This window comes from Scleropages formosus, unplaced genomic scaffold (genome assembly GCF_900964775.1).
Source record: "Scleropages formosus unplaced genomic scaffold, fSclFor1.1, whole genome shotgun sequence".
NCBI classification, from domain to species: Eukaryota; Metazoa; Chordata; class Actinopteri; order Osteoglossiformes; family Osteoglossidae; genus Scleropages; species Scleropages formosus.
This window is the reverse complement of record NW_021641024.1, coordinates 1-53,824: the sequence shown is the minus strand read 5'-3', so window position 1 is coordinate 53,824 and position 53,824 is coordinate 1. Positions and strand designations below refer to the sequence as shown.

Below are 53,824 nucleotides of genomic sequence, written 5' to 3'. Positions count from 1 at the left end.
TTACAATCCAAAGCTACTCATCATGATCTTCTGCTAGACAAAATGGAAGACGTATGGTACGCATGATGATCACTGATGCACACAACTGCCTACAGAAGTATGGAAATTCTATCGGAAGAATGAACCAAGTGCATTCAATCAATCGGTGAACCAATGGCGGAGCAACTTCAAGCAGCAATTGAACGAAGAGTCGCAAATATCAAACACAAGAAGAGGACTGCATTGTCCAAGAAACTGGACAAACTCATCAACGACAATAAAGTTAACAGAAATCATGCATGGATTAAAAACATTTCCAGTCGTCCACTATCAGGAGTCGAACAGGACGGTAATAGTGCTTTTCACATCCATCTAGATCTAGCCAAAGAAACATTGAAAGACCTTTTGGAACAGACGGGACCAATTCAGAATTTGCAAACCAAGAGTATATACGAACGTCTGTGCCTATGTCTACGCACATATTTCAAATTCAATGGACAGATTTACAAACAGCTGAAAGGAACGCCAATCGGATCACCTATATCTGGAGTCATCGCAGAAGCCGTCATGCAAAAACTGGAGAAAACTGCCATACCGAAGATCAAACCGAAGCTATGGGTACGATATGTCGACAACACTTTCGTAATTCTAAGAAAATCTGAGATAGACAAAGCTTACAATCAACAACATCTTTGAGGACATAAAGTTCACAATAGAGAAAGAAAATAACAACAATCTGGCTTTTCTCAACGTACTAGTCAGATGGACAATTGGAGGAACTTTGGAAACGTCAGTCTACCAGAAACAAACACACGCTTCCACAGCAACCACCCAAATTGTCACAAGAAGTTGCATCCGAACCCTGTTTCAAAGAGCAAAAACACACTGCAGTATCAACGCCCTCAGAACCAAAGAAGAAGATTACCTCTTCAAGTTATTCACTCGCAACGGCTATCCATGAAACTTTATTGGAAGATGCTTATTTCACCAAGACAAGCAAACAAGCTCCAACAAACAGCCCAGCAAAAGAGTAGCTCTCCCGTATATAAGAAACATTTCGGAATTGACAGCCAGATTACTCCAGCCACATGGAATTACAGTAGTATACAAGCCAACAGCCACTCTGCGAAGCATCATTTCAAAACCAAAGGAACAACTCAAGAACGAAGATAGAATGAAGGCGATCTACAAAATCAACTGCAATAACTGCAACAAATACTACGTCGGCCAAACTAGAAGAAAATTATCAACTCAGCTCCATGAACACAAGCTGGCCACCAGGAGGCATACCCATTGTCCATGATATCTGTACACCAGGATCAAGAAGGACATACATTCAATATGGACAATGCAGAAATCTCATCCTAGGCAGATACAAAACATTCAAAGGAGTTCCTTGAGGCCTGGTACTCTTCAGTCAATTCCATAAACAAACATATTGATCTGGACCGCATCTACGAGCCAATACAATGCAAGGACCAACGAGGGCTGAACCAGTTCCGGTTTGAAACCGGCAACCGACCAATCAGAAATCAAAAGAACCGCTCATGCTCAAGGTCGCATGAAACCAACCAATTACATCCAATCTTCAGGTAGTCCCACCCATCAAACTACATATAAGGGAGGAAGCATCCAACACAACTCTCACAACTTGTGCACTGATGATGTCACCTTGACTGGTGATGAAATGTTTGCAACCTAAATGCCAAGCTTGGGAAACAACCGAACACCTCAACCATCAACCCGAGCTACGAAGACCACCAATATTCTCTGTGATCTTCAGTGAAATTTGCGAATATGAAACTCGCGAGTTTGGAGGGCCAACTCTACACATAAGACAAAATCAGGCAGGACTTCCACTCAGTACCAAACATTAGTATTATAATAACATTTCCAGACTGGCCTACGATGCTTTTGTTTTTCTCTCCTGTGAGTTTTTGTGTTCCTGTTAACAGTGACCGTAGTGATAGCAGTGGTAATAACCGTAGTACAGTTCACCCTGGTAATGCAAACCTGTCTAATGTTAATAGTTAGGGTCTGCTGAAGATTTCAGGAGTCCGGGTGCAGCACTGTAACAGTTTATTTCCCCTGATGAAACCAACACCCAAACACAAACACCCATCCTCAGACAGGTGTCAATTTAGCTTTAATTAGCTAATGCACTAGTACTGAAACTGCATTCTTTTTTCAGGTCATTGTTTGTTCCTCTTTTTTTTCCTTCCTGAAAATTGAACAAGACTCTGCATTAAAGGGCCTCTAAACAAGGTTTGTTTATTTTTCTGTACAGCAGTCATTCTCCTGAAGTAATTCACAAAGCCTGTAGTCCAGTCCAGCTGTTTACCATATTCACCATACTCACCAGCGTGTCCATATTTCCAAAGCAATTCAGGCTAATGATCTGCTCTAGGGTCCAACAGAGGCACTCCACCAAGAGCTTTTGATACTGATAAAGCATCCTGAACTGTCCTAAGTTCACTTCTTCGGTGGACTGCATCACCTTGTTCCTTTATTTTCGTTCCCCGGGAAGAAGTGAGTGCCAGTGGCCTGCTGTGATGAGCCAGTGTGGTGCTGCTAAATACATCTTCACTAACACTAAAATAAACATATTTTACTATTTAGCACATGCAACTGCAAATCTCTAAGTATTCAGATAATTCTGGAAGGAGATAAACCATAACAGCCGCAGCAGCTCATCGCCGGTTGCGCAGTCAAGGCCCTTTGTATGAAACAGCGTTGTACTACGGGGCTGGCACTTCCGCAAAACTCAGGAAAACTGCGAAACTCTGAGCAGCCTTTATGAACACACCGCAGTGTGTGAGAGGTAACCATGAGTGTCGCAAACAGAGACGCACGCAGTGATCACAGTGACACATTCTTTCCGAGAATACCACAAAGACCAGCCTAGGTACAGTACTTTGTGCATTTTCTTAATTATTCTTGTTTTTATACTCAAATCTTTGGGGCAGATGACACTGAAAAGGTACGACTGATCAGTTTGCTTTGGAGATGCGAGGAAGTTTCAATAGTGGTTTGGATGCAGATTCAACCAGGTTCCCAGTTTGAATCTCCACACCCAACTGAACAACCCTTGATCAGTTTACTTATCCTGAAACTGATACAGTAAAATTATCCTGCCGTATGAGTGAGAAAAATGTAAATATGCTTATCTAACCCAATCAACCTGTTGGACAGAGGAAATAACTGGTCTTTAAATCTATAAACAGATATTACAGGTACTGTAGATGTTCTCATATTTTTGTGAAGACCATCTATCTATCATTTTGAAGCTGTACAAAGTAATATTAATAGTAGTAGCATTAATGAGTATTGATTCTTTGCTCTGAATCATCCATAGTTAGCACAGAGGTTCTCAAGGCGCCGTATGTGGGCTATGTGTGGTCTGCGTACCTTTTAAGTGGGCTGCCAGTAGCTATTAAAATACACACACGCACTAAGCATCTAAAGTCGCTTGTCCCAAGCAGGGTCGCGGCAAGCCAGAGCCTAACGCGGCAACACAGAGCATAAGGCTGGAGGAGGAGGGGACACACCCAGGACGGGGACGGCAGTCCGTCACAAAGGCACCCCAAGCGGGAGTTGAACCCAAGACCCACCCAAGAGCAGGACCCAGCCAAACCTGCTGCACCACCACGCCCCCACTATTATATATATATATATATATATATATATATATATTATATATACTAAATAACAGACTAATAATAAGTTGCACATGAATATAGATTTAAAACAATTCAGTCTGGTAAAAATCAGGTAATTTGTCTCTGTACAATTTTATTCTTTAATTAATTTTATTTTGCTATATATTGTTTCATCCTGGGGGGGCATGGTGGTGCAGTGGGTTGGACTGGGTCCTGCTCTTCGGTGGCTCTGGGGTTCAAGTCCCGCTTGGGGTGCCTTGCGACGGACTGGCGTCCCGTCCTGGGTGTGTCCCCTCCCCCTCCAGCCTTATGCCCTGTGTTGCCGGGTTGGGCTCCTGCTCCCCTCGACCCCGTACGGGACAAGCGGTTCAGACAGTGTGTGTGTGTGTGTGTGTGTGTGTGTGTGTGTGTGTGTGTGTGTGTGTGTGTGTTTCAGCTTGTAGAAGAAGTTTGTGTTTTAGAATAAGTGGTCTAAGTTTTTTGAACGTTTAGTAAAACACCAAAAGGTCTGAGAGTTACTTCATTAATAAAGAACAGCTTGAACTAATCTTTTGAATTAAGGACCAGCAGGTGGTGTAGTGGTATCTGTCATTGCCTTGTAGTCGAAAGACCCTCTTTTATTCCTTGCTCACGCTGTAGTACCCTTGATCAAGGCATTTACCCTGGATTGATAAATAATGTAAAAATAAACCCTGTTATTAATTAATAAATATCCATTCATATAAATGAAAACCATTCGCTGATATACATGTATCCAGCCAACACTACCATTTTTAAAAAAATACTAAAAAAACAAATGAATGCAGAATATACATGCTTATACCAGAGTTCACAGAGTTAAATAATCTAAAGCTCTTAAAATCAGTTTATTAGAGGTGTAAACTGCTTTGCACCTTATTTGTCTTAATGATTTACCCTTTTATACAGCAGGGTTATTTTTACTGTTTCACTCAGGGTAAGTACTTTGATCAATAGGATTACACAGGGACCAGGATTCAAACCCACGTCCTTGGATGGGTGGGTGAGGGCTTTAACTATTACGTTCAGCCAGCCCCGGGAGACAGACGTTAAAACATTTGGTGCTCAGTTATAACGGCAATCCAGACAAGGGCTGTTTCACTGAGACATAACTGCCTGCTTTATGTTATGTGCCATTTCAGACTGTATCCACTTTTCTTGCTTTACCACATCATATACTACAAATAAGAAGCTAAAGCGATCCCTCCACCAGATAAATGTAATGCCTGTACCTAGCAATGCATTAGAGCAGCTCTGGATGTTTCCATTCTGAGCAACATTACATGCGTACCATTCTTCAATAAGGAGGTATAGACAAAGTGTAAAAGGCAAAATTCTGCAGCAGGCAAGCATATATGACTAAGTTCCGCAAAAGACCATTCTTAAAATAAATATTCAACAGTTATTTGATGGGTGAACAGAGTTTCTGGCGTTTTCCTGTTCTGTAAAATTAGGTTTATTTTTGTTTGTCAGAAAGATTAATCATTTCCTTTGCAGTTCACAGATATACTCACACAGTTATAATTAAAACTGCTGGTCAAGAGTGTTGCTAAGTGTCAATCTGTCGATGCTATATGGGGAGAGAGTTCCCCCACAATGTTGAAAGGGATGTGTACATTTTCAGTGTGACTGAGTTCATCCGTTAGGCTGCTGCTCCTCTTTTCTCCAGTTTGACACATAATCACTGTCATTTTCAGAAAATCCATTCTTTTCATGAGCTCTCTAAAGTAGGATAGCCTCAGTCTGTTAATGAGTTAGTGCTTCAAATGAGATTTCCAGGCTGATTTGATCCTATATCCATGTGTTCATGAATAATGCTTTCAGCTTCCAGACCTCTGCAGCCTGTGAATTACTAGTGTGAACTGCAAGACAATTATCTGAATAAGATAATTCAGAGACTTGTTTAGATTTCACAATCACTTTTGTGGACAGGATCCTCTTGAATGAAGCATGATAGGATCATATCAAATGTTTCTGCAAGAACCCAATGCCAGGTGGCTATTTTACAACAATAGTGAGATAGTGAGGCCTACTCTGTTGCCATGGTTTCCACCACAAGTCTGTGACCACTGTTGCACACTGCTGAGGGAAACAGTGACTAATGTAATTCCACTCTGTACATTGTGTGAGCTGTTGGGAACTACTTCTATTTCATTTTTCTGCCATATAGCTGAACCTGAGATCCAACTGCCTTTACGGTTGTCTGGTACTACTCTTCGGACTGAGTGGTGCCACACTCGTAGTTAACCAACACCCCGTGGCCGAATACGAAGATGAACGTCAGCTCCATGACTCTTGTGAAAGAAAGAGCAAAGCAAACAGTATACACTTTGAAGGGCTCTAGTCTTCCTGCATGACATAAATAGCATTTTAAAACTAAGGAAAACAATTCAAAAAAGCGGAAAACTGCTGCCTTTCTTCTATTCTGTACTTTTTACTGTGACACACATCTGCACAGGTTGAAGAAATAATATTCAAACAATCAGCATCAATAGATAAAAAGAGTATGAAATTAACAAGCCAAAGACAAAACACAAATCAGCGAAACAACCAGCCGTAACAGACAGCTGTGGCTCACCACTACGATTAGTCCATTCCCGGAAATTCGCTGATGACACATTAATGTCTTGACCGCACAAAAGAACATTAGTGTTATCAGACCCACATTCTGGACAGACTGCACACAACTTTGCGCATCTATTTGTTTCACCTTAGCGTGGAAATCATTTTCGTTGGCTAGCCATGCCGAAGCCTAACTGGAGAAAGACAATGCACTAATGTCTGAACAGCATTCATACGAAGGTCAGATATTTTCTCACACTGTGGCTCTGTCTAGATATTGACTAGAGGTGCACTACTACAGTGGGTTAATACCTTTGTGCACAAACACCTTGAATGTGTAACCACTTACATTTACTTAGCAGAGGCTTTTCTCCAAAGTGACTTCCGATGAACTCTATGTAGTGTTATGAGCCCACACACCTTATTCACCAAGGTGACTTACACTGCTAGATACACTACTTACACTGGGTCACTCGTCCACACACCAGTGGAAAACACTCTCGCTGTGACTCACACAATGTGGGTGAACCTGAACAGCATGTCTTTGGACTGTGGGAGGAAATCCACGCAGACACGGGGAGAACATGCAAACTCCACACAGACTGAGCAGGGATGGAACCCCATGCTCCCGCACCACCCAGGTGCTGTGAGACAGCAGTGCTACTCGCCATGCCACCACGCATCCCACTTCTTGTCATTAAAAGAATGCCTGTATTTCAATGAATTACAAGAGTCAGCATCTGCTCATTTGTTTTCCTGTGCATGTATTTAAAAAAAAAAAAAAAAAAAAAAAACAGGAAAAAGAAAACCTTTTTGAAATTGCTTGAGGAGCAGAAACAACAATGGCAATGGCTGCAAAGACCAGAACAGCAAAAAAGAGGAACCAGGCTAAAAGAAGTTCTGGTGAAGTGAAGTTGCCCAAGAGGTTAGGGGTCATGGGCCACTGTGCTGGGGTTTCTAAAAACTGTCAGAAGTTAAAGCGAGATCCACAGTTATGGCATCGCGAAGAGATAATGACCCACTAGGGTTTAGATGAGAGAAAGGTATGGGGGTGTAGACATACATTTTGGAGGGATGACAATCTCCACTTCATTCAAACTGGATGTGCACCAAAGCTCTGTCACTGCACAACTTTTTAATGACAGTCTTTTGTGGAAGACTCAAGATGACTGAGGGTTATTGTCAGTCTTAAGATTGAGGTTAATAATTGTGCTGAGCATGAGGGATAGCTCTCATCTGAAACTGGTACGAAAGAGTAAGATTTATCTCTATTACATGATGAATGTTAATGTCACGGCAGCTGGTGACTACCAGAAACAAAATGCAGTACGCTGAGCATTGTTTCCTTTCCAGATGGATGAAATAGATGCCATGTTCTCTAATCTCCTGGGGGAGATGGACCTCTTAACACAAGTAAGTCCTTAAATTACACGTTGGTTCCTTCACAGTCTTTAAGATGTTTCTTCATAGTGTTTTATGTTTCAAAAGTCAATACACCTAACAAGACCAAACTAGCATTAGATCAATACTAGGAAGAGATCATTCAACAAAGATCACCTCTCTATGGTATCAGGCCATGTTTGGTTTAGGATTGGATTAACAATAACATTGAAATCTGTACAACTTTACATAGAGCTAATATAATGGTGTGTTGTCTATCTCTGCAAGTAGCATTTTGAGCTTGAGGTTGAGAGTTCATTCTTTTGTTTTTGACATGTACAGAGTTTAGAGGTGGAATCCATCACTCCAGCAAGTGCACCCAGCATGGAAAGTTTAGAAAGAGAGGAAAACTTTTTGTTCAACAATCTGAATGGTAAAACAAAAGGGTCCTTCTTGACAATTGTACTTCTTACTACTTCTTAACAATTTTTCGAGATCTCTTTAACTGGTTTGCTGCAATTGCTTTAATAATTTTGTATTGAATGTCTCATAATCTGTTAAATGTGTTTTTAACGATCACAACTGGAAAAATCTATAGTGTAAATCACACATGGATTGCATCAGTAACCATAACAACACTTTTGTTGAAAACTGATTGAAGGTATTTTGACAGCATTTAGGCCAATGTTCACTGATTTAAGTGTCTCTGCTTCTGTAAGCATCCCTTAATGAGCTGGAGGACAAAGACTTGGATGCGCTAATGTCAGAGCTCGCAGGCGATATTGATGAGATCCCTGCCCACTTGCCACCCACCCCCGCAGGAATTTACCAGGAGTCCAAGCCCAACACCCTTAAACAGCAAAGTCACCGATGCCATTCCTCCCACTCTCACACCTCAGGCACAATCCCTGCCTCCTGCACAACCTTCCAAACCGATGTCACAGGTATTCTCTTTATGAAATCAGCACAAATTGTCTTGATGACCCTCTTATACACCCTTCATACTTGCATTCCCACTCCCTTTTATTGCCCCGATTGATTGTTTATTCTTTGCTTCACACTTCTGCTTCATTCATCTCAGGAAGATCTGGAAGCTCAGGCTAAAGCTGACAAAATCAAGCTCGCTTTGGAAAAGCTGAAGGAGGCCAAAGTGAAGAAGGTAATGTGATGTGGTACATGACTCAGAATAAAGGAAATGTAGCAATGGGCTCTTTTCATCCTGTTAAACCCTACACAGCCTGCTGCTGTGGGCATGATATGACTCGTGTCCTCCATGCTTCTAATAGCTGGTTGTCAAGGTGCTCATGAACGATGGCAGCTCCCAAAACCCTCATGGTGGATGAGCGGCAGACGGTCCGTGATGTGCTGGACAGTCTCTTTGAAAAGACGTACTGCGATAGTAATGTGGATTGGTGCCTCTACGAAAGCAACCCCAGCCTGCAGATTGGTGAGTCCTGTAGGTCAGAGTGCTGTGGAAAACCAGAGACTTAATATTCATTCATTCAGCTGGCACTTTTCTCTAAAGCAACTTACAATTATTCACCTATTTATATATCCTGGGTAATTTTACAGGAGCAATTTAAGGTAAGTACTTTGCTCAAGAGTACTACAGCTGAAGAGTGAGATTCAAAACTGCAACCGTTGGGTCCAAAAGCAGCGGCTCTAACCATTATGCTATCAGCTTCCCAGATAAGCGTAACATTCAAGCCAAGCAATATGATGCTTTTTCTCCTGACAGAGCGGATACTGGAAGATCACGAATTTCTCGTGGAGCCTCTGTCCGCATGGACACGAGACAGTGAAAACAAAATTCAGTTCCTTGAGAGAAAGGACAAGTATGCAGTTTTCAAAAACCCTGAGGTATAAACTTTTTTAAAGTAAGAGAATGAAAAGATGTTGTATTTGTTCAAATTTTGCTGTAAGCACTCATGCAAAGAAAAAAAAACACTCTAACGGAAGAACAAATATAGAATTGTCCAGAGACGTGTAACTGTGGCTGTTTCAAACCTTACAGCGATAGATGAAAGCAGAGTGTTAAGCTCTCATGCTCTTCACTTCTGCTTGAACCCTCACAGACCTTCTACCTTTGGAAGAAGGACAAGGACTTTTTGCAGAATGTGAGAGAAAAAGACAAAGAAAACCTTATTGAAGTGAGTTTCACACACATGCAAACAGGCAATCATGAGTTATTTCAATAGAATGACTTCACAATGCTTGTAGTCAAGTCCGATACTTTTATTGTATCGTCGATGGTCAAAGACATTGAGTGACAGCCAGCTGAAGGCACAAAATAAGTATCAAGAATTTTTATCATGACTCATTCAGCGTTCCTACCTATTTGGCACCTTTAACCCAGGAGAACTTCTGTGGGGCCTCAGTCATTGTTCCTGACCTTGAGGGAATCCTGTATCTGAAAGAAGATGGAAAGAAGTCCTGGAGACGGCGCTACTTCTTCTCCGAGCATCGGGGATTTATTATGTCCCCAAAGGCAAGACCAAGGTGACTAAACTTGCAAAATTCTTTGAAAGGAAAAGGTTTTACATGGCCTTCCAGGATCACTTGTCTGTTATTTTTTTTTATATTGTACGGTTTAAGTAATTTAATATTCTTTAACAGACATCAAGAGACCTGGCGAACTTCATACAGTTTGACAACGTGAACATCTACATGGTATAGATTATAAAAACAAGTTCAAGGCACCGACGGACTTCTGCTTTATCCTCAAGGTACATCACAGACCCCTCACACTCTGTTACCACTAGCATTAAATATACACATATGAATGTCCTCGGCATTCATATTGTTAGTGCCACTTGATGTATTCAAATAAGCTTAAAGCTCCTTGGCCACTGGGTGCTCCATCTGACAAATCCCACATGCTCATTCATTATTGGTTTGGGCTGTTCATTACATAGACATTTCAATCCTAATTTACCCAGGGCAGCAGGTGATGTTGTGGTTGAACAACACACAAATTTAGGGCACCTACCTCATGCTGTGTGATCACTCTTCATCTATTGCAACTCACTGGCACCCTCTTCCATGACTCACTAAAGCGCCTGTACTTGAGTCACATCAATGTGACCATCAATGCAGCTCTTCAAGACTGTGCAGAACTATAATTACCAAGCTGTGGAGACATCAGGCTTCACCATTGTGGTGCATCAGTCTCACCTGCCCAACCTGGCATTGCTACAACTTTGCAAAGTATAGTAAAGTCATCAGTTACTCAACTCATCCCCCCAAGCAACAGTTTTGACTTCACACAACCTCCTGGTTATCAGATACTGTGGAGAGCTACACTGGGCAGTTTCATTGGACTTTTACATATAACTAGCTACATCCATCTGTGCTCTGTTGAGCATTTTGACCCAAGAGATTTCCTTATGAATTTCAGGAAGTAGATACAGTTGACTATAAACTGCAGGATTACTGTATATTTAGTTTAATAAGAGAGCAAATAAGGGAGCAAATTCAGTGGTCCAAGGACAACATCCACTCTGAAAAGAAGCTGAAAAGATAGCAAAGATTTTAACTCAGATTTTAAGTCAACTTTTTTTATCCAAGAAATGTATAACCTTCAGGTAAAATAATGATTGAACACACACACACACACACACCACACACACACACACACATTTTCAGAACCGCTTGTCCCATATGGGGTCACGGGGAACCGGAGCCTACCCGGTAACACAGGGCGTAAGGCCGGAGGGGAGGGGACACACCCAGGACGGGATGCCAGTCCGTCGCAAGGCACCCCAAGCGGGACTTGAACCCCAGACCCACCGGAGAGCAGAACTGTGGTCCAACCCACTGCGCCACCACGCCCCCCTGATTGAACACATCCTTCCAAATACTTTATAGTACCCTAGAGGTTTTCTTTACTGCAGTTTCTGCAGCGCTGCTTCATTGTCAACAATGGACTAATGAATATTTGTCAGATATTTTTGAGATGTGAAACTGACTCTGTTCTTCTTGAAAAATGCTTATATTAACAGCTCTGGGAAATTAAATGTTGAGGCCCTTTCAGTAAAAATGAGCTTCCTTGTTTCTGTGACCACATCTTTGCAGAAGTTGAGCAGTAAAGGCTATAACGGTAAAAAATTGGGATTTTTGCCTTAGCAGTCTTGTCCCCCACACTGCCATCTCATGGTGCAAAAGGGATGACTATGGGTAGGACTCAGTCCTTGAATCAGATCCCATCTACTAAAGAACAGATACTAAACCCTGAACATTCTTAATCTACTCAACCTCAACCCTTCAATTAGGAATTTAAAACTGTTTTTACCCTTTTATCCATTTTGGTTCAGCATCCACAGCTCCAGAAGGAGTCCCAGTACATCAAGTACCTCTGCTGCGATGATGAGGCGACGATGGCCCTCTGGGTAACCTCAATTCGGGTTGCAAAGGTATTCGAACATCCCAAATTTGTATCAGAAGCAAATGCGAGGAATGACACAAACTTGACACCACGTGGCTGAGCTCTATGTCCAGCTTGTGTGGTATGAAGCGTGTGTTGGGTTTCTCGTTCTCAGTACGGAGTGACTCTTTATAACAACTACATGACTGCCTTGAAAAGAAGCACTGCCTTGTCTAGCTGCTGGACAAACCGGGTGTCTGGCTCCAATACGTCAGTGTCATCCACTGCCCTCAAAGTGAGAATCCACCCCTTACTGACAAAAATGCCAAGCTAAATTACCAACATTTAGGAAGTGTGCTATAATGTGGTTATAACTAACTAATGTGCTATCCCCTCCTCAGCCGCATCCCAAGGTGAAACTGCTCCAAAGGCCAATGGCCACACCCCTCGGGCTCCTTCCCAAGCCACACCCCCAAAACCGGCCATCTCAAAATTTCCCTAAACAGTGTGAAATCAAGGTACGCGTGTGATTCTTTCATGTACTCAAATCAGTTCAAAGGGTTTGAGACAGATATGTTACAGCAGGTCTCCTCAGGGGTAGGATGTTGTGCAGCTTAGCAGGAGGTGTAGTGATTAGAGCTGCTGCCTTCTGCTCAAAGGATCTGGGTTTGAATCCAACTTCGAGCTGTTGCAGCCCTAATCGAGGTACTTATTCTGAAGTGACAGTAAAAATTACCCTGCTCTATAAATGGGTAAATCAGTGTAAGTAGCTTGACACCATCAGTCACTTTGGAGAAAAGCTTTCCAATCAAAAACTTGCATTAGATTGGGCTGTAATCTTTTGCTGATGTACGGTCACCACTAGAACACAACAGTGAAATATAGCCATGTGGATGTTACCAGCAGCCACCCCCCCCGCAGCCTTCTTTACTGTTCCCCACAATTCCTGCACCTGTGAGCCAGGGAGTGTGTGTCAATAGCAGCAGTACTACATCTCTGGCTGTGGTTGGCTGAGATCCTAGAGCATCAGAGTGTGAGCAAGCGGTCCATTGTTGTTGCCACGGCAGCCGGCGGCGCTGAGCGAGGCATGTGGTGTGGCCAACCTTGTGTGCAAACATGGGCAACCTCACAGCTGTCAGCGAAACACCGAGCAGCTGCCGCAGTGTCCGTGTTCCCAGAAACAATCTTTCCAAAATGTCATTTCAGTTCAAGTAGAAAAAATCTTACTTTTAGGAATGAGAAAAGGACACTGTGACGAAAGCTAATAATAATTCTCACCGTTTCCGCAGGTTAACAATGGCGGATCCTGCCTGCCACCCCCTTCAACCACAGATGAAATCCTGCCACCTCCACCACCTGATCCCTTCCTGCCCCCACCACCACCTGATCCCTTCTTGCCCCCACCACCACCTGATCCCACCCTACCCCCACCACCACCAGAACCCACACTGCCTCCCCCACTGCCATCCCCCACCAAGTCTCACCCTTCTGTCCAGCCACTGAAACTGCCCCCACCTTCAACAGTTGAGGACAGATGGCTGCCACCTCCTCCAGACGACTTCCTGGAACCACCCCCTGACTTCATCCCGCCTCCACCTCCAGCACACATGAAGGCCCCCCGTTCTCCGGGAACGAATCCTGTCCCGGGACAGAAAAAAGTGGCTCCTCCCCCGCCAAAGAGGACCACACCTGTGGCTACAGCACCTACTGATGGAGATATGATGTCAGAACTCATGAAGGCCATGCAGAAGAAAAGCAGGCCAGTGATGTCTAGACAGAGCAACAGCCACACCGTTGGCTTAATAACTTATTGATAGTGAAATAATGAATAGAAAATAGTAGAGTTTCTCCAATCTTGGAGGACTGCATCAAACAGGGGGAAAAACAAGAAAAAAAAAAAAAAAACTGGTAAAGAGCTTGAAGCAGGAAATGGTGGCGTCAGACACGATGAATGCGTTCACACTTCCCCCCATGAATCAGAAATGACAACTTCAAATGTATCGTTTTAACTCATGTTGGAATTTAGAATGGGGACTGCTTGTACATAATGTATAAACTAAAAATTTGATTAAAAATTAAATAAAAAAAAAAACTGTCACAATCAAGAGGCTATGTGACCATTTCAGAGTATTCTTGACCATGGTAACATTATTTCTGTATTGATAACCACACGGAGGTCTGCATTACAATGCTTTACATAAATACTTCATACTTCATATTCAATAAATAAAAAATTCTAATTTTACTACAGTTATATTGCTTTAAACAGTTTAAATAATCCTTTTGATGTTTGGGAAAAACCTTTTTTTAAATAAAGACAGTAATATTGAATGTAACTTTTTTTACCCTGCAGTGCACATTACATTGGAAAAGTGTCTACAAAATTAATAAATGCATCTGCAATGTTTAAAACATTCATATAACTGCAACAATGGACAATGCTCAGAGTTCTCAAGAAGTGAAAGTTTTAAAATTCCCCAAAGTTATTTTCAGTAAAACTTATCCTTTCCCATTTCAATCACCGCTGCATCATTTCATATATAGAGGCGAATGTTTATTATAAAAGACTGTACATACATTTCAATTACCATATTATATATACAAATTAAAGATAAGCGACAGGTTCAGGTGTCGTTCAAAGGACATTTAAGATACAAGAATACCTTTAACGCTCAATATAACAACAAAAACAGACAAAAGTATCAAGGCGCAGTTAGCTGAATATGGTGACATTTTGACAGTAGAGGTGAAGATGCTACTGTTAGTGTCTTGGACAGATTGCCTTCAGCAAGAGAACGGAAGATCTAAAGCAGCTACGAACAAAGTGAGACATGTTTCTAAATGTCTGAAATGTAAAGATGCTTAAAATTTGGCAAAAGAACAAAAAAAATCTAAACAATAAGTGACTACATCAATTCTAATGTAATCACTACAGTAAAATACACTGATATGTGTAATGGCATGGTGTACAAAGTTAAAAATAATAGAGTACAAAATAACTGAACCTGAGTTATGAACCTAACCCATCAATGGGACTGAACTGTGAAATATCCCACCAGCACCCCCCGCCCCCCCCCCCTTGCACACACAGCGACACACACAGCATGTTAGCATGGTCCACATGTGTTTGGTATGGAACGTCTCGATACGGCAGCGCGTTCGGACAGCATGCTTAAATATTACATCAGAGTAAACTACGACCATTTAGAGGACTCAACGGTATGGGTTATATCTACATGATTTCAGCCGGACGATAAACCGGTTTTAGCAGAGCTAACTCGATATTTTACACACTGAAACGTCCAATGCCGATGCTTTCCTTTGTTAGAGACATCATGGCACATTTACGTGGCCAAGGGACGGCGAGCACTGAGAAAAGCCAGTGCAATACGGCCTTGCTTTATCAGAATGCGACACTGAAAGTCCAAAATCCACGCAAATTTTATATATAATAACGCATTTCAGGAAACTATAGAATTTATAAAATGAGACCATCGACGTCTTCAGCACGTTCAGTAAAATCCGAGTTCCCCACTGTAAATATTACAAAATAATGGAAGCGTAGTGGATTAAAAGGGCCATTTAAATGGTTTACCGCATGCCGCAGTGGAGCGAAACATTTCAGATTCGGGGCTGAATGAAAATCAGCTGGATGTGTGCTTCGCGCCCCAAAAGTCTGGCCTTTTCAGAAGGGATTGTAGCGGGGTGACTCAGGCGCACTTTAAAACCCGATTTTAACGCAATCTTACAGGACGAGTTCATGTCTGGTGCGAACGGTGCGAGATATCAACGGACACACGGCACTAGCCCGACCTCACGCTATATATACAGGTTTCGGAACTGAACAGAAGACCGAAGGTTACGCATGTTTTCATTCGCGGCGACGCCGCCGTACATCTCGGCACGCCTCCCCTTCCGCGGCCTACGCGCTTTCCTCGTCAGTCGGCGTAGTGCATGATGGACTCCACATAGTTGCCGGGGAAGAGGCCGGTGACGCCGTTGCAGACGCCCTTCAAACCAGCCGTCGTCGTTCTTCTTGATGATATAAATGATGGCGCCCTCCATGAAGGACAGCTCGTCGTCCTTGTCCTTCGTGTAGTCGTAAATAGCCACCACTAAAAGGCAAGAGAGACAAGGGACTTTTCAAGTCAAGTGGCTTTATTGTCGTTTCAACCATATACAGCTGGTACAGTACACAGCGAAACGAAGCAGTGGTTCTTCCAAGACCACGGTGCTACGTAAAACAACGCAAAGTTGTTCAGCTTGTCATAGGTCAAGAAGCAGGTTAGCGCCGAGTCAATCAGTTGGTAAAATTTCCCGAAATTAAGCGCTTTAAGAAGCAACATCTCCATTCGAGTCGATTTTTTTTAAAACTGTCCGAAACAGCAGGCCACAGAGGTTTGGTACGGCTGCCGCGTAATCGTGTGCCGGATCTCTTGGCGGCTGGCGCTTTGTGGGTGGGGCCTACCTTTCTCCAGATAGTTCTTGGGGGCCCAGTGCGGGTCTCGTCAGCATAGGGATCGCTGTAGTGCACCAAGGTGGCCTCCTCGTCTTCGTAGTCGACCGGCGGCGGGGGCGGCGGCGGAGAGTCGTCAAACATCGGCACGTCGTCGGGGGGAGGCGGGGGAGGGGGCGTGGGGCTGTCTGCTACTGGAACAGCGTGTGGGGAATCACGGCGATCAGAACCACGCCCCTTATGACCCGCCCCTGGCCAGGGCCTGACGGACATGTCACAACAATAGGGCAGGTGGGCGTGTGCATTGCGGCGCCATGCAGACATGCAAGAGTGAAGCTGAGCAGTGCATCCAGATGGATGCGTAGCGCTAAACAGTCCCTCATAAGACTGCATATGCATGCATGCATGCACGCACGAACGAAGAACACACTACATAATGTTGAACATCGGAACGGTCAAACACTAATGCAGTTTTACGGCGCAAATAAACTGCTTCCCAGTATATTACAACTAATTATTTTATTTCACTCATTTACCAATTCAGTATTGCCACCGAATTTCAGTTTTTTTTTGTTATTATGTATGCACATTGAATGCCTTGTATTTCGTTTACGTTCAATAACAGAATTATCAATAAATATATGCAAATGTCTCTACATGTTTGGGGCAACAACTGTCGGTTAGCAATTAAATGTAGGTTATTTGTTTAATTTCAATAATTTTAACCGTAACTATACGTAACATTTAAAATTTCCATTGGTTTTCTGTGGGGTTCAGAATGTGTTTGCAAAATGTTTTTTGGTGCCAGATCATGAAAAAATCTAATTATATACAATGAGACCTTTATAGGAAGTGGAAGGCACCCGAATGTTATTTTGTGCTTCACCATCTGTAGCTAAATTCAGAAGTCGAAATCGTCCGCAATAAAATTATCACACTACGCGATGATGCATCAGGTTTTTCATGCTAAAGCGGACTCTTTCGATTCTGCAGTTTGAAGCGCTCCTCTCCGAGATGGTTATTTCCGTTCTGCAGCAGGCTGCGTGTTTCTGAGAATTCTTTCTATGGGGGGATGATGTACGTGAGGGGAAACAGCGATATCTAAGTCTCAGATGTGACCCAGCACACAGAAAGATGTGGACGTTTACAGACTACATTCACAGATGAGAAAGGCACACAGCGCAATACTCTCCGAAACAGGAGGTGCTGCAGGCTGTGCATCGTGGCGAAAGATGAGTATAGGCGTTGCATGCCGTGCACTGCTGCCCAGGACCACTAGGAGGTGCTGCATGGCAGGAACCACTATCAAAGAACTCCAGATGGTATTACACAGCGCCCAACTACCAGTGACCACCGGGTGGCGCTACATGCAACATGCTGCTCTCGTTGTGAACTTACTGTTCTCCTGCACCCGGGCCACAAAGCCTGTGAGAGGTATCTGGGGAGTCATCTGTGGCATAGGAGGTGGAGGGGGGGCTACAGACACTGGATCAAGGGACAGATTGGAGGTACGGGGGACAGGAAGGGTGGTAAATAAAAGATGTTGGCGGGAGCCACAGTTGGGGGGGGCGGGGGTGGAGAAGCGGACATAAATCAGTAGAGCACAAAGCAGAATTGAAACACAACAGAACCCCCCCCACACCCTCGGGGGTACATGTCAGGTGCGAGTGTCTCAAACAAAGGAAGATTTTAAAAGAAACCCAGGCTGTTGGCGGCGAACAAAGAACACGGCCCGAATACGTCCAGCTCACATAAATTTAAGCAAACCTTCACAGTTACTCTTTTCTGTTTATGATTTGCAGGGCAAGTGCGTATTCAAAGCTCCAGCATTGAAGAGTTTCGAAACGACGCCCCCTGGTGACCCGAGCCGTCCGGGAAGAGCTGCTCGGACAGGCAGCCAGGCTAATCCATTCTGACGTGAGCAAACTTGTGAAAATCCTTAGAGCTCTAGATGCACCCGGCGAAAGTGGTGCTTCGGCCAAATCACTGCTCTGCACTCTACTGCACCGACCGGCCGCCGAAGCCCCGCTTCTTTTTCTCTGGACCCCAAAGTCTGCATGACACAAGCTCTGCCTGCGTAGCGATCTGCTGAATGGCAGAATACAGGTTACGAGGACTTGCTCACGTTGTCAGCTAGAGAGTTCAGTGGCAGCAGGCGGCGTTGTGTTTAGTGCTCATGTCTTGTAATCAAAGGACCAGGGTTCGAATCCCACCTCCTGCTGTAGTACCCTTGATCAAGGTACTTACCCTGAGCTGATAAGTAAAGATACAGAATCAGCATCGGGTTCCAGGGAACAGTACAGTACTCCACTGTATAAATAAATAAGGCACTTTGGAGAAAGCCGTGAGCTAAACAAATAACTGTTCCGGAACATTCCTGTGATGCTCATCCTTTACCTCCGTCAGGTTTCCAGTCACACGTCCAAGCAGACAATTATCTGAGGTTTAATTTTAAACTGGCGTGCCAAGGATTCGTGACTCAAAGAAAAGAAAAAAATTCCATCTTCTCCGCATCTGTAGCCGAAACGTCAAAGTTTTTAAAAAACACTCTGCAGCTACAAAAAAAAAAAAAAAAAAAAAAAAAAAACAAGCCTTGGTCAAAAAATTTCAAATTCAGGCTTCAGGCAGTATTTTACAGTTTTTTTTTCCCCTGGGGGAAAAGCGATCTTTCCTTCAGCCGAGCTGCAGTCCGAGAATGACACAGATGCACGAAATCCACAGACTGAGGCGAAAGTCACACAAAATTAAGTAAAGCTTGCACACCACTTAGAAATATGTATTTAGGAACGAAACATAGGGCTCGAATAACTGGCTCCACTAACTCCTGCTGTGGGGGAAAATTAACATCTCGGGTACAAAATTCATAGCATGCATTCAAACAAACCACAAAAAAGTCAGGAATACTTAAATTTATTCATTTAGCTGATGCTTTTTCTCCAAACCAACTTACAATTATTTACGCAGCTGGGTAATTTCAACCGGAGCAATTTTAGGGTAAGTACCTTGTTCAAGGGAACTACAGCAGTACGTGAGATTTGAACCAGCAACCTTTGGATGGGAAGCCAGGAGCTCTTACTACTACAATACCAGCTGTCCCGACTATTGAAGGACTGCATACTTAACAACAAGTGAGATTTAGTGGTGTAATTTTTGTGTTGATTTCTACAGCTGCCATGGAATTTGCTGCTGCATGGAAGGAAGAAATGACGAGAATGGTGACGGGGTCTTACTTGAATTCTGCGGGTAGGCAGGTCCACCGTTAATGTGCGGTTGCGGCACCGTGAACTGTGACGTGACCGAGGGTGCGCGGCGGTACGTGCCCGTGGCCGACACCGTGGAAATGGATGCGGAGCCAGAGCCGTGACGCGAGATCTGCCGGGAGACGGTGCCGAACTGCGACATTGGGATGGGACCGAGGCCTGGTCCCTGAGGAACCGCTGGCGTCAGGACGGCAATGGAGGCAGGACGAAAACACACGGTGAGAGGACAACACAGCAATAACAGCAGGGGGTTGCACCCTGGGTGAGAAACCTGTCCTGAGATCTTGGTGGGATGGACATCATAGACACCGGAGTTCACCACACTTCACTGATACAGCTTCATGGCAACAAACATTTACTCTGTCTGAGTTTCTTCCTTCTCAGTATGAATGACACTCCTACTGCAGTTTCTGAACAGCCCAGAAGTAAGATTTTATTCACCTCTGTCGTATAAAATCAGAGACTCTCTTAACCAGTATTCAGAACTGAGAAAAAAACTGTCGTAACAGGAAGATGTTACAAACCGACTGGCAGCGCCCCCATATGGCCAAAGTCAGAACGCTGAAACCGCCCAGACAGGTTTCTGTTCAAATTTCTGTATCGGTGCTTTCCTGCCTCCTGTTCTCCATCAAAACACCTGCGCCATCGCACTCCCACCTGGGTCCAGCCACCCATCTGCAAACCAAACCCTCCCTGTGGATGACCTCGATGTGTTGCTATGGTGACAGGTTCCTCAAAGCGACAGTTCTATTCTCAGGGTCTGATCCTGTCAGCGGTGGGTTAAGGTTGATGCATCTCCACGTCCGGCCCCTCACCACAAGGACGGTGTGGCCCAGTTTGCCACAACAAGGACCTTCAGCCTACCGCTTTACTTCTGCCTCGAGAGCTTGCAAAATGCAGCATGTGGTACGACTTAAAGTACACCAGTGTTACCATGAAACTCCAGGAGGGTCCAGCCATGCAACTCACCACTCGTTCCTACGCATCAAAAGCATGATTTTCAAAAAAAAAATAATAATAATAATTTTAACAGGATAGCAGCCTTTCTATAGTTAAATAAAATGTTTTAACAACACATAGTATAACATGAAAAAATAGACAATAAAATAGACATTTGTATAGTCAGTTATATTACTTCCTTCAGTTATACTGCATATAAAATGTTTTTATTAACAGTTTTATGCAACTAAATCACTTCAAACACTTAATAAAGTGATCCCAATATTTTCTGTTTTTATAATTCAGGGAAAAAATTTACAAAGTAACTGTGATACACTGGAATGTCTGATTATTTCAATAACCGGTCACTAGACATCTGTTCATATGTGGATGAACTGTATCAACATGATAAATTCAGTCAGGCTTCCGTTCAGAGCCGCCTGTATACTGTGTTTATCCGCAGTAATCTGATTAAATCCTATTGGCTCGAATATAGATTGTGTAAGAGATAATAGGTGCCAAGCATCCCATAGTTCAATGTGACATCTTCACCTTTACTTTATACGTTTGCTTAACAGTATTGTCTGTTGCGTAGCAAACTATTTTTGGCTTTGCATTGTACAGCCAGATGTCAAAGCGATCGGAGTGGGAGGGGGCCCTCACAGGGGCGGGGTTTACCTGGAGCTATGCTGGGAGGGGAGGGTGTCGGCACAGCGATGGGTTGACCTATGTTGCTGCTGCCTCCGCTGTTCTCCCGGCTGCCACTTCCCCCACTGCTGCCACTGAGGAGAGATGGGTGCGAATGGGCAAGCGCATGCAAGCACACACCGCACCAGTAGGGGGCGCCACTCTGAAACAGGGTCCACATAATCTGACAGGCTGCAGCCTCAGCAGGTCCACACACAGAAGGTGCAGGTGGACAACTGAACCCTGGACCACCAAACCACCTCTTCATTTCACTAAGCGATTTGATTTTATTGATTTCTATCCTGTAATAAAACATTATTAATGTAATCATAATTCTTCAAAAAAATTAGTACACTGTTTAAAGGCTAAAATCAGTTCAGCAATAGTGTGATAAAACTGCAATAACATTCATTCATTTAGCACAAAACGGGGGGCACAGTGGTGCAGCAGGTTTGGCCGGGTCCTGCTCTCTGGTGGGTCTGGAGTTTGAGTCCACCTTGGAGTGCCTTGCAGTGGACTGGTGTCCCGCCCTGGGTGTGTTCCCTCCCCCTCCGCCTTGAGCCCTGTGTTGCCGGGTTAGGCTCCGGTTCGCCGCGACCTCTCTTGGGACAAGGGGTTTCCGCCAATGTGTGTGTTTGCATTTAAATTTAATCACTTAGCAGATGCTTTTCTCCAAAGCGACTTCCAATGAACTCTATGTAGTGTTATGAGCCCACACACCTTATTCACCAAGGTGAATTACACTGCTAGATACACTGCTTACACTGGGTCACCCATCCATACATCAGTGGAACACACACACACACACACACACACACACACACACACACACACACACACACACACACTCTGTGTCACTCACACACTGGGGGAACCTGAACAGCATGTCTTTGGACTGTGGGAGGAAACCAGAGCACCCGCAGGAAACCCATGCAAACTCCACACAGACTGCACGGGGATCAAACCCATGTTCTCTCGCACCACCCAGGCACTGTGAGACAGCAGCACTACTCGCTGTGCCACCGTGCCACATTTAGCACAATTTCACTGATTAGTTGTACAGGCAAAACATAAAGCACAAAAATAACCGTGCTGAGGACTGCTATCACTACCGTGCACAAACCGAGGTGCAGTACCAGGTGGGTAGTGGTTAAGGACCTGTATTCAAACTCCTCCTCCCCCTGCTGCTGCTGTAGTGCCCTTGAGCAAAGTACACACACACACACACATTGTCTGAACCGCTTGTCCCATACAGGGTCACAGGGAGCCGGAGCTTAACCTGGCAACACAGGGCGTAGGGCCGGAGGGGGAGGGGACACACCCGGGGACGGGACGCCAGTCTGTCGCAAGGCACCCCAAGCGGGACTTGAACCCCAGACCCACCGGAGAGCAGGACCTGATCCAACCCACTGTGCTTGAGCAAAGTACTTACCCTGAATTGATACAGCAAAAATTTGCCTGTTCTATAAATGGATTAGTCACCTTGGAGAAAAGTGTCAGCCAAACTAATAAATAAATAGACAGATGGATAAATAAATAATAATAGTAACAGTTTTCCATCATAAATGGCTTAGCAATTTAAAAAAAAAAAGGAGAGAAGGACCAAAGCTTGGGACAGAGCTGCAGCTGAGAAACCCCCGGAGGTCACAGAACGTGCCAGAATCTAGCCGTGTGAACAATGGATTAACGAGCGTCTGGCAGATGGAGAAAGTGGGTTGTTGGCTCTTTACTGACTTTGCAAATGGGACTCAACCTGCTCGCTCATTTGGATGTAAGTAGACAGTTGTAGAACTGGGGAGGTGGACACTGATCCCAATTCATCTGTTCAACAGGAATAAATGGCCAAGAGATTTGTCCAAAGCGACTTCCAACGTTAGATATACTACAGTAAAGTACTTACAGTTATTCACACATTTATACAGCAGAGCAATGCAACACACACGCGCGCACACACACAATTTACAGACAAAATGAGGGCAATTTAGTCACCAATTCTCCTGAAACACATGTGGGAGGAAACCAGAGCGCCTGGATGAAACCAACAGAAACACCGGGAGAACATTCAAACTCCACAGAGACTAATATGGACTCAAACCCACATCCAAAGGTACAGCCCCGGACCTACGAAGCATCAGTGCTGCCTGCTGCGCCACCATGCTGCCCACCCAGTACAACCTGGTACAACCGAGACCAGCAGCGATGTGAGCCGCAGTAGAAGGTACCTGTGTGTCCTAGGCCTCTGGTTGAGTGAGGCGGTTCGAGCCGGGCTGTGCTGGCTGCCCAGACGGGCAGGGCTCGTCATGTAGTCGCTGGGTACGGTGGGCGGCTTCACGGGCTCCAAAGTCTTATATGGCGTGTTGCGTCTAACGGGTCAGGGAGGTACAGAGTAAAGGGCTTGTTGGATCGCAAATGTTTTTCAAACAATGCAATCACAGAGGACAGACGCAGTCTAAACATACACACACTCTCATGTGAGCATATACACATGCCGTGTTACCCGAGAGTGCCCCGCCCTGCCATGGGGGGGCTGGGAGGCTTCTGTGTGGGTGGATTGCTCCTGGAGAGGGTCCCCGCACCCCTGGGGGGCTGGCTGCTCCCCTGCTGCAAGGCAATTATTTCGTAAACACACATCAGTGCTTTATGAAAGGGACGAGACAACGACGTCTCTCAGAAAGCCAAGTAAAAAAATTATACGCTTTTTTTTTTTTTTTTACATTTTTTTTCTTCTTGGAAACCCAAAAACTTGGACGACGCTGTGCTATTCATATTTGTGTGGGTGGTCATTGCCCTAATTGATAGCATATTCCTGGAGACACGACAACAGCAGATAGAAGCACTCTGAGTTATATGACCAGTGTGTTTTAGTTTCCCCACACACACACACACACACACACACACACACACACACACACACACACACACACACACACACACACCATTCAATGGTTTAAATCAGGATGACTGGGCAACAGGATGATGTGGCAACTGTACAGATACAGTGTGAAATAGGGTAAGAAGGACCCTTACCTTGGCTTTCAGCCACTTTACAGAAGGGTGGGTGCAGAAGGGAGGGAGCAGAGAAAAAGAGAAAAGGCACATGTCAAAAGTGAACAGTCTGACAGGGTCGCATTCACGCATGCATATTTATTTGTTTATCTGACAGTTTTCTCCAAAATGACTTACAACGATTTACCCAATTACACAGCGAGGAAAGTGTATTAATACTGCGTAAGTACCTTGATGCAGGAGGTGAGATTTAAACCTGAGTCTTAGGGTGCAAGACAGAAGCTCTGACCACCGCGCCACCTGCTGCTACTTAAGGGCAACTCCCTAGTGCTCATAAACTGCATTCTGCCTACCCAGGACATCGGCGCTGGACCGGCAGAGCTTTTTTTCACACAGACATTGGAGTTGCTGCCAAAAAAGAGGGAGTCAAATGTTCATCCCACCCTCCGGCGATTGGAGAGATACAAAGGGGTCTGAGTCTTGATTCCCTCCAACCCCAAGTGTGTCATGGACCCTGAGGAAGGAGCAGATCGACGGAAACCAAGTCTCCAGATTCATCAGAATGGAAGTGACCCCTTCAGCCAGCGGCGTCCAGGTGTCTAAAGGAGCACCCCGTAGGGTTACGCCTCGTAACGGCCACTGCAGGAAGAGCACCCGGAGGTACGTGGTCCATCGGCACATTTGTACTGTACACCCGAGAGGAGCGTGACCGTCTTCTGGGATCGCCGCCAAAGTAACACTGATGTAGACTCGTCAAACTGTCAATTACTCACGAAATGCTTCGCTTGGACGCTTGGCCATAGATGGAAGGAAAGCAGCTCCTCTAAGCAGGGTGAAAGGGAATAGGAGGGTCTATGCCACGCAGGCGGTAAAAACACACCGACACACCGGACTCATTCATCAAGAACTGCATCCGGATGAAAACTAATGTCGGCCTGACAAGCCTGTAATACCTTAGGGCTAATTTCATTGCCATTAATATTTGCAATAAAGTTCCCACACTGCAGTTGAGGTTGGTAGTTTCGTGGCCATGGAAGTATCCTGAGATCAGGAACTGTTGCAATGTTGTATGGAAAGGTTTTAAAAAAAAAAAAAAAAAATTGCTAAGATACGAGAACACAGGCTCTTCTTACGAACACAGTTTGCACTGGAAGTCTGTTCATTGAGTGACTTACCCTGAAAGTCATTTTTTCTGCACAGTCACAATGAACAAAAGCTTAATAATACTGACATCTCAGTTTATTTATGATTTAGGTTCTATAGAAACCTTGGATATACATATAAATAAATATTTTAGAAAAACAATTTTAATTAATTAGTTTAATATTTTTTTACGAACTTAGGTTTGTAAGTCGCTTTGGAGAAAACATCAGCTAAATGAATAAATGTAAAAATAAAAAAAACCTTAAATTTAAATGACTTAATTAAAACATTTTCAATACAAACTCCTATTTAATGCTGACTGTTGAGAGCTTAATCCATAAAAACCTGCAACGTTGCTAATCTTGTTACTGATCACCAACACTCAGGAACACTAGACACAAGCTGTAAACACTGTGGAAATGAGTTGAATCAAGGTGATCCAACACATCTATTATGTTTGAGTGCAATTTATACACAGGTCACATGACAGGGGGGAGAAGAAAAAAACAAACTGGAGAATGTTCATAACTTTGAAATTTGGTAATGGCACACAATATAGAAAAGAAAAAAAAAAAAAAACTGACCAAATAGGTTCCGGAAGAAACTGGACCACTTCCAAGTGGCTATATAAACAATGACATCACAGAAAAGTCATCCTGGCTCAACACAATTATGAACCCGCCCCGGTCACAAGGCCAGGACTTCCAGGCATTGAAGCTGATCGCAGGCCCCGCTGGCCATATAACTCAAGGCCAATAAATCACAGCAATGTTGGCAGAAATGAGACAATTCCAGGACCAGGAAGCGTGCAGGCAAGATCATCGCAGAGCCTTCCCACCCTGGCCGTGACATGTTCCAGTCCCTCCCTTCTGGAAATATTACTGTACAGAGCAATAAGGACCCAAATAATAAGGCAAGAAATACACATTTTCTGCTTACGTCGTGTCTCAGATCAACATCTGAAGGCTACATCATAATCCAGATCCGCACCCAAACGGACACTGGGTCCAGACCTCGTGAGAAGGCGATCCGATCTTCTGGAGCATACTTACTTGTTCCTATTTACATTTACTGTATTTTATTTATTTCAGTCACTGTATGGTATTCGGGGGTGCGGTGGCGCAGTGGGTTGGACCGCAGTCCTGCTCTCCGGTGGGTCTGGGGTTCGAGTCCCGCTTGGGGTGCCTTGCGACGGACTGGCGTCCCGTCCTGGGTGGTGTCCCCTCCCCCTCTGGCCATATGTCCTGTGTTACCGGGTAGGCTCCGGTTCCCCGCGACCCCGTATGGGACAAGCGGTTCTGAAAATGTGTGTGTGTGTGTATGGTATTCATCTTGTTCCTTTATTTTTACTTCATTACATCCAACTTGTATGCCTTCCCTGACCTTTCCTGCCAAGGAAATTTGTGGAATACCAAGTTTCTCTGTTCAGGAGGCCACTGATGGTCTGTCTTATGATTTCAAGTAGATAAGGGAGAGTCGGGGTATATAAGGATAGCGAGGAGATGCGCAGGGACACTGCCTGCGATGGGGTGACATCTGGGGAGACTCTTCAGAACTGCAATAAACCATTTTTGACCATTTTATTTGTACCTCATGGTTGAGACGCCATAGAATCTGGAAGTGTCTGAAAAAGATCAAATCCAGCGGATTTCACACCTGAGCAACGTCAGAAAGCGTCCCGAGCCTGATGAGACAGGGGAGGACTGGCCATGCAAAGAAGGGTCGCCGAGAAGAACGGAAACTCTTCACACACTTCAGGCATCTACAGGACACATTACTGTTTGCAGCCCATGCAATTTGAGAATATAATATAATGCAGTGGCTCTATGATTTGTGGTCTATTAGATTGGAAGAGGGGGGTGGGGGTAGGAAAGGCTTTTATCCTCCATTTTTCTGCATTAATTCTCCATATCATCCCCCAGGATGACAAAGGCGAGAGAAATAAATTTTGCTGAATTCAATCTGACCGACAACGCAAATTGACTCTGTGATTTATGGGGTGAGTTCGGGTCTGGAGGTGGGGGCTTGGAGGCAAGACTTGGACTAGGGGACTCGAGAAACGTCTTTCGGGAACTGATATATGCAGCAGGAACAGTCCGAGTCCTAAGCTGGGGAGGTAGTGTCCTTTATTACAGAGCAGCCGAATCCTAAAGAGCAGCTCAGAAGGAACACTCTAGAAGGAGAACTTTTCCTCTGCTGGACCAGGCCATGGTTCCCGGCTGCTTACCTTCACCCCATGGCCCACGTCGTCCAGCACCGTGTAGTCGATTGGCTTGCGGATGTACCTCACGGGCCGCTCCATGTTGGCTGGGGCAATGATCTTGTGCGTCCTTGACGTATTCTTGTTGGTGGTCAGGATGCCAATCTCCCGCCTGGCCACCTTCTCCTTGTGGATGTCCACGGTCTGGGGTCGGCGGGCGGAGAGAAGGACGAGGTTAGCCGAGGGGGTGCGTTTTACCGCATTATACACCTTAAAGTGGAGTTACATCACAAGGTTCATCTACAGATAATCAGGCCCACTGGACGCATTACAGGTGACATGCTGCGCGGTAAAGCCAATTTCGGGAAACAATCAGGGACAATTTGTACAGAAACCCCCCATCAGCAGTGACTGGGCAATTGTGCCAAGTCTGCAATTGTCACGCTCGCAACCCTGACCCACGCCGACTGAGGGGGTAGCATCGTACTGTTACCGGTCAAGTGGAACCATCATTCAAATACAGAAACGTAACAAAACAAAAAAAATTCACATTCAAATTTGTACAAGCAGTGAGAGCTCATAAATCACAGATTTGCTACAGTATTTGTTAACTGCTGTGTGTGCGATGCTTTTCTGAAAAGCAACTTACAGTGTTAATGTACTTAATTATTTACCAATTATACAGCAAAGTAATTTTTACTGCATCTGTTCAGGGTACTACAGCAGGTCTCTTTGATGGCAAGAGATGGCTCTAACCACTACGCCACCCACTGCCCCTACAAGTATTTGCAGGTATATCAAAATGACATTTACTATATTATACAGCAACACACACACACACACACACACACACACACACACACACACACACACACACCACACACACCCTGTGGATAGGCTGCCGATCTGTACTCCAGGAGCATTCAGCAGATTCCGGTTCACAAGGACCTCCGGCTCAGCAAAAGGGGATAAAAGGACTTCCGCTCGATTTACAAACCTCCTGGACGGGTCTTTCACATTGCCCCCGAATGAGGAGCTCCTTTCACAGAGTGGAAACAAGTGCTGCTTTATCTCCCCTTCACAGGTCTGTCAGGTTGACAGCAACACACACACACACACACACAGCCCTAGTGAAAGACAGAACAGCTCCTTGGATCCACGTTCCCCAGGGACGCACGGGGAATGTGCGTTTCGGTAAGTTTCGGCGTACAGGGAGCGTGTGTGAGAATGCGTGAGGAAAGCAGATTGTGGTGTGTGAAGGAATAAACATACCATATGTATGAATGTTCCATGTCACATTACACGTATATGTCTGCATCCAGGATGCCTAGATTAACCCAAAGGGGACGAGAAGGACCCCTCGGGTGGCGCAGTGCTTAGCGCCGTCTCCTTACAATTGAAAGACCCTCCTGCTGCTGTAGTACCCTTCGTCAAAGTTAAAGTCAACTTTATTGTCACTTTTACAACATGTTTAGAACATACATTGGTGCAATTGGACAGAAAAAAAAAAGAAATAGAAACTGGTACTTCTAATTGGTATCATGGTATTAACCCTGAACTGATCCTGACCCTACTGTGTAAATGGGTAAATTACAGTAAGTATCTCGGTGCACAATCTTCAAATAACACACACACACACACACACACACACACACACACACACACACACACACACACACACTGGCTGAAGCTGCTCATCCCAAGCGGGGTTGCGGCAAGCTGGAGCCTAACCCGGCAACACAGGGCACAGGGTTGGAGGGGACACTCCCAGGATGGGATGCCAGTCCATCACAAGGCGCCACAAGCGGGACTTGAACCCCAGACCTGCCAGAGAGCAAGACCCGGCCAAATTTGCTGCGCCATCGCGCTCCCCACTTCAAATAACATTAAAACTAATATAAAACCGCAGATAATATCTGTCATTTCCAGAAGTTACTAATGAAACAAGAACATCTAAGTTTCTTATTTCCAAACCATGCGTTAGTCACATGACATCCCCGCTGTCAAGACCTGCTCAGTAACACAGCAGATCAATCGACAGAGGAAAACAGGATCAATAGGTGCAAGCAGGTGTGTGTTGCTGGAGTGTTTGAAATATATAGACCTTCTGCTACAGGACACTTATTGTCATTTAAGCCCAGACACTGACTGTCGCTGCTGCTTTGCAAACATTGCTGTTAAGAGCCATCAAGTCCATGTCAGATCCCATTGACCACATATATTGAGTTCTTCCAGAAAGTTCTGTCCTCCACTTGCGTCCTCGCTGCTAAAAGGGGTGTCCCCATTGAGACGCCAACCTTCTCGCGATGTGTCCGAAGTGTGACAACCTCAGTCTCATCATTTGTGCTTCAGTGAGGTCTGCTTCCCCACACATCATCCCTCCTGGGTATGTAGACACCGGATTTGGGGTGTTCCTTCTAGAAGGTTCACCCTCTTTCAAAGAGTATAGTAAAGGAGTATCTTTCCTTCCAGAACAGGTCCACGGACGAGATACGTGTGCCGGGAGCTCAAATTATCGCTCCCCTCACTTCAAGTGAGAAATTAACTCCACAACATGAGGAAATTACTTCCTTTTCCACAGTAATTAATAATTCTCCCTTCCCTGCTGTGCTGGGACAACTTCGATGAATAATAAAAGGGTGTTTAGTCCCAGTGATGGTGCAGCACCGCGGGCTCCTACTCAACCCGATCAGTAAAAAAAAAAAAAAAGTCGTAGAGGTGGTGGATGTGGTCTCTGGATTGAAAAGGTTACTGGTTCACGTGCCACATAAGTTCAGGGTTAGCACAGAACCGGTCCAGGTATCACGGGGTCCGCAGAAACGCCTGAAAATTCTTTGAGGAGCGTGTCATACTTCAACACCCGCAGCATAGATGATGAGGCTAAAGTTGTCCCACTTTGGACACATCATGGGAAGGTTGGATTTTCTCAAAAAGATAGTGATGATGGGAAAATTTGGAGGAAGAAGAAGACAAGAAGAAACTAGATGAATGGACTCAACCACAGTGAGAATGAACAGACCCCTTCCAGCACTAAGCACACAAGGTAGGACAGAACTTTCCGGAATTCAAACGTTCCACTGGAAATCTGCGAACATCTCCTTAGGTTAATGCTTCTGATTGTTCGACGTCCCAGTGTGGGCGCCCTCCTGCCGGGTCCCAGCAGCAATCAATCAGCAATTAGCAATTAAGAAGCTCATATTTTCTATCAAAAACTGCACTGGAACAATGAAGTTGCGCCACAAAAAGGCACAGCAACACACATGCGTTCCATTAAACTGCAACAGCAGGTGGCGCAGTGGTTAGACACAGCCTGAACGAATCCCATCCCCTGCTGTAGTACCTTTGATTAAGTTATGTACCCTGAAACCATAGAATAAAATTTAGTCTGCTGTGAAAAAGGGTAAATCAGGGTAAGTAGCTCAGTGTATAGACTCAACATTGTGAAACATGGTGGAGGAAAGGAATCAGAAAAATGAAGAAACATTCATAAACATAAATTCACACCCAGTTCTGCAGTTATTTCAGTTCCGTGAACGTCACATACGTGGTGGTAAAAATCGAAGTAAAGTGTTTCCGCCGTTTGAATCTGAGATTGCTGGGATGTAGGTATTACTGTCCAGTCTCGAGAAGCATCCTGCAGGCTGGGGGTGGGGCTGAGGGTGGGAGGGGACCCTGATGAGCTTTCGCACTTTATTAAGCAGTTGCTGAAGACCCCTCGGGGAAGGCGGTCCGCAGCTGAGCCGCCTCTGTGGGGACCCTTGAGCAGAGGGACAAAGCCCTCGCTGTCGGATGCTCCTCTGCAGCCAGACCACGTGCTGCGTGGGGGGCGGACTGTCCAATCTGCAGTAGCATCCTTCTCCATGGCAGCAAGGACCTGACAGCTCGCTGACACTCAGGTTTAAATGAAATAAGATGCGCTCAGTGGCTCAGGAGGTAGCGCTGGTGCCTCACAGCTCTTAGGCGATGACTTTGGAAGTGGGTTTGAATCTTGTTCAGTCTGTGCCGAGTTTGCATGTTCTTGTTTTCTCCAGATGCTCTGGTTTCCTCCCGCAGCCCAAAGCATGTTTCAGGTGGATTGCTGACTCTAAATTGCCATTTGTGTGTGTGTGATGGAGAGGGGTCCCGTCCAGCATGTCCCTGCCTTGTGCCCTATGCTTTCATGGTGGCTCTGGACCACCATGATCTTGACAAACGGTTATTGATATTGAATGGATGGAAGATTCTAGAAGATGGAGAAGATGAAGCTCACAGAAAGCTCTCAGGTTGTAATGTGGGACCCTCTGTGGACATCCTCGTGTCCACTGTAGAAGAACCAACTGATTTACACTCCGCAGTTAAGGTCACCATCCGATTCCGGAGACTTCTATAAATGCAGCAACTTCACATCTGAAGGCTTTTCAAAGACGTGAAAATAAAGAAGAGTGCTTGGAAAATTAAACCTATAAGCCAAGACTAAAGAGTTGAAAACCAATTCAGGTCTGCCGTGTACTAAAAATGAAAATAATTTAAAAACATCATCAATAAACAATTCACTCGCATCTTCTGTCCTGCAGCAATTTCGAGCTACTAGCCAGAGTGAGGAAGCAATGGTGAGCTGTGGGGACGAGCGCCTGCGCAGCTCCTAGGCCCACAGTCAACAGCTACGCGTCTGTCCCCACGTCCCTGGCTGCTTTTAGGAGGGGTTGCCATGGTAACAGGCATGCACACACATAGGCCTGGGAACGGAGACCTAGAATGGCCCCCAGTGTCCTCGAGCGCTCTGGGACTCATCGCACAGGTGAGAACATCGAGTGAAAAGAAGACACGGGGTCGGAACCCACATGGGGACGCGAACCCTGTTTACGGGGCCGTTTGTGAATCTCGAATCACGTTCGATCACTGCACCCACATATTGTAGCACGTTATCGCTCCACATGGAAAACACTGTGAGACACAGAGTAACGGCGGGGCAGGCCCATATCCTGCTGGGGTTCAAGCAGCACTCACCTGGGAGATGTGGTTGATGGACGACTCCATCCTGCGCAGCTGCGACGCCTGGATGTCCAGCAGCTGCAGCACATTGTTAGCCAGGGCGTTGATCTGGTAGGCGACGCTGGCCAGCGACTGGGTTGTGTACGCCTTGGTCTCCTCCAGGGCCTTGCCCTTGTCCTGGGCCTGGGGACAGGCACACAAGGACAGCAGCTAGGGTGAGAGGTCAACGTGAATACATTACATCTCTCTAGTTACATAAGACCTTCATAACAGCTTATTTGACAAAACATGAGCATTCATAAGTATTTTGTATGTTTCATATAAGCAGGTGGAGATTATCTGGAGCAACAGAAGGCATAGTGGTCAGGGCTGCCAGGTTTGAATCCCACCTTTTGCTTCAGCATGCTTGATCAAGGTACTAACCCTAACTTGGAAAAAAATTACATTTATATGACACTTTTTTCCAAAGCGACTTAAAATGTTGAACTACCTAGAAATATTTACCCATTTGTACAGCTGGGTAAGTTTACTGGAGCAATTTAGGGTAAGTACTTTACTCAACAGTATTACAGTTGAAGGTGGGATTTAAACCTGTGACCTTGGGTCCAAAGGCAGCAGCGTTAAGCACTACACTGTCTGTGGTACTCTCCTGTAAATACAGTATAAATGGGTAAATCAGTGTAAGGAGTTTAGTGAAATACACCAAATAAACAACAAAAAAAAAACTGAATCTGCTACCTCCACAATAATGCCTTTTTTGAAGCGAACATAAACATTCACAATTCATCTATAGCTTATAATTATGCCCCAGGGATTAAAAGTATTAGCAAAATACAGTATAGTGTACCAGATAAGTGGTAAAATTATGAATTTTCAAAGACAATTTTTATTTTCTTAACTTATCTATTTTCTAAAAATATTTTGATGAGGGACCAGCGTTTAAAGAGAAACAAATTAGTTTTATTCTCATGAAGCCCAAACTTAACAAAAAATATTAAAAGCACTACACGTCTTACATATTATTCATAAAAGTCTTACTATTTATTTTTTATTCATTATAAATACATTTGAGATTTCACCAATTAACATGTTAATATTATTTTCAATATATTGTCTATATATAGGGGGGTGAGGTGGCGCAGTGGGTTGGACCACAGTCCTGCTCTCCGGTGGGTCTGGGGTTCGAGTCCCGCTTGGGGTGCCTTGTGACGGACTGGCGTCCCATCCTGGGTGTGTCCCCTCCCCCTCCGGCCTTACGCCCTGTGTTGCCGGGTAGGCTCCGGTTCCCCGTGACCCCGTATGGGACAAGCGGTTCTGAAAATGTGTGTGTGTGTGTATATATATAATATTAATATATCACACACACACACATCTTCAGAACCGCTTGTCCCATACGGGGTCACGGGGAACCGGAGCCTACCCGGCAACACAGGGCGTAAGGCCGGAGGGGGAGGGGAGGGGGAGGGGGGAGGGGGAGGGGGAGGGGGGAGGGGACACACCCAGGACGGGACGCCAGTCCGTCACAAGGCATCCCAAGCGGGACTTGAACCCCAGACCCACCAGAGAGCAGGACTGTGGTCCAACCCACTGCGCCACCGCACCCCCCATTATTAATATATCAATAATATTTAAATATTAATATATATTGTGAATATATTAAGAGGCATTTTTTATTGCTAACCTTGTACTGATACTTGTACTTTTACTGTAAAAGTGATTTTGGAGTTACAGAGCAAGTTATGAACAGATTCCCAGCAAATCTGCGTAGTTCTAGGCCAGATTTTATTCTGAATGCAGCTGCAGCAAACACATGTGTGGCAAGATTTATCCTGTTTTTATATTATAGTTTTTAAAAAAATGACTAAGGGCAGGTGCTACTGACAGCGGGGGAATGGAAGACCAAATAAAACCTTGACTGGGATCTTTGCAAATAAACAGCCATATTCAACATAAACAGGAAACATTTCAGCCTCCGAAAAAGCCAGACATCTAAACAAAAGATCCAAATCTTTTTAAAAAAAAAAAAAAAAAAGAAAACACGAAGATCAGCGCACAAGGCCCACTCATAATGTGACAGACACAATCTGTAGAAGCTGGTTTCACCACCAAGACGAAGCAAAGTCACACAGCGTCCTCCTGGATATCCGACGACTCTTAACTAGGCTGACCGAGCTCCAGTGGTGTCACAGAAGCCCACAAATGTCACATCTACTCTCAGTGACCACAGCTGGACAAGTGCGCTGAGCTATTAAAGAGCAAAAAACGTGCTCACTTTAGCCATGCAAACAAACCCAATAATTTCATAATGAGATTCAGGATGTCCAAATTCCTAATACGAGCAAACGTACATTGTTCTCTGAACAAACACGGTGTATAGAAGGGTTCTTTCCATACAGTCCTATAGCGGTTTTCATTCATTTTTGGTCAACTAGTCAGCACTGTATTGCTAACAAAGGAGTTACACACAGGTATTGGGTGCATATTAACGATGCATGAACACTGACATAGATGGAATGTCAACAGTGGCAAGGGCAGCATGGCGGCACAGCGAGTAGTGCTGCTGTCTCACAGAACCTGGGTGGTGCGAAAGGACATGGGTTGATCCCCTGCTTAGTCTGTGTGGAGTTTTCATATTCTCCCTGTGTCTCTGTGGGTTTCCTCTGGGTGCTCTGGTTTCCTCCCACAGTCCAAAGACATGCTATTCAGCTTCACCCATAGTGTGTGAGTGACAGAGAGAGAGAGTGTGTTCCACTGATGTATGGATGAGTGACCCAGTGTAAGTAGTGTATCCAGCAGTGTAAGTCTTTGGGTGCTCTGGTTTCCTCCCACAGTCCAAAGACATGCTGTTGAGGTTCCTCCATAGTGTGTGAGTGACACAGAGAGAGTGTGTTTCACTGATGTATGGATGAGTGAGCCAGTGTAAGTAGTGTATCTAGCAGTGTAAGTCACCTTGGTGAATAAGGTATGTGGGCTGGTAACACTACATAGAGTTTCTTGGAAGTCGCTTTGGACAAAAGCGTGTGCTAAATAAATAAATGTTGAGTGTCATAGTAAAAATAATCCATATAACAAGGAAAAATCTACGTGGAGCCAAAGGATCCCTATTTCCATACAATATGCATATCTATGCTGAGTTTTCACTATGGGTTATGTAGTGGCTTTGAGCTGCTGCCTTATACACAAAGCACCTGGTTTCAATCCCTCCACCTCCTGCCATTGTATCCTTGATCAAGGTGCTTACCCTAAAATTATTCAGATGTTAAATGGATAAATCAACAGTCCAGTCAGGTAGAGATGCTGAGGATCAAACCTTGGACTTTATATATAAAAGTGAGCCCTCTGCCACTAGCCATATCCCCCCCCCCCCCACCCCCCCACCCACACACACACACACACACAACACACACACACACACACACACAACCATCACAATGACAATCAAGCACCTCCCTAATTCCGGAACACTCCCAGAGTGACAGATGACATCACCTACATGCAGCATTTTTAGAATGGTCCCTCATGGACTCAGTTAGCCTAATTATACAAACTTCTTCACCCGCATTTATTCTGATTTTGCCTCTCATTAGGTACTTAACAGCTAAGAAAATGTCCTCTAATAATTTAGCTCCAACCGTGAGACTCGTAATTTTGATGATATGTGCCCAGTGAGGGAGTGCGAGGATGGAAGACGGGTGTCGATGAGATGTGCGATTGTCTTGTGTCTCCACGGAAGACTGGCCAACCTGACGAATAGGAATAAAACCAAGGGACTGATTTCACGGCTGCTGCCGCAGGGCCGTGTATCAATGGGCCCCAAATTGGAACATCACGCCCAGAAATCTTGTCGTCTTTCAGCCATCACCCACTTCACCTAGATTAACCGCTTCATCTTCTATCGAGATTATTTTACTCCCAGTTGCGGCACGCAGATTTATCGAGGGAATTTAAAAATTGCAGGAAAAAAAGTCAATGTGGGCAACTTAGGCCGCCGGCATCTCGGCGATTACATCGCGAGTAAGCGAAGCTCTTTCCGTCAAACATGAAGCGCCCAAGTACGGAGCACGCCCGCCAAAAACACAGGCAGATTAACAGTGTGTTTTTAAAGGCCCTCTGAAAGATAGAATGAGGCCCTGGGGAAGCATCTGCCGGGCTCAGGAACAGGGGCGATTCCACGATTTTTTAAATGAGGTGGCACGGGGGGGGGGGGATGGACGGACGACCAAGAACCAGTAAGGAGGGCCCATTTTGCGATTTCACAGAACCCCACATTTCAGTGTTTACCATTTTATCGTAGCCCTATTTGGGAAAAGTGCTTTTAATCTTTAAACAACGGGAAGAAAGTAATATTTGTCTATTTTCTATGTGCTGGTGCACCGCTGCTTAATAACACGGGAAAGTCTAGCTATTCACTAGTCTGTCCAAGTTACGTTAGCTAAGCTAACTGACTAGCTACGTAACATTATAATGGGACTCCTGGGAGGCTTTTGAAGCCGTTATACCCGTAAGGGTCGTCTTTACATTTACATTTTTTTTTTTTTATTTAGCAGACGCCTTTCTCTAAAGTGACTTCCAATGGATACTATGTAGTGTTATCAGCCGACACACCTTATTCACCGTGGTGACTTACACTGCTAGATACACTACTTATAATGGACCACTCGTCCACACATCAGTGGAACACACTCTCTGTGTCACTCACACACTATGGGGTAGCATAACGAGCATGCCATTGGACTGTGGGAGGAAACCAGAGCACCCAGATGAAACCCACACAGACACGGGGAGAAATGCAAACTCCTCCAAACTCATTACGAAGGCAATAGAGGTTTCAGTCGCCTTCTGCCATCAGTAGGCTACATCACTCACTACTGTTGCTGTTATCTGGAGTTCACCTCTGCATATTATTGCAGCAGAGAATGACAAAACCCCAGTCCACATATTTCAAAATATGTAACTAACTGTGTTCATACCACGAACACAGATGTGGTCTGCGGTCAAGTCGTGCCTCTCCTCCTATTTTAAAAATGCGGTACTGTGCTTCCGCATCGCAAAACAAGCAGCTATAGCCCAATGGCATTGGGGGGGCACTGGGGGTGCCACCCCCATGCCATCCCATTAGACACACCCCTGCTCAGGAACAGCCTCCAACAGCAGGATTCGAACCCTGGTGCAGGAGTGTGAGGAATGCTGTTGTATCACTTTCAACAGCAAAGACCCTCAGTTAGGAAAACAAATCAGCTGAGCTGAGTGTCCCGATACTACAGTGGAAGTAAAAGGTACACACCCTGCAGCCCTGTAATGTATATATACACACACACACACACACACACACACACAGTCTATTCAGCAGCTGGGAAGTTCTCAGGAGGCTGTTTTCAAGGCCTGTTGTCCAGCCTTCTGATTGAATATGTCAAAACATATCAAATCCGGGAGGCACCTCGGTGTGTCAGCATCACAGCAGGATGCAGCGCAGCTCGGGAACGGTGTCCGGAAGCATCCCTTTACCTGTCTCCCCTCTTTGGGTCCTCTCAGCACTTTTTCACTAGCCATTTATTTACAAAAGCCACCAGACTATTGCTCAAGTTCTCCTTTCTGAGGGACATCAAGACCTCTACGACAAATTCGGCACTGGTGGGCTCATAAGGACACGGGGGAGCGGGACAGCAATCGAGGGACGGAGTCAGAATGCAGGACATCACCATGTTTACCGCATCTTACCTCACTTCCCAGAGGGGGATGGAGAGGAAACAGGAGGTGGGAGAGGAAAGGGGGGAGGGGAATGCAGGCCGGACTCCAGTCCAGGGAAGCCCTCGAAGTGCAGCATCTACCTTCTGTCTACTAAAAGAAACCACTTAACCCCCATCCTCTCTCCACTCTCACAGCCAGTGTCCAGGGAGGTTTAGAGGGACACACCTATACCTGCTTTAATTACATTTCCTCTTAAATAAGGGTCCTTTCTGGATGACATTAATATGTGGCGACCGATTCTCAGCAGGCACGGTGGTCAATGTGCCTTGCAATCAAGGGTTCGAAACCCACCTCTGTTCTAGTACCCTTGATCAAGGGACGTACGCTTATTCAATACCGTAAAAATGAACAAGCTACATAAATTGTCAAATCAGTGTAAACAGCATAGCCTATTAACCTAATAACTAACCTGTTATTACTCTCATCCTGGTTGCACAAAGCACATTTCCAGATAGCACGTTTCCCCAGAGAAAGCATGGCTTCTTACACCAAGTTGGGATCAAGGAGCACATTTTCCCTCCATGCTCTTGAATGAAGGCCAACCAGCACCTGGTTGCAGGTGCAGGACAGGGGTGTGCCTCACTGCTATGGGTTATTAGTCATGGGTGGCATTCATTGGGTTTGAGTCACTGAGCTCAGAAAGCAGCTCTTCACATTTCAGGTACCAGGATTTGTACACTTTGACTGAGCTGAAAAGCAAAATATTCACTCTACCGCTGAAATACAAAGACATGCAACAGGAAAACTTTCCCAGCATCCAAGTAACAGCGCAGACCCCTGCTGTGCGATTCAACACGACACGCTCAGCGGAACTGAGACAGTGACGCAAACCGCCTCTCCATGAGCACAATTTCTTATTTTATTTTTGCCAAAATTCAGCTGATGCTTCCTTCAAAGACAACATACAGTGGGACATTTATAAATGACAGTGCGAGGTTAACAACTTGCACCGATTTACCCATTCATACAGATGGGTAACTATTACTGTATCGATTCAGGGTACACACCCTGATCAAGGGTACTAGAGAACGAGTAAAGATTCAAAACTAGGATCTTCTAACTGCAAGGTGACTGCTCTAACCATTACGCCACCTACTGGACCCATCCCTTTTACACCCATATTCATTTTATAAATATAAAATAATTTAAAATATACATTTTTATAGTTCTTAAATACTCACATTAATCCATGGACTGCAGTTAAATTTCCAGGGCAACTGTGCAGTCAAATGTAACTCAGTCTTTGATTTGAAATTTAATTTTAATTTGGAACAGCTGCAGCAAATCAATCACTAAAAATAATTGTTCTGCAGAGGAATGTAACATAACCATTAACCTCATTCCGAGATCCTCGACCCACCCTCTGCTTCTCCCTACGCGGATCATCCTCAGCGTGTTGCTCTGGAGAAGGTCACCTCTCCCTGACTCACTGTGAAGAACCTCGGCATGACCTGGGATGACCCCATCACCTACAATCAGCACATCTCTTCACTGACCAGACTGCTTGCTTCTCCCTGTACAACATCCACGAAATGCACCTCTTCTTCACTGGTTATGTTACCCAACCCAATGTTCTGACCAATGTTCTCTCCAGACTGGCCTTCAGTAGAAGCCTACCTACAGGTATTCTAGAAGCCATCTCCTCCAGATCACCCAAAACACTGCTGCTAGTGTGGTGTGTCACACTCCTGTCCGCTCACTTGCTGGGCCTCAGCTCAGATTCCTCTACTTCCTCCCAGGATTCATTTCGAGACTCTTGTCTTGTTTTAGAGATCCCGGCACGGCTTTATGCCTCACCACCTTGAAGTCTTCATCTCTCCCCACCATCCACCACAAAACCAAGGCTGCCCACTCTCTGAAAATGCAAAGACTGTTGAGTGTCTCAGATTGAGGACTGTGGTCTCTCTCCCGGTGTCCGAGCTGCGGATGAGTTTCCTCTCCACATCAGACCTGCAGCAAGTCTCCTCATGTTCTGGATCCTAGTAAAGACCCACCTCTTCTCAAACAACTTAGGGCTGTACAGCCTCTGCTGCGTCATTCAGTGGACTTTACCCGACATGTCCTTTTCACTCGTCTTTATAATAACTTAATTTTGTACTCTTGATATAGTTTAATAACTGATTTTTGATAAGTTTGGTCCGATCATTTGTTTTTCTGAAACATTTCATTTCAAATGTTTGCAGGATATGCAATTATCTGGGGACCCATCAGTGTAATTTAAAGGAGGAGGATCCTTCAACACTATGAACAATGCTGGGGTCAAATTGAGTGCTTCCTAAAGGACCTGTGGACACGTTCCTGTAGTCTGAAGGGAGGAAGAAGTGTGATCGTGATATCAGTTTTGATGAAAACTGACCATGTTCATTAGTTAACACGATATCTGTCTGGAAGCAGTTTGCAGCAGTTTCAAAGAACTGCCTGGAGGCGTGAAATTGGAAACATATGGAGAAATTCACCGTGCATTCCTGTACTCCCCATTTCACACGTTTCGTTAAACTGTTCCTGCCTAGAAACAGCGCTTCATTCAAACTGCAGTGAATTTCATTATGGGACAAACCGGGAGAAACACAAATGCCATCAATCACCAGTGATGAATGACAGCAGACACAGAGACTCAGATGCTCAAGGTTCAACTGTTCAACAAAGATTATCAAGGAGCAAACTCAAGTGTGATTGTGAACATTGTAGTATTTCATAAGAATATGTCATAAGATTTCTGAACCATATGAAGTCTTCACACAAATTTATTACGTGAGTCAGTAATTAATCTAATTTTGTATTTTTTGGTAAAAATAATGAGTGGTATGCATTCCAAAATATATGCAGTTCTCAAAATGATTGATTCAGTACAATCAGTGAAAACAGGCAATACACACCTTATAAAATTAAAATAATGATTATGTATAATATCTGCAAAATGAGCACTCCCTCAAGTCATTGCTATTTCTAAGGAAAGACATGAAAATGTGTTCATTACAAGCAGTAGAAATAAGGGTTTGCACATACCTGAACTTAATTTTTTGATTATAATTACATAGACTGATAAAAAAAAAAAATAAATATATAAATGACCACTTAAATAGCATTAGAATTTTATGACTTTGTCCCTTTACATTAGCTCAAACAACTAATCCTGTCTTGTCTCTACTGTTTTAATTCAGTATTGTGAAAAGAGACTAATTCTACATAATTATAACAGATAAACAGAGGTAGAGACACACCCTCTGAATGCACTCTCTCTGAATCACTATCAGCGCTGTGAACAGAAACTGGGAACTCGGTTCAACCGTGAAAAAGGGGACAAAGTGATCAAATGGGGAATAAAAGGCTGACTTCAGTCTGCACGAGAGAACGCAGAGCTGTCATCTTTCCTCTCCTCCTTCATCCTCCCCTCTCACATCATCTTCTTCTACATCCATCTTCGCCTCTCTCGTCACCTCCTGCAAAGACCACCTCCCATCACCTTCTCCTCCATCCCTCCTCTCCCTTCATCCCTTCTTGATCCCCAGTCTCTCCTCTTTGATCCTCTCTTCTTCCATCCCTCCTCTCCCCCCTCATCTTCTCTTCATCCCTCCTCTCCCATCCATCCTGTCTTCCTCCATCCCTCCTCTCCCCTCATCTCTCCCTCCGTCCTCTCTGCCTGCATCCCTCCTCTCCCATCTCAGGTTCTTCTCCGTCCCTCTTCTCCCATGATCTTCCTCTCAGCCCTGCTTTAAATCCTTTTCATCTTTCCAGCTCTGCCATCACTAGTATGCACTGCCACCCCAACCGCTCCTCTTGTTCTCTCCTCTGCGATCCTCCTCCTCGTAAGGCTCGTTGCTCTTCAGTCTTCCACGATTCCTCATCTCCTCCTTACCTGCACATAATTGTTTTCACAGTAATCCGCTACCCTCGTCAAGTTCTGGTAGCTCTCCAGCAGTGCTCTTTTCCCGACTGGAATTTCTTCCTCTAGCAGCATTTGCAGCTCTGCCATCTTACATCCCTCCGCATTTCTTCTCCTTCTTCGCCTTTGATCGCGACCACAAGGCTCCGACCGAAAGCGAGCCCCTCCGCCTGGTATTGTGGGAATCCCGGCCTCGCTTTCACCACAGCGACGGCTCAGAGCCCACCGTCAGAACGTCTGCCGTTTCTTTTTTCAGCGCATACAGCGCGCTCGCAGGCGATTGGCCAAAACACCCCGTGAGAGCCATATGGGCCAATCACAAGCGAGCGCGTCCCTTCGTGCCGTGAGAACAGCGCAACCCTCACAATGAAAGGAGCGAAACACATGCTGGGTCGTGTAGTTTTATAAAGGGAATGAGCTGGGGGTACTGCTATAGCAATACGATGTAGAAAAAACGCAGTATAATAGGTGATTATTAAAAACGTAAAATATTTACATTGCAGACTCGAGTAGTACTTGATCGCTGTATATAAATATGAGAAGGAACTGTCTTTGAGCGTTAACAAAATCGAAAGTATATGTCCTCTACAGTTGTTGTTAAAAACTACAGCTCCCACATTTTTGCTGCGGTGCATTGTGGCTCTTGAAGTAAACATCCTTAAAAACGATTCAAGCCCCTGTACATAAACTACAGTTCCCTACGTTCTTTCTGGGGCACAGTCATATGGTGCGTGATTGCAATTTATCAGCGAGGTCTACTCCCCCTGCAGATTATAATGGTGAGGTTATGGCGATTTAAATCGATTCAACTCCATTTTGTATAAAACTTTGTCAGGTCACCATATTTAACTTTTCTGAGAATTTACGCTTTGCCTTTGTAAAATCATTTGCGTGCGTATGCGATATAATTTAAGAGATGCAGATCGATAATTAATTGTCGGATAGTTTTAATAATAATAGCAAAAAAGTTGGTTAAACTTTCTTTAGGGTTTTTTTTAAATTTGATTTATTTTACACTGTAGTCTATCTGCGTGTTTTAATATACGTGACCGCAGATCTTGTCTTTAATCCTACTAGGGCTGCTCACACTTCACCTGAGGCTGATGATCTGCGTGGACCATTTGCCACTTGGTCCATCTGCGTCACCTTCCACATGTTCTATGGTCCACCTCGTCCACCTGGTTGATGGCGGAGGGGAATTCGGTGCATGAGTGCAGGTTTGATGCTGCACTGAAAGTTTGGCGGAATTTACCTGATGATGGTAAAGACCATTCATTCTGATTCATTCTTTTATTCCCTCTAGTCCCAGTGGGCTCTAATTCATCTCAATAATGAGCTTTAAATAATATGTCAACCCGTGCATTTGTAAGTTTGATTCCCCTGTAAAAGACCATGAGATTCCATAGCGGTCCTAATCTTCTTTTAAACACAGGAGAAAACTGGTGCATCTCCAAATGGCTTTAGGGTGGATATTAATGCTGATATGTGGAGTAATGATATCATGTTGCTTGATGTCTATACATTTTTGAGAACTGAGATTAGCATGCTGTTGGAAAACAGTTGGGAAGAAGCAGGCTATTCTCTGAACATGGTAATTTATGTGTCTAGGGTGGCTTAAAGCAGGCAACACGCGAGGCTGACCTACATTCTGCACGGCTTAACGGTGTTCTTTGTAGTGGAGAACCTCCAGATGGCCTTCTGCCAGGAGATGTCATTAAAGAGTTCATTAAGTGCTACAGTACATTTCTGTCATACTTGCTGTCAATGGTTATAAACCAAGGAATAATCACAGCTCATCATCCATCTTGGCAGCCCGCTGATGAGCTGTATCATTTTTTGAGTATGTTTATATTTTTTTGTGTTCCGATTTTAAAGGTCCTGTTCAGCTGTCGGATGACTTGAAGTTGAGGTTCTATGGCTTCTTCAAGCAGGCAACAACAGGGCCCTGCAACATTCCCAAACCTGGCTTCTGGGTCTCTGAGCAGAACGCCAAGTGGTAAGGAGTCACGTTAAGCTCGACTTAGGTTCTCCTGTGTGGAGTTGGGACATGGCAATGGGGCAGCAAGGGCTGTTGTGTTCAGAGGTTCAGCTTCTACTGGAACTGTCAGAATTTGGATCCCAGATCCTTGATTAAGGTACTTACCCTGAACTGATATGGTAAAATTTACTCTGCTGTATAAATGGGTAAATGACTGTAAGTAGTTAGTTTAATACTGTAGTCACTTTGGAGAAAAGTGTCAGAGAAATTAATAAATGTAAACATAAAAAAGCCTCTTGGACAACAGTACAAGACAAGCATATAAATAATAAGTGACAATAACCTGTTTGTTGCACTGATAATTCCTTTGAAAAGCCCCTGTAAGGAGTTAGTGAAATTTAAATTGGTTCCAAATTCAAGTATTAGTGGTGTGTGAAGAATCTTTGGTATTTGAAAAGGGATTCATGAGCCCAAACATCTCCCTTGGCTTCCAGGGAAGCGTGGAGTTCCCTTGGAGACATGTCGAAAGAGGAGGCGATGATGGCGTACGTTGAGGAGATGAAGACTGTATGTGCTTTGCACCGTGGGCACAAAGCTCCGAGAACCCATTTCAGATCGGTGCCGCCATTGTGTTTCTTTACATTGAAGGTCTTGGGCGTTCTTGCAGATTCTGGAAAGTCTTCCGATAACGGATGAGGTGGAGGAGCTGCTGGATGTTCTGGGACCATTCTACGAGGTCGAAGAAGAGGAGGCGATGCCAGATGATGAGAGTAAGGGGTTCATCGGTGGCTTGACATCACCGCAGCAGTCTTTTAATAATGAATATTCTGCGTGTTTAAGTTTTTAATGATAAAGATCTTGACAGTTTTAAGCTTTTCATGTTGACTGGCATGCAGCAAAATTTCCACTCTACCTGATGGAAATTAAGGTAAAATAAATAACAGCCTTGTTCTATATGATCAGGTTTCCCAAAGGCCACAAAGGGCAGTGATGGGATTTTGGGGGATGAGGAGAGGAACGGCAACGTGGCGAGCAGTGACACTGACTTTGAGTCTGACATAAGTGAGAGTGAAGAAGAGGAAGATGATGAGGAAGAAGGAGATGATGAACAGCAGGAGGAAAAGAAGGCGGAGGAAGGTCCAAAGCAAACTTAACATCTGAAATCTCCTTATCTTCTCCTGCAGCTGCAGAGAGGAAGAGAAGTAGTTCTATAAATGAAATTTACCTGCTTCTGCTCTACATCTGGGTTTTGTGTTGTATTTAATATGCTTCTCTCTAAAGGATATGTCTGTACAGCAGAGGACACCACGACTGGTCTCTCCTCAGACCACAGGGCTCCTTTCAGCGTGTCCTCGGCCTCTAGCCGTGCCCACAGCTCCCTGGACGGTGAAAATATGGAGGAGGAGCTGACTCGCATCGCTCCGGCTCAGGAGGACAACCTCTGCGGTACAAACAGCTTCTCATATGAGTTTTTCATATGTATGAAGGGTTCAAGAATATTGGAGTAGCTGAATTGTTAATTGTGGTATCTTGGCAATCTGCAGTCACTAACAAGTGAAGTTCCTCATTCTCCTTGGAGCCGATGATTTTTACTTTCCCTATTCAGTGATCAAAATATGTTAGTTTTTAGGATACTCTTTACACTGGCTCTTCATGTTATGAACAGTTCATTTATGCACTTTCGAAGAAAACAAATTTTCCACTTGCATTTTCTTCACTTACCTATTGTCCTGAAAATTTGTCTGCAAGACAGGCAAATGTGCCAAGTGTTTCCCCTCTGAGTTACAGGAGAAAGCACCCAAAAAAATAGATTTGTGGGACCACCTTAATTTAAATCCCAATGTTTCTAGCTTGTGTCTGTTGTCTGATCAATAAAAAGATGGGAAGATTTACCTTGTTTAGCAGATGAACTGGTTAACCAATTGGCATTTAATAGGAGCTTCAGATTATTTTTTTTCATTTTACAGTAAATTAGTGTTCATGTAAATGTAGACAACACAATTTTGTAAATATTTAAGTATTACTGTATCTATCTCGAGATTTTTCTAGACCTAACCAGCAAATAAATCGAGGGATCTCTGAACAGTACTGTTAAGCTTTTACTGTACTTCTCTTCAAAAATGGTGTTGGCTGGGAGGGAAGGTGTGGTAAGCTGGTTAACTCTTGCTGGTCACACACTCATCTGTGATTTCTCTCATGATTTTCATTGTCCAGTTCACTGTGAAGATACCTCTGGTGCCTTCCACTTGACCAGCGACTCGGGACAGCGAGGTGTACTGTGACTCCATAGAGCACTTTGGCACAGGTGTGGTAGGGGTCCAATCTCAGATGGTGTGTTAGAAACACCAGTGTGTTCAATCACAGGTCACAGCTGGTCAAACATCTCATTTTCATTCCTAACCTCAGAGGTCACAACTCTTCCCCAGGCTTTTATGGACCATCAGGACCACATGACTGCTGTTGATTGAGAAAATGACTGTGATGGGTCTCAGAAAGTCGTTAATGTTAAATCAATCAGGTCTCTTAATCAGACACTTTGTTCCTACATTATAGAGCTGCCCAGTCCACTTTCTTGTTGTAGAAAACTAGAACCTTCAGCAGAACCCAACAACTGTACAGCACAAGTACTTCAGGTCTGGGTTTTCACCCCTGCTCCACAAGAAACTGTGTTAATTGGAAGATGATAAAACAGTGTTTACAGCAGGTGTCATATTGGTTAGCGTTGCCTGGGTTAAAATCCCACCTCCTATTGTAGTACACTTGATCGAGGTATATACCCTAAATTGATACAGTAAAAATTATCCAGCTGTATGAATTGGTAATCACTAAGTAGTTTAATATTTTTTCTTGGAGGAAAGCATCAGCTAAATTAATAAATGTAAATAAATGTTAGTGTATTCAGATGAATTATTAGTATCCTCTCTCCTCCAGGACTCAGTAGAGTTCTTTAACCAACCATTGCAGTTGACTGGGGAGACCCAGTGGTCCACCGGAGTCCTCAGCAGAGCTCAGCAGGGTGGAGAAGATGGTCGTGGCTGAAGGGTCTTCAAGAAGGAGACAGAGGCAATGGAGAGATGAGGAGGAATAGGTCACAGAGTGACAGGTTTTCAACTGGTGAAGAGGAGCGGCCTCCAGCTAGCAGAAGGGGTACAGCTCAAAAATGTTCTGTATTAATAGACAGCATGATTGGAATGGAGTGGGGCATGATGATTGGTGCTCATAGTGAATTTACCATGAAAGGATACTATAAACTCTTAGGACTCCTTTGAATTCTGAATGGTTCTGATATTATATGTAGGCTACAGGCAGCGTAGTGGTTAAGCATTGATCTTACACTTAAGGGACCCAGGTTGTAGTCCCCTTGAGTAAGGTGCTTACCTTGAACTGATGCTGTAAAAATTACCCAGGGTATATTAGTAATTATAAGTAACACTGTACATTAAACAGGTACTAATCATTTGCAAGGTATTTTAATAGTTACCCATTCTAACAGGATAATTTTTAAAAAACATTATTTAGAGAAAAATTGAAGCTACATGAATACATAATTTGTATTTCTATTGGTCATTAAAAATGAAGTGGTATAAATGCTGTCTGTGGGTGACAGATGGCTTTTTTTTCAGTTGTAATAGAACAGCCTTGTGTCTGCAAGAGACCTTTACCTCTCAGTCTTTTGTTCAAGGCTCCATGTTGTCTGGCTCGAGCTCACAATCTGAAGCCCAGTTGGGACTCCGGAGTCCAGGAAGAGATGGGGACCACAGAGGCAAAGAGGGAAGGGCTGTGGGTGGTGTGGACAAGCAGATAGCCACGGTACTCCTCCGACTGGAGGAGGACATGCAGCACATACTGCAGAAGCTGCATAATCTGGAGACCCTTTCTGAAGAGCAGGTTAGGAGGAGAAGTTGCGCACAGTTAGGGTTAGGGTTGTTTTGACCACATACGGTTCTTGGTCACCTTCCCAGCACAGCATTAAGAAATTTTCACTGTTGTAACAATCAAAGTTATATTAGAACCTGCTGAGATGCTGATGTTTCTTTCTACTTCAGGCTCGATCCATTGCTGCAGTACAGAATTACCCAACTTTTCCACGACACAAGGTACAGCATGAAAACTCAGTGATATCCCATTGTGTTTTTACATTATAATTATTGGATCCTTTAAATTGTACTTTTATAGCACTTTTTTTACTGATATTTTGATATGCTTGCTGGAACCAGAACGTGTCCATCATAATACTGATGATGGAATTTAACTTGTTTATAGTCGCTTCCTGCGTATCTCAATATTTTATGAGTATGATGACCATGCCGTGTGCGATTGTGCTTTGGTTTTCCAGGACACCACGCGGTGGCCTTTCGACATCTCCCTGTGCACAGTGGTCTTTGCGGTGGCCTGGCCCTTCATAGTGCACTGGCTGTTGCAGATGTACCACCACCGACGGAGCAGGTGGGACAAATCCTCCCCAAAGTGGCGAAGAAGGAGGGAATATGCAGTATTGTTATATTTACATTTTTTTGACACTTTTCCCCCAAAGTGATTTACTGCAAAATGTGAAGATACTTACAGTGATTTACCCATTTATATAGCAGGGTAATACAGCAGGGTAATTTTTACTGTATATATTGTTAAAAATTTGTATTTATTACAATTAAATGAGTAAAATTGGTATCATGCCATGAATTCAAGGCTTTTGCCTTGTGCTGTGGTATGCTTGATGAATGTACTTGCTTTGAAATGGTACAGTAAAAATTTCCCAGCTGTATAAATGAGTGAATCATGTTAAAGTTTACTGCCTAACACTGTAAACTGGAAAAAGGCAATTATATTCCCATCACATTGTGACCCAATGGGAATTTATTAGGCTGATTCCTAGACATTGTGAGTGGAAGATGGTGGTTGTAACCACTAGGCCACCTGCTGCTCCATATTTCACAGGCACCGTGGTCACCAGCTGAATTAGTGTCTGGTTCTCGATCGCTCTCATTTACACTGTATGACACAAAGTGACATCATACGCTTTGGAGGGAGTGTGATTCCACCCTCAACCTGTAGGTCTGGAGTCATATCTCTTAAGCTGTGTCATTGGTTGTGGGTTCAAATCCACTTCAGTCTGTGTGGAGTTGGCATGTTCTCCCCATGTTTATGTGGGTTTCCTCAAGGTGTTTTGCTTTCCTTCCACAGTCCAAAGTCATGTGTTTCAGCTGGATTGGTAACTCCAAATGACCTTTAGTGTGTGTATGTGTGTTTGTGTGAATTATTTCTATTTCTCTTACAGAAAACTGAGTTGAGAACAAGATGGCCTTTCTCTTAACGTCACCATACTGCGAGCTCCTTGTATCACTTCACTGCCTGCTTCCAAGATCATCTCTCCTGCATTAGAAATTATTTAAATTGATTTATTAATTTATGTACTGTAAATTATACCAACTATCCTCAAAGAATTCTGTATAAATTTTACAATATTTAAATTTTGAACGATGGGCAAACCATTAAAGGAAATAATTTGTTTTGCATTTATAAACACAGAATGTGTTGGTCAGGTGTTAACTATTGAAATTATTGAATTTCAGCTTTTTGTGTTTCACTGAAAACCACAGAGCATTGGCAAGTTTAATTATTAAAAGAAAATTACATTTTGTCAGCTGTTTGTTTTGGCAAAGGAATATATTAATTTGAAGAGCTACTGGACATGTTGATGTTGGGGGGGGGGGGGGATGTTTATTTACAATTGTTGCTATGTCCTTATCCATAAAAATAAACAGAAGCAAAATAGAACTGGAATAGAACAAGTCTTGTGTAGTATTGTGTATATTGCAATTTTGTATAATTATATATAAGTAAAATATATTTACAGTTTTGTAAAATAAGTTTGTTTTGTGCAATATTGGCTGTATTAAATCATATAGTTTGAAATGGGGAAAAATTAATATGTAAAGGATAATTTTCCATTTTGCTGAAAAATGTTCCCAGCTGTACAGATAAGAGCTGAAGATTATTTGAGAATGTCCATGTATTTTTAGGCAGTTGGACTCATTGTCTAGTTCAGCTTTTCTCTTTGTCACATCTACTGTAGTTTTAGAAAAGAGAAATAAAGGTTTTCTGAATATTTCTGGGTATTTTCTTGCATTTAAAATGCCTACATTTTAAGACGTGTGCATGCAGGAAAAGTCAGTTTTTTGTGTTTAGAGAGGTGTGTAAAAAGGGTTAATACTGTTTATCCTGGTAAAGTGTGACTACAGGTTTAGTGACAGGCCTGTAGTAATGCTCACTTGGCGGTCCCGCACACGAAAAGTAAAGCATTGGAGGTTCTCTGTTCTGGCTTGGTTATGGTGGAATGACCTCCTCACCTCCCTCAGAACTGCTGAAACTTTGTCTACGTTGAAGAAGGGTCTCAAAAGTCACCTTTTCCGGTCTCACTTCGCCCATGATCTCTCAAGCTCATATATGGTGTAAACGTTCATGCGGCTGTAGGAAGGTGATCAGGATTCATCCTGAGTTTTTTTGCACCAACTCGAGCGATGAACATCGGTGCATCAACTAAGGGGAAAGAAACTAACTTTACTTAATCACATGTGTACAACTATGTCTCTTTCTCCTAATGTACTCATTGAGTCATTGTATTTTCTCTGAGATGTACGTCGCTTTTTGGAGAAAAGCGTCTGCTAAATGAATAATAAATGTAATGTAATGCCCTGTTTGACGTCGGTAAAGTGTGACTGTGATCACCGGTGCAGTCAGGTGTGTAATTAGTGTGGTACTACCCTGTTTTACGCCGGTAAGTTGGTGCAGGCGCAGCGAGAGGTTTGGGGAGTGTGGTAATACCCTGTGTACACCGGTAGGAGTAAGGAGAAGGGTTAAAACTGTTTACCCTGGAAAAGCGTGAGTACAATTGAATTGCAGCAATAAGAGACGTATAGGGACTGTGGTAACGAATACCCTGTTTTACCCCGATAGTGGTACGTCTCGGTGAGAGCTGCGCTCGAGGCCGTGTCGTGTGGCGAAGCGCCAGAGACGAAGGACACAGTGTCACCGTGTGGTGTGAAGGAGCAGAGCCTGAGGAGCAGGAGAAGCAGCAGCAGCAGCCGGAGGAGGACACCATGTTCTCCGTGTCCACTGTGGTGCAACCGCAGGTTGGGCTGCGTGCGTGGGACGTGGGACGCGCCGCCATGGCGGAGAAACGCTCGCGGTCAAGTGGGACGAGTGAAAGAACCGCTTTAAACACGTCAAAACGCCCATTTTATTCACGTCGAATGCGTTAGAGGACCGCGTAACACGTGTTATGCACGCCAAAAGACCCTAATACGTGTTAAGCAGGGTAAAGGACCACGGTAACCGTGTGTGCGCACGCACGGGGCTGTCGCTATTTCCGCTTCTCCTAGCGAAGTCAGTGTGTAAGAACGAGTCAAGGCTTAAGGCGCGAGGCGAGGTGTCCGTTACAGAAACGGCCGAAAGGCGCTAAAAAAGCGTCGCATCACACGGTTTTCTGACCCGTCATTTTATATCAGACACGCATCATCATGCCAGATGAAATGGCCCCATGGGCATTTGTTTGTCTGTTTTGTTTTGTTTGTCCCCCGTCAGCGACGTTGTTCGGGTCGGTTTCTAGTTTTACTCGGTTTGTTTTCCTTTCGTTTCTTTCCGTTGCCACGAAGCCGCTGTGGACCGTATCGGTTCTGTCAGGCTTCTTCACCGGATTGTAAAGCCCGGGCTCCGGTCAGCCGTACGGTACCCAAACCACTTCTAGTTATAGTAATAGTTAGTACTGCTGTGTTTCTTAAACTCAGTCCGCCTGGCCGCTGCTTCAACAGGAGAGAGAGGCCTGCAGGCCTGGAGAGACACAACACAAAAATAATGTGTGATTGAAAATCAGATTAAATAATTAACACAACATTAACGTTGCCATATACAGCTACACGCACTATAACACCCATAACTAGTCCACCCAGTAAATAAAGCTAAAGCAACAAATAATTACTGTTGTGTACAAAATAATAAACACTATAGAGCAGAAAAAAAGTAGCTTTTTCTGCCTTTGTTGTAGCATTTGGAATACTGTTTTACGTGAAACAACCATACTAATACAAAATGCTGTGTTGTATACAAAACATATTGCGATACCGTAAAGTGACAGTAGTGTTAAATGAAATGGTGTTAAACAGTGTAAAAATGGTTTGTACCCTTCCATAGTGGGGAAAATATGGGGAAGGTTCAGTTGATACTGCTATGAGCACACTGTGAAGGGGTGTTGATGTTAACAGGGTTCTTGACAGTAAGAAACCAAACCTGAACCTTTTAACTTCTAAAATACTTTGTTAATGACAATGTATTTCTGTGTGGTAATTTACTCTTCTTCTCTCCCAGGTTACTGTTCCACTGAGCCACCTCATCAATGCCTTCCACTCCCTGAAGAGTCCCAAGGGGACCTCCAGCAGACAGCAGAAGGAGCCTGTTCTGGAGAGTGACCTTCCAAGCTGTGAGGTGAGACATGCGGCCTGGTGGGCTTCAGCAGTAGCTTCCAGGCTCTGGAGGTGTGGTGACAACCTGTGACCATCAGTGCTGAGATGTACATTGCTTTGGACAAAAGCATTTGCTAAATGAATAAATGTAAATGTCTGTATGTGTCTACAGCCCACTCTGAACCTCAAAGACCTGGGCCTAGCAGACCTCAAGGAGGATAGATTGCATGACCTTGTGGACCAGCTACTGCCCGGTTTGGTCCTGTCCAGAGAGTCCTCTGGCCCTTCTCCATCCCCCCGGAACACTGGCTGGAGGATCTCCCATATCTCCACAGACTCCTTTTTTCACAACAAGCATGGTAAGAGGAGGCACAGCCCAGTTCTTTCTTCCTCGGTCAGAGGATATGATGGGATGGACTAAGATGGAAGTTTTGAAAGATGGCATCTGTTACAGATGCTTTGCAGATTCCTGTTCTTTCCTACAATGATGGATGCCTTTTTTTTTTTTTTTTTTAAAAAAAAACAGGGTTCTCTGGTGCACCAGGGGGTGTTTTGGCCTCTCTTGGTCTCTGCAGACAAAGTCCCACACCTCTCCAGATGGTGTCTACAGGATTTCACCACTGGCCGGGTAAGGCCAGGAAACATGAAGTCTGCAACACTAACTGAGCAACAGCATGACTTGTTAAATGGACGTCTGTGTTGTCTTTAGTTTGCATCCAAAGTCGAGGGTTTAAGACATTGAAGTCTAAAACCAAGCGCCTGCAGTCTGGCTACGAACGTGCTGCGGACACAGAGAGCTTCACTCCATCCTTCATGAAGGTTGGTCACAATCATCCAACAGCCATACATGTTGTTTGTTAATGCTGAAAAATTAATTCATGGGCTTATGTTCATCTGCAGTTCTATCAAATGGAGAAGGATGTGTGCTTAACTGACCCGGAAGAGACACTTACCTGGCAGAGAATGCAGCATTTGTGCTGTTTCTCCTGTTAACATAGTCAAATCTGTTTCTGTGATTGACACTTAGCTACTGGCTTATTGTATTGAGGATGGTCGGGTTGTGAATTTTCGAAGGTAAACATTTTCTGGTTAATTTTAATAGCATTTTCTTGCCTTAATGTTTTTTCTGAAATGTC

At 44.3% G+C, this 53,824-nt stretch overlaps 2 protein-coding genes and 2 pseudogenes across 2 annotated transcripts; 3 read left to right on the top strand and 1 right to left on the bottom strand.

Moving 5' to 3' along the window:
- The first annotated feature begins 7,541 nt into the window (after positions 1-7,541).
- LOC114909671 (amyloid beta A4 precursor protein-binding family B member 1-interacting protein-like) lies at positions 7,542-13,775 on the top strand (annotated as a pseudogene).
- A 2,004-nt stretch (positions 13,776-15,779) lies between these two features.
- On the bottom strand, positions 15,780-42,450 carry LOC108937584 (abl interactor 1-like; annotated as a pseudogene).
- Positions 42,451-42,956: 506 nt separating this feature from the next.
- LOC114909670 (acyl-CoA-binding domain-containing protein 5-like) lies at positions 42,957-49,613 on the top strand. The gene is made up of 11 exons (XM_029249509.1): positions 42,957-43,033; positions 43,332-43,515; positions 44,130-44,250; positions 44,727-44,799; positions 44,900-45,002; positions 45,196-45,369; positions 45,514-45,678; positions 47,915-48,120; positions 48,279-48,329; positions 48,569-48,678; positions 49,508-49,613. Exons 2-11 carry the CDS (start codon positions 43,440-43,442, stop codon positions 49,518-49,520), a joined length of 1,092 nt encoding a protein of 363 aa, XP_029105342.1. The 5' UTR covers positions 42,957-43,033; positions 43,332-43,439; the 3' UTR covers positions 49,521-49,613.
- A 1,624-nt stretch (positions 49,614-51,237) lies between these two features.
- LOC114909672 (ATP-dependent zinc metalloprotease YME1L1-like) lies at positions 51,238-53,662 on the top strand (the record flags this gene model as incomplete). Its single annotated transcript, XM_029249510.1, has 6 exons — positions 51,238-51,362; positions 52,594-52,710; positions 52,861-53,047; positions 53,215-53,316; positions 53,398-53,507; positions 53,589-53,662. Coding segments are annotated over exons 1-6 (623 nt in total), but the record flags the coding sequence as incomplete, so codon positions are not given.
- Positions 53,663-53,824: the final 162 nt, after the last annotated feature.

Coding starts and splice junctions, on each gene's coding strand:
- LOC114909670 (XM_029249509.1), top strand. CDS start 43,440: ATGGCGGAGGGGAATTCGGTGCATGAGTGCAGGTTTGATGCTGCACTG. Junction 44,251..44,726: donor TCTGAGCAGAACGCCAAGTG/GTAAGGAGTCAC, acceptor CTTGGCTTCCAG/GGAAGCGTGGAGTTCCCTTG. Junction 48,121..48,278: donor AGACCCTTTCTGAAGAGCAG/GTTAGGAGGAGA, acceptor TTTCTACTTCAG/GCTCGATCCATTGCTGCAGT.